Genomic DNA, 72,089 nt, shown 5'->3' with positions numbered 1-72,089 from the left:
ATCCTCAAGACAAGCCTCACCCTCTGAAAATAATTTTAAACACAGGAAGAAAATATCAAGAACTCTTCTGAAAATCACCAGAAATTCTAAACAGCTCAGAAAAATCTCATATTTTGTGAGCTGTTAGATTTCTTTGCAAAGAACAATATGCAAAAAGAATCAATTCATTTGGACTTATGGTTGAAAAGTTATGGCTGTTTGAAGCTCTCTGGAATTGAATTAAGTTTGAATTAAATTATCAGACTAGGGGGGTGACGTCGAAGGCGTAAAGCCTCAGGGCGCCACCACTCGTAGCGTTTGGCACGCGTATAGAGTGGCTGACTGGCGGGCCCCGCTAGTCAGGTGAGAAGGAGGGAAGAAGGAAACAGAGGGGGTCGCAGCTCCGCCGGAGCTCTCGCCGGCGACGAGGACTCCTTAACGAAAACGAGACGGAGGGATGGATAGAGGGGACAGTGGCGCACCTGCCCGTACCCGTAGCGTGGCTAGGGGTGGTCGGACAGCGTCGGAATCAACCTCGCCAGCGGAGGCAGAACGTGGTGGTCACCGGAGATGAAGAAGAAGGCGAGCATACGTAACTCCAGGGGCTCCGGGTGGACGAGATGGCTTCAACGGAGAGAGGCGGAGACCCTGGAAGTGTTGCCCTGGCTTGGGATGGGCCGGAGCTCCCGCGACGACCAGAGGGGATCGCCAGCGAGCTCGAGCTCGAGGACGGCGGCCCACGGCCTGCCCGGCCGGGCTACGGCTTCCTACTCTCTTGTGGGTTGTGTGGGAGTGGTGGATGGTGCTCGAGGTGGCTGGGGGTGGCTCCATTTATAGGCGAGCGGAGTGGGGGGCTCGGGATCCACCGGTGAGCACCTGTCCACGGCGCCCGGCGACGAGCGGCGTCAGTGAGAGGGGGAGAAAGCGACGCAGCTCACGCGGGAACTATGGGCGAGCGGGGACGAGCACATGAGCGAGGGGAAGGCGACGAGCATAGTGCGCACCGCACTGTTGGGTTGGCCGGACCGCGCCCGTGCGCACTGCGGCGAGCTTCGGCATCGGTGAGCGCCAGGGAGGAGTTAAGGGTGTTGAGATGAAGATGGTGGCGAAGTTTGGCGCGCTACGGCAGGCGGGGGAAGCGAGCACACGCGAACAGAGTGTTCGGCGGCACTCAGAGCGCGTCGACACGCATGCCAGCACCCCTGGACGAACGCGGTCACTGCATGGACTATGACATCAGGCCGAGCTAAGCCTAAACTTCATGTCTGGCGTGTTGTTCATGGTAGATTGAGAGGTTACCATGCTTTGGTTTGGATCCAGGTGCAATAGAGAAGTTTTTACATGCCAGGTAAGTTTCTGGTCAGTAACTTTGAGAGGTTACTGAGGTCAAATGGCTGGGAGTAGGAGGCTCTGCGTTGGATGTTAGCCATGAGTTACTAAGGTGAAGATGCACAAGAAAAACCAGGCAGAATGGAGCAAGTAAAATGGTAGTTGCTGTCGAAACCACCATTTCTGTCCAGAACAGAAAATATTTTCTGTAGAAAAAATATTCCAAAAAGTGATGAAATATTTTTAATCAGGAAGGTGCTCTAGGGTTCAAAGAATATTTGTGAATTATATCAGATTTTTCTAAGCTGTAAAAATTAGGGTTGCTTTGGAGCATAGTGTTCTAGCTAGGGTTTTTAAGAGAGAAATGAATATTTTTCATTTAAGAAAAATATTTCAAAGATCATTTTGGGGTGGATCAGAAGGGGAATGATGATAAGGGAGGGAAATGAAGCACTTGGGTGAAAGCCAAGGGTACCCAAGTGTTTAAGTCCATATGAAAAGATTCAAAAACTCCAAGTTTCAAATTGAACCCAAAAGAAAATCAAGCAAATGAGAGAGGGCAAAAACCAGGCTGTCACAAGAACATTGGAGACCGAAAGGTCGAACGTGAATCATATAGTAGATATGATCAACATAGAGATGTTCACCATTGATGACTACTCCATGTCACGTGATGATCGGGCATGGTTTAGTTGATTTGGATCACGTAATCATTTAGATGACTCAAGGGATGTCTATCTAAGTGGAAGTTCTTAAGTAATATGGTTAATTGAACTTAATTTATCATGAACCTAGTCCTGATTGTTTTTGCATATCTATGTTGTAGATCAATGGCCCGTGCTACCATTCCCTTGAATTTTAATGGGTTCCTAGAGAAAGCTAAGTTGAAAAAGATGATGGTAGCAACTACACGGACTGGGTACGTAACTTGAGGATTATCCTCATTGCTGCACATAAGAATTATGTCCTTGATGCACTGCTTGGTGAAAGACCTGCTGCAAGAGTAGACGCTAACATTATGAACGTCTAGCAAGCTCGATCTGATGACTACTCGATAGTTCAGTGTGCCATGCTTTACGGCTTAGAAACGGGACTTCAAAGACGTTTTGAACGTCATGGACCAAATGAGATGTTCCAGGAATTAAAGTTAATATTTCAAGTAAATGCCCGAGTTGAGAGATATGAAGTCTCCAACAAGTTCTATAGCTGCATGATGGAGGAGAACAGTTCTGTCAGTGAACACATACTCAAAATGTCTGGGTATCATAATCACTTGACTCAGCTGGGAGTTAATCTTTGGGATGATAGTGTTTTGACAGAGTTCTTCAATCACAAACACCAAGCTACAAAGGCTTCATGATGAACTAGAATATGCAAGGGATGGATAAGACAATTCCCTAGCTCTTCGCTATGCTCAAAGCTGCGGAGTTAGAAATCGAGAAGGAGCATCAAGTGTTGATGGTTAACAAGACCACTAGTTTCCAGAAAAAGGGCAAGGGAAAGAAGGGGAACTTCAAGAAGAATGGCAAGCAAGTTGCCACTCCCGGGAAGAAGCCCAAGTCTAGACCCAAGCCTGAAACTAAGTGCTTCTACTGCAAAGGGACTGATCACTGGAAGAAGAACTGCCCCAAGTATTTGGCGGATAAGAAGGATGGCAAAGTGAACAAAGGTATATTTGATATACATGTTATTGATGTGTACCTTACTAATGCTCGTAGTAGCACCTGGGTATTTGAAACTAGTTCGGTTGCTCGTATTTGTAACTCGAAACAGGGGCTACGGATTAAATGAAGATTAACTAAGGACGAGGTGACGATGCACGTCGGGAATGGTTCCAAGGTCGATGTGATCGCCGTCGGCACGCTACCTCTACATCTACCTTCGGGATTAGTTTTAGACCTGAATAATTGTTAGTTGGTGCCAGCTTTGAGCATGAACATTATATCGGGATCTTGTTTGATGTGAGACGGTTATTGATTTAAATTGTAGAATAATGGTTGTTCTAATTATATGAGTAATATCTTTTATGGTCATGCACCCTTGAAGAGTGGTCTATTTTTTTTTGAATCTCGATCGTGGTGATACACATATTCATAATATTGATGCCAAAAGATGCATTGATAATGATAGTGCAACATATTTGTGGCACTGCCATTTAGGTCATATTGGTGTAAAGCGCATGAAGAAACTCCATGCGGATGGACTTTTGGAATCACTTGATTATGAATCATTTGATGCTTGCGAACCATGCCTCATGGGCAAGATGAGTAAAACTCCATTCTTTGAAACAATGGAGCGAGCCACTGACTTATTGGAAATAGTACATACCGATGTATGCGGTCCGATGAGTGTTGAGGCTCGCGACAGGTATCGTTATTTTTTGACCTTCACGGATGATTTGAGCAGATATGGGTATATCTACTTGATGAAACACAAGTCTGAAACATTTGAAAAGTTCAAAGAATTTCAGAGTGAAGTGGAGAATGATCGTAAGAAGAAAATAAAGTTTCTACGATCTGATCATGGAGGCGAATATTTGAGTTACGTGTTTGGCCTTCATTTAAAACAATGTGGAATAGTTTCACAACTCACGCCACCTGGAACACCACAGCGTAATGGTGTGCGTCGTAACCATACTTTGTTAGATATGGTGCGATCTATGATCTCTCTTACCGATTTACGACTATCATTTTTGGGGTTATGCATTAGAGAAAGTTGCATTCATTTTAAAAAGGGCACCATCTAAATCCGGTGAGACAACACTGTATGAACTGTGGTTTGGCAAGAAACCTAAGCTGTCGTTTCTTAAAGTTTGGGGTTGCGATGCTTATGTGAAAAACCTTCAGCCTGATAAGCTCGAACCCAAATCGGAGAAGTGCATCTTCATAGGATACCCAAAAGAAACTGTTGGGTACACCTTCTATCATAGATCCGAAGGCAAGATGTTTGTTGCTAAGAATGGATCCTTTCTAGAGAAGGAGTTTCTCTCGAAAGAAGTGAGTGGGAGGAAAGTAGAACTTGATGAGGTAATTGTACCTTCTCTCGAATTGGAAAGTAGCTCATCAGAGAAAACCGTTCTAGTGATGCCGAGACCAACTAGAGAGGAAGCTAATGATAATGATCATGAAACTTCAGATCAAGTTACTACCGAACCTCGTAGGTCAACCAGAGCACGTTCCGCACCAGAGTGGTACGGTAATCCTGTTCTGGAAGTCATGTTACTAGACCATGACGAACCTATGAATTATGAAGAAGCGATGATGAGCCCAGATTCCGATAAATGGCTTGAGGCCATGAAATCTGAGATAGGATCCATGTATGAGAACAAAGTGTGGACTTTGGTTGACTTGCCCGATGATCAGCGAGCCATGGAGAATAAATGGATCTTCAAGAAGAAGTCTAACGCTGATGGAAATGTTACTGTCTACGAAGCTCGACTTGTCGCGGAAGGTTTTTGACAAGTTCAAGGAGTTGACTGCAATGAGACATTCTCACCCGTAGCGATGCTTAAGTCTGTCCGAATTGTGTTAGCAATTGCCGCATTTTATGATTATGAAATATCGCAAATGGACGTCAAAACTGCATTCCTTAATGGATTTCTTAAAGAAGAGTTGTATATGATGCAACCAGAAGGTTTTGTTGATCCTAAAGGTGTTAACAAAGTGTGCAAGCTCCAGCGATCCATCTATGGACTGGTGCAAACACCTCGGAGTTGGAATATACGCTTTGATGAGGTGATCAAAGCATATATTCACAAGAAAGTGAGTGGGCGCTCTATAGCATTTCTAATATTATATGTGGATGACATATTGTTGATTGGAAGTGATATATAATTTCTAGATATCATAAAAGCATACTTGAATACAAGTTTTTCAAAGACCTCGGTGAAGTTGCTAATATATTGGGCATCAAGATCTATAGAGATATATCAAGACGCTTAATTGGACTTTCACAAAGCACATAACTTGATAAAGTTTTGAAGAAGTTCAAAATGGATCAGTCAAAGAAAGGGTTCTTGCCTATGTTACAAAGTGTGAAGTTAAGTCAGACTCAATGCCCGACCAACCACTGCCGAAGATAGAGAGAAAATGGAAGTCATTCCCTATGCTTCAGCCATAGGTTCTATCATGTATGCTATGCTGTGTACTAGACCTGATGTGTGCCTTGCTATAAGTTTAGCAAGGAGGTACCAAAGTAATCCAAGAGTGGATCACTGGACAGTGGTCAAGAACATCCTGAAGTACATGAAAAGGACTAAGGATATGTTTCTCGTTTATGGAGGTGACAAAGAACTCGTCGTAAATGGTTACGTCGATGCTAGTTTTGACACTGATCCGGATGACTCTAAGTCACAAACCGGATACGTATTTATATTGAATGGTGGAGCTGTCAGTTGGTGTAGTTCCAAGCAGAGCATCATGGCGGGATCTACGTGTGAAGCGGAGTACATAGCTGCTTCAGAAGCAGCGAATGAAGGAGTTTGGATGAAGGAGTTCATATCCGATCTAGGTGTAATACCTAGTGCATCGGGTCCAAGGAAAATCTTTTGTGACAATACTAGAGCAATTGCCTTGGCAAAGGAATCGAGATTTCACAAAAGAACCAAACACATCAACAGACGCTTCAACTCCATCCGTGATCAAGTCAAGGAGGGAGACATAGAAATTTGCAAAATACATAAATATCTGAATGTGGCAGACCCGTTGACTAAGCCTCTTCCACAAGCATAACATGATCAGCACCAAGACTCCATCAGTGTTAGAATCGTTACAATGGAATCTAGATTATTAACTATAGTGCAAGTGGGAGACTAAAGGAAATATGCCTTAGAGGCAATAATAAAGTTGTTATTTCATATTTCCTTATATCATGGTAAATGTTTATTATTCATGCTAGAATTGTATTAACCGGAAACTTGATACATGTGTGGATTCATAGACAAAACACCGTGTCCCTAGTAAGCCTCTACTAGACTAGCTCGTTAATCAAATATTATTAACTTTCCTAACCATAGACATGTGTTGTCATTTGACGAACGGGATCACATCATTAGGAGAAAGATGTGATGGACAAGACCCATCTGTTAGCTTAGCATATTGATCGTTAAGTTTTATTGCTATTGCTTTCTTCATGTCATATACATATTCGTTTGACTATGAGATTATGCAACTCCCGGACACTAGAGGAATACCTTGTGTGCTATCAAACGTCACAACGTAACTGGGTGATTATAAATATGCTCTACAGGTATCTCCAAAGGTGTTTGTTGGGTTGGCATAAATCAAGATTAGGATTTGTCACTCTGAGTATCTGAGAGGTATCTCTGGGCCCTCTCGGTAATGCACATCATAATAAGCCTTGCAAGCAATATGACTAATGAGTTAGTTGCGGGATGATGTATTACGGAACGAGTAAAGAGACTTGCCGGTAACGAGATTGAACTAGGTATGAAGATACCGACCATCGAATCTCGGGCAAGTAACTTATCGATGACAAAGGGAATAACGTATGTTATCATTATGGTACAACCGATAAAGATCTCCAAATAATATGTGGGAACCAATATGAGCATCCAGGTTCCGCTATTGGTTATTGACCGGAGAGGTGTCTCGGTCATGTCTACATAGTTCTCGAACCCGTAGGGTCCGCATGCTTAACGTTTGATGACGATTTTGTATTATATGAGTTATGTGATTTGGTGACGGAATGTTGGTCGGAGTCCTCGATGAGATCACGAAAATGACGAGGAGTCTCGAAATGGTTGAGAGGTAAACATTGATATATATAGGACGATGGTATTCGGACACCGGTAGTGTTCCGGGGGTACCGGGTACATATCGGGTCACCGGAAAGGGGTTCCGGGCACCCCCGGCAAAGACATGGGCCTAATGGGCCAAGAGGGGAAACGTAGCAGCCAACATGGGCTGCTGCGCCCCCCAAATAGGCTAAACCTGGAGGGGAAGGTGTCGACGTTCTAGGAATGGGGGTACCCAGAATTGCCTGCCTGCGGCCCACGGCGTGGCTCCATCGACGGCCTGGTACGGCCCACCTCCAACGTCAACAACACAAGACCCTCGCAAGGAGCCAAGCCTCGCGAGGTGGATCACGCGAAGGCCTCCAGGAGGAGCGGTCACCTAGGTTGGCTCCTGAGGAGCGGAGATTCCTATGCAAGCCCCCACCTCGTGAGGTTCGGATGACGCAAGCCATGACGACCATGGCCAGGCGGGCGTCAGCGGGCGCAACACAGCAGGTTTCCTCTTTGGTGCTAAAGAGGCAAGCGCAGGTGCGGAGTCCCGAGGAATCATCCAAAGGTTTTCATTTCCATGCAAGAAGACCAAGACCGCCAGGACGACAAGACAGAGGTCATCGCCGAGACCACCACGGCGTCATGAGTAGAGACTTTGCAGGCAAAGACCACCTTTCGTCAGGATAAGATGTACTAGTTGTATCCCTTCGAATTTGGCCGTTGTGGGATCCCTTCTGCCTTTATTTTGGGGGAAGAGGACCAATGCCACTGTCGGATCACAGGTTCCAGCAAAACCCTCGAGGTTCGAACACTGGGGTATGCGCGAAGGTTTCTTCCCTATCGATCCACGCCCTAACTCGCTAAGATCTCGCGGATGAACCCCACAAACTCGCAACACAAAGGCACAAGATTTATACTAGTTCGGGCCACCGTTGTAGTGTAATACCCTACTCCAGTGTGGTGGTGGTGGATTGCCTCTTGGGCTGATGATAAACAGTACAAGGGGAAGAACAACTTCCTGAGGTTGAGGTGTTCTTGTGCTTGGCCAACTTGTGTGGGTGAGATGCCTCTGAATGAGTTCTCCCTCTTTCGGCTCCCCCGCCTACTATGGTGTCTAGTTCACTTATATAGGCCCTAGTCCTCTCCCCAAATATTGAGCGGGAAGGGAGCAAACAACGGCCAATTTGAAAGGGGACATCTAGTATAGCTTATCCTGACAAAAGTAGTCTTCGCCTGCAAAAGGCTCTGGTGGTGACGCCGTCTTGGGCTCCATGGTGAGCTCCATCTTGCCGTCCTACTGGTCTTAGTCTCATTGCACCGATATGGAACCTTTCCTTGATGCCTCGGTACTCCGTGCATGCACTTGCCCCCTTGGCACCAAAGAGGAAGCAAGGACACTGCGCGCGCTGGCGCCCGCCTGGTCTCGATCGTCATGGCTCACGTCATGAGGACCTCGTGAGGTTTGCCTTGCCTTGATCTCTCCGCCCCTCGTGAGTCTGCCTGGCGAGGCCACTCCTGAGGAGGTCTTGCGTCGTCTGCCTCGTGAGGCTTGGCCCCTCGCGAGGGTCTTGAATACCTCGTCGATGAAGATGGGACGTACAAACCTGCTAGCTCAGCCACGCCGTGGGCCGCAGGCAGGCAAGTCTGGGGACCCCCGTTCCCAGAATGTTGACAGTAGCCCCCGGGCCCAAGGCGCGCTCAGGCTTGGCTTTGAGGTGAAGCCAAAGGTCAAGCACGGAGTTCCGCAAGCCCCAAAAGCCTGCGGCCTCGGTTGACGCGTGGCGGTTGATTGGACGTGGGTGTCTCTGCTTCCTCACGCTGCCTTGGAATCCGCCTGGCTGTGCGCCCCCCGCAACCTACACAGTTATTCTCCCATCGCCCATGCCTTGCTTCCCCAGTCCCTCTGCTTCCTCGAGACTCTGCTCCTCCTCTCCAATCTGACCTGCACTCCGCCTCCTTCATTGCCATGGCGCCGAAACAAGTAGACAAGGGGAAGAAGCCTCTGTCTTCGCCAAGTGCGCCTCCAGCCGCCGAGCCTGCAGTCGGCCGATCCTTGGTGCTCAACAATGAGGCCATGGACAAGGTGCGTCCCATGCTCGCCACCAGTTTCAACGAGTGGGGGAAGAGGGTGGCTTGGCCTGCGTCTCGCGCTCGCATTGCTCGGGCGGCCACCGAGGTCCCAATCTTCATCGATGCCCTTTGGGCAGGCCTGATTCCCCCTTTCTCCGCCTTCTTCAACGCGGTGCTTGAACATTACCAGATCCATATGCTGCATCTCGACCCCCAATCCATGACTCTCCTTGTTGTCTTCGCCTTCGTGTGTGAAGCCATGGTGGGCATCGCTCCTTATGTGGCCCTTCTCCGCCATTTCTTCTCATTGCATCTGACTGATCCCCGGCGAAGCTCAGGGTGCGTGAGCTTCCAGGCCGTGGCCACGACGGCGGGCACGGGGATCGACTTCGAGCTTCCTCCCTCCACGAGCGAGTTTTGGACATGGTGGGTATTTGTGGACGCCGGTGTGCTCAGCCTCTGCTCCAGGCCCCGTCAGCGCCTACCGTTTCCCACTCCGGCTGGGGCCACAAGAGGCTCGCGAGCCCCCGTGTTGTCCCCGTCAGGCTCAGGCTAAGGGGGCTGAAGGACCGCGGCGTGACCGCGCCGATGGTGGTGAAGGAGTTCATCAAGCGTCGGGTGGATCCGCTTCAGCGCCATTCTCACCCGATGTGGACCTTTCTTAGCAGCCAGGACCATATGAGGTTTCAGGAGTCTGGGCTCCCCCTTGGGAAGTAGCAAACGGTGCTTGATGTCCTGACAGGTGTCCCTTCGCCGGACGACTTGCCTGGGAAGAACTGTCTACTGTACCGCTGCAAGAACAAGGCTGAATTTGCAGGGAGCATGCCTCCCTTTGACGAGTGGGGGCTGCGTCCGGACGGCCTGGTGGGGTCCCGCAAGAACCCTGCCTGCGTGGTTCCCCTCTTTGTCGCCGACACCGAGCTCATCCCGAATGTGGGTGCAGGGGGACGAGCACCGTCAGAGGCTGGCGGCACGAGTGCTGATGTGCGGACGCCTCCTGGGGCGTCGTCCTCAGGATCCCATGTTCTGGGACGTCGGTCGCTGAGACGATGCAGCATGCGGCTCCCGAAGCTAAAACTCCGGAGGCCTCAGGAAGTCGCGGTGACACGGCGCCCGACTTTTCTCCGTAGCCAGGCACCCCTGAAGTTGTTCTCTCGAGCACTCCTCCGGCTACACCTGGTATTGGCCGCCACGTTCAGCGCTTCAGTCGGCTTTGTGTGGACTTCGAGGAGCTCCGCAAGAGGAAAGGATCTCCGAGCGGCATCGGTATATTCAGGCTGTTGAAGCGACGAAAGTACATCGTCGTCAATGAGTAAGTACCGCACCTCGTGATTTCTTGATTGCTGCTTTCCTCCCTGACGCTGGCTCTTCAGGACCCCGTCTGTCGGGGTCGTTGAGTCCCCCGAGAAGCAACCCCCGCCTTCTTCGGCACCCCCGTCAGCCTTGAGCATCCCGAGCCGGCATGCCGCGCCCAGAGCCGAGCCGGTCGAGGGGGTGCGCTCGCCTTCATGGCGCTTTGAATCTGTGGCTCCGTCGACCTTCCTCTATGGCCTGGCTTGGAGCTTGGCGGGCGTTCCCCGGACTCCTCCTCTGGTCATGGAAAACAGCTGGTTGGCTTCGGTCTTCAACTCCTCCTCAAGCAGCGGGCCCCGACTGGTCGGGGCCCCTCGTGAGGTCGGGCTGGCACCTGGAGCAGCAGCAACCCCTAGCCCCCTGCTGAGAGGGGGTGCGCCGCTTCACGTCCTGCCTGCAGCCATCGTGGCGGAGGACGAGGTGGGCCGTGCGTTGGAGTTCGAGCGCATGGGGAGCGTCATTCGTCATGAGCTCTTCCAGGAGGCGATGGGCGCGACGAGCCGACTTGGTGAAGAACTTGCGGGTGTCGACTCGCGCCTTGAAGCTGAGGGTCTTCGGCTGGTGGAGGAACGGCGTAAGCTGAGGGTGGCCATCAACCTTGGCCGCTACCAGCATGATCTTGATAATGCGAAGGCCGAGGCATCCCTCAAGGTTTCCTGTGAGGCTTGCTCCCGAGCCTTGGAGGAGGCTCGTGAGGCTGACCACCGTCGCGAGGCTGCGGAGAAGCACGCGTGGGAGCTCCACGCCTGGAGTGCGTCCCTCGAGCGGCAAGTGGAGGCGCGCAAAGCCGCCCTTGCGTCGCTGAGGGGGACGCCTGCCAGGGAAGACGAGGTCTGGAAGCGCGAGGAGGCATTAGCTCTGGAGGCCGTGGAGCATAGCCTCGAGCTTGAGCAACTGGAGACAAGGGAGAGTCAAGTTGCCCAAGCGGAAGATGTCGTTGGGGCTCGCGAGGCCAACGTCCAGGAGGAAGTCGACCACTGGGTGGCCGAGGTTCACGCGGATCTTGAAGGTTGGCACGACCTGAAGCTGAAGCTTGCGGGAACTGAGGCAGCGGGCAGGACCGCCGCTCTTAGGCCCAGGTTAGATGAGGCAGAGAGGCATGAGGAGGCCACGGCTGTCGCCCTGGTCACGGCGCAGGCGGACTTGGCCTCCGCCCGCGCTGAGCCGCTTTCTCTTCGGAAATGGGTTGATAACGCCGAGGCCGTCGCGCAGCAAAACAGGGAGGAAGTGCTTCAACTGCGGACGTTGGAGCACGAGCATGCCCCCATGATTCAGGACCTCCGGAACAGGGCTAATACCGCCCTGGGCTACATCTGTGATGAGAATGCACCGCACCCCCACTCGAATGACTACGCCAGTCACCCGAACTTCATCACCAACGTGGTGACGTGCCTGGAAGCCCGGTCTGATAGGGCTCTCCAGCTTGTGGAAGAGAGAAGTCGGGGCCTGGTCGGGCGCGCGTTCTCCCGTGTCTTCGGCCTTCTTCGGAACTCCTTCCCTAACTTCGACTTCGACGCCGCCATTGCCCCTGTACTGCAGGCCATTCGCCGTGACCTGGTGCGGTGGGTGGAGGACAACGTGGACGCGCTGGTCAGGGCCTTCACTTCCGAAGACGAAGCGGTGTTAGTCGCGGCAGACGAAGATGACGTGGTCAACGACGGCGACGGAGGCGTCGCCGAAGGTGGTGACGATGCCGGCGAAGACGGCGATGACGCGAGTGACGCGTCCGAAGGCGATGCGGCGAGTGACATATCCGGCTGGTCTCATGTTCCCCTGCTGTTTTATCTTGTGTGCAAAAACTTGGGCGTGGCCCTTAAAGATTGTGAGAGCATTTTGAGAGGGGGAGCCCCTCATGTAAACAAATCACAATTTTACTCTGTTGTGCCAAGCCGAGTGTGCGCCTTCATGGATCCGTGAGCCTGGGGGCAAGTTTTGCGGCTGCGGCTTACTTTGGCTAGGGCGGGCCCCGAATCGAATTGCAAGATTGAGAGTTACCGCGGAGCTCCCGAAAGGCGTGCAGATCCGCCCAAGCAGGCCTCGCGAGGATCTAGCACCAACCAGCCCGTTCGGTGCGTGTGCCATGCCTAGACCCGCTCGCGAGGGGCCTGCGAGGGGGAGACAATGAGCAAGAGCTTCAGAACAAGGCGAAAACCGGATGGCAAGAAATCGCTTGAACGAGAAAAGGCACCCCCCGCGCGCATCGATGAAAACTCAACTTCAACTTAAATCCAAATCCAGAAGGCAAGGTTACAGAAAAGAGATTCAAAGCGAATGGCCGCGTCCAACACCTAGCCTAGTCTTCTTGTCTTCAAGTCTTCTCACCAGCGCGGAGCTAAGTGTAGCCACTAGGCGTCGGAGGGAGCCCCCGAGGCCCGAGGGCGGCTCTCCGGAGACTCCGGGGCGTGTACAACCCCACTCATTATTACGTGAGAGCGTCACGGGTGGCGATCTTCATAGGCACTGGACCTTCTTCACATGTACCGGCCTTGCTTCATATCGCCAGGAGAGGGCCCCGCCTTGCGCCGCCCTTGACCACCTTTGAGCCGACCGACAACCAGGACGAGACAAAGGGGGGAAAGGGGACGCCAGCGGCGCCCTCGGCGACCACGGGTCCTCTGCCGAGGGTAGGCTTTTCAGCACCTCCCCAGCAGAGGGCCTACCTCCGGGAGGGGGGGACCTTGCTCCGTGCTACGCGGCGAGGGATCTGGCTTTCAACTTCTATCCTGCTGCCCCCAGCGTGATCCTCCTAGCGGGAGGGAGGTCGCCGAGCTAGGGCCGCCAGGCGCTGTGGTGACCTGATTCTCCTGCGACCCATGGTTAGCGTAAGCTTGCTCCTGAGGGATTAGTGGTACCCTGTATCTGTTGTCGATGGCGCGGTTGGCGGGGCTCTCCGGCAGCTCCTGGAAGGCTTCAGCTCCTAATGCCTCCTCCTCCCAACCTGGCCCGAGAAACGAGTCAGGGTCGTCCTCCGGCCTATACCCGTGGTCCATCATGCGGGGCACATAGGCTTCCGGGGCTGTCACCCCAACCACCTCGCCGTAGTGCCCCGCACTCCATGTCGCCCAGCCCAGGGCGGCGTCCTGAGGATGATAGCGTGACACCTCGCTGGGGCCATGGGGGGCAACGCTTGTGCCCATGCACATCGGGGGCGGTGTGGGGGCAATGGGGCCCCCGGCACCGCCGGCCGACCTGGTGTCGAAGAAGCCCCCAGGCGCACCCGAGGTTGCGTGATTGCGGCGAGGCCTGTCGTGAGGTCCAGTAGCGGCCTGGGAAGGGAGAAGATAGCAGAAAGGCGGCGCTCCTGATGCCGCCGCATCCAGCAGCTCAGCGACACGTTCCAGCAGTGCGTTGCGGCCGCTCTGCATCAGCCGACACCACAGCAACTCCCACACCACCATGAGCGCGGCCCGCATGTTCACTTGCTCCCGCCGGGTGTGTGGCGCCGTTGCTGCGGCATGGCTAGCGGCCCTTGAAGTGGCTCGTGCTTGTCATGGAGTGAGGGTGGATGACGCCTGGCCACGCAGCCCATGCCCCGCAGCGTTAGGCGGTGCTTATGGCGCCTGGAGCGCAGGGTTGAGGTCTTCATGGACAGGTGGCACCGTCCGGGCTGGCCAGGCTGCCCAACGGTCGATTGGTGAGGAAGAGGCTCCGGCTCCCCCCCCCCTACCTGGCGCGCCAAATGTCAGATCAGGGGTCTGGCAAAACCCTCGCGGTTCAAAGACTGGGGTGGGTGCGAAGGTTTTCTCCCTATCGATCCACGCCCTAGCTCGCTAAGATCTCGCGGATGAACTCCACGAACTCGCAACACAAAGACAAAAGATTTATACTGGTTTGGGCCACCGTTGTGGTTTAATACCCTACTCCAGTGTGGTGGTGGTGGATTGCCTCTTGGCTGATGATGAACAGTACAAGGGGAAGAACAGCCTCCTGAGGTTGAGGTGTTCTTGTGCTTGGCCAACTTGTGTGGGTGAGATGCCTCTGAATGAGTTCTCCCTCTTTCGTCTCCCCCCGCCTACTGTGGTGGCTAGTTCTACTTATATAGGCCCTGGTCCTTTCCCCAAATATTGAGCGGGAAGGGAGCCAACAACGGCCAATTTGAAAGGGGACACCTAGTACAGCTTATCCTGACAAAAGTAGTCTTCGTCTGCAAAAGGCTCTAGTGGTGACGCCGTATTGGGCTCCATGGTGACCTCCGTCTTGCCATCCTGCTACTCGTTGCACCGATATGGAAACCTTTCCTTGATGCCTCGGTACTCCGCACCTGCGCTTGCCCCCTTGGCACCAGCAAGGACACTGCGCACACTGGCGCCTGCCTGGTCTCGATGTCATGGCTCACGTCACGAGGACCGCGCGAGGTTTGCCTTGCCTTGATCTCTCCGCCCCTCGTGAGCCTGCCTGGCGAGGCCGCTCCTGAGGAGGTCTTGTGTCGTCCACCTCGTGAGGCTTGGCCCCTCGCGAGGGTCTTGAATACCTCATCTAGCCACCACCGTGGGCTGCAGGCAGGCAAGTCTGGGGACCCCCGTTCCCATAATGCAGACAACCACTACAAATATAGCCTAGCCACCACCTTAGGCGGGGACAGATTATTCAGTCCATCCTCGCCCTCGCCAGCTCACACAAGCACAAGAACACACCTCCTGAGGTTGTTCCTCCTCTATACTAGTTCATCCTTAGCCCACCTCGAGGCTAATCCACCACAAAGTAGGAGTAGGGTTTTACACCGCAAGGTGGCCCGAACTTGGGTAAATTGCCTTGTTCCATTTCCTTCCAGTTCATCAAGCTAGGCCGTGAGATCGACGGGTAGGCAGACTGGGGAGGTTGAGTTATTCGCACAACCCTAGAATTAGAATCTATCTTGGGTTTGTGGAGCCCTGAATCCGACATTTGGCGCGGTAGGTAGGGGTGCGTCGGAGGCTCTCTTCCTCCAGTTGATTCGTCACCATTGTGTTGTCCCCATGGCTGATGCTCGTCAAGTTCGTGCCGAGCGCCGGGCCGCCCTCACCGCCCGCATTGCCCAGACAGCGCCTGCAGGAGATGGCGCTCCCCGCTGCTCCCTAACACAATCGGTCCCACCGAGTTGACATGTCGGTCCCACCAAAAAGCATAAACGTTCACATTTTGAACGAAATCGGTCTGACCGAGTTTCACTATTTGGTCCCACCGAGTTTGGTAAATTGTGTGTAACAGTTATATTTTGTGTGGAGGCTATATATACCCCTCCACCCATCCTCCATTCGTGGACAGAGCCATCATAATGTGCCTACACTTCCAGCATTCATTTTCTGAGAGAGAACCACCTACTCATGTGTTGAGACCAAGATATTCCAATCCAACGACAAGAATCTTGATCTCTAGCCTTCTCCAAGTTGCTTTCAACTCAAATCATCTTTCCACCATATCCAAATCTATGAGAGAGAGTTGAGTGTTGGGGAGACTATCATTTGAAGCACAAGAGCAAGGAGTTCATCATCAACACACCATCTATTACCTTTTGGAGGGTGGTGTCTCCTAGATTGGTTAGGTGTCACTTGGGAGCCTCCGTCAAGATTGTGGAGTTGAACCAAGGAGTTTGTAAGGGCAATGAGATCACCTACTTCGTGAAGATCTACCCAAGTGAAGCAAGTCCTTAGTGGGCGATGGCCATGGTGGGATAGACAAGGTTGCTTCTTCGTGGACCCTTCGTGAGTGGAGCCCTCCGTGGACTCGCGCAACCGTTACCCTTCGTGGGTTGAAGTCTTCATCAATGTGGATGTATGATAGCACCACCTATCGGAACCATGCCAAAAATCTCCGTGTCTACATTGCGTTTGCTCCCTCTAGACTCCTCCCCTTTACCTTCATATGCAATGATTTACATACCGCTGCTATACTCTTAGAATTGCATGTGTAGGTTGATTGCTTGACTTGTGATAAGTTGCTAAAATCTGCCAAGACTTAAAATTGGGAAAAGGCTAGACTTTTATTTGGTCAAGTAGTCTAATCACCCCCCCTCTATACATACTTTCAATTCTACAACTGGTACTAGAGCTTTGATCTCCATTTGCCTTGATTTCCATAGCTCTGGTGATCATAGCCTTGGTTTCACAACATAGGAGAGTATGGCGTCTAGCGAGGGAAATTACCACCGTAGAGGTCCTTACTTTGATGGTACTAATTTTGCTAGTTGGAAGCATAAGATGAAAATGCATATTCTTGGACATAACCCCGCCATTTGGGCAATTGTGTGTATTGGCTTGCAAGGTGTATTCTTCGATGGGAGAGAACGAAATCGTGAAGCTACCGAAGAAGAATTGAAGAAGCTGTAATACAATGCTCAAGCTTGCGATATCCTCTTCAATGTATTGTGCCCCGAAGAATTCAACAAAATCAGCCATCTTGAGAATGCAAAGGAAACTTGGGATACTTTGATTGATATGCATCAAGGTACTGACTCCATCAAGGAATCCAAATTTGATGTGCTTCAAAGTCAGCTTGACAAGTTCAAAATGAAGGATGGTGAAGGTGTCGCTGAAATGTACTATAGGGTTGCTCTCATCACAAATGAGATTGCTGGCTTAGGAAGTGAAGAGATGACCGACATATTCATCATCAAGAAGATCCTAAGAGCCTTGGATGGAAAATATGATACTATGTGCACATTGATCCAAATGATGCCCAATTACAAAGATCTCAAGCCAACCGAAGTCACTGGAAGAATTGTTGCTCATGAGATGTCACTCAAGGATAAAGAAGAGATTTACAACAAGTCAAGTGGTTCTTACAAAGCCTCATGTGATGCTCCTACATCATCAAGTGAGAAACAAGCTTTCAATGAGGAATTGAGCCTAATGGTGAAGAACTTCAACAAGATCTACAAGAGTAGAAGCAAGGAAAGAAGTTCCAAGTCAAGGTCCTACAATGACAAAAGATCTTCTAGTCATGAGCGTAATTGCTACAATTGTGGAAGACCCGGACACTACTCCAATGAGTGGACGGCTCCCTACAAAAGAAGAGAGGACTCACCTAAAAGGAGAAGTAGAAGAGAAGAATCACCTCCAAGAGAGAGGAGTAGAGATGATCATTATGAACAAATAACCTCTCGCAGAAGCAAGGATTTAGAGAGGAAAGACAAGTCATCAAGGAGCTACATAAAATGAAGACATCAAGCTCATGTTGGTGAATGGGTATCCGACTCCGACTCCGACCACCACGCCGAGAGAAGTTATCACTCCGACTCCGAATATACTCAAGATGAAGGTGTTGTCGGTCTAGCCCTTGTGTCAACCAACTCCTATGACATATTTGACTCACCAAATGAAGTAATTGGAAGATCCTTCATGGCTAAAGGCCCAAAGGTATCACATCCCGAGTATGTTGATTTCAATAGTGATTAAGATGATTTGCTAGGTGATGATGATTTACTTGTTGACAACTCTAGTGATGAAAACTATGATGAACTTGCTATTAATGATGCTAATCAAGATAAAATGAACGACGATGATAAGAAGGAAATTGAGCATCTAACTAAAGAACTAAACACTCTTAAGGTAGCTCATGAAACTACCTTAGAACATCATCGAGAGCATTTAAAGACTCATGAGAAGCTACGCTTTGAAAACCTCAACCTAGAGCAAGAGCATGGGCTCTTAAAAGCAATCTATGATGATCTTCACAAGAAAATTTCTTCTTACATTTCCATGCGCTTACTCTTGTCTACTTACATGCCACATGTAAAATCTAGCAACAAGGGTAAGAAAGATTTCTTCTTCTAGTAGTAACAATAATCATGCCAAATCCAATATTGTTGCTTCTAGTAGTTCTCTTGATTCCACTAATGATTCTCTTAGCCAAGTTACACTTGAGCAAGAAAATATCTTATTGAAGGGAATTATAGAGAAAGGTGTTTACAAGAGCCTTGCCGGAAGTAAGCAATTTGAGGAAATTGTAAGAAAGCAAGGAAGGCACCAGAAGAATCAAGGAGTTGGTTTTGAACGAAAGTTCAATGCCAATGGAGTTGAGTGGGAAGAATATCAATACCCAAAGACGAAGTTTGTCCCTCAATAAGATAAGTATGATCCTACTTCCTTAAAAGGAACACAAGGTCAAGATGATCTTCCACCACAAGACCACAAGCAAAAAGGCAAGGACATGCTTCAAGAGGAGATTGATGCATTTGAAGAAGCTCCCAAGGACTTGGTCAAGTGGGTTCCCAAGAGTACATCAAGTTTAACTTCATCAAGTATGACTACAACTCCAAGGATCCCCATCAAGATGATGTGGATCCCCAAAAAGAAGAACTAGAGAGTTCTTGAGGGTGACTCCGCCAACATACTTCGCTCATATCATTTTGGCGAGAACAAGTGCAACAACTTCCGCACCTTACACTAGTTCAAGGAGTCACAAACCCTCTTGTTGGTAAGACAAGGGACAAGGTAACCTCATGCTTTCGTGGACATCATCTTGTGTGTACTTCACTCTATGTCTATGGATATCCTTGGTTGTTCCTTGTGGGACTAACCCATGTAGGTATTGAAAGTGCAACTCACTCCAATGGATTTCTCCAAATGATCTACATCAACATTGACCATCCACATCTTCAACATCTACATGAAGTCATCATAGACAAAACCCAAGGTTATTTCATCCCTCTTAGGGGGGATATCACATCCAGGGGAAGCTTTACTCTAAGAATTGAGCTAAAAGCAACTCTAATGGTGTGAACACAACAATGCTTTATGTAAAAGTGGTAACCCCACTTGTGCTTAAACGATGAGTATGACCTATGATCAAATGTTCTCATTTGACTCCTCAATCAATATAATCATATATAGATGACCTACTCATCGCCAATCGCTTGATAGATGCTAGAGTGTTTGTGCATGCTTGCCACATGTTTTATTTTCCATCTTATTGTGTGAGCATGTTGGTTGCATAATTTTCTCCATTCAAGGACATCCATTTGTTGTTTAGATTATTTTGTTTTTTTGCCAAATGGATGGACAAGAATGCCTAAGAACTTCCTCTAGCTATCTATGCTTTTCTTGTCTCAAACTCTATTCATGCTACATCACAAAGTTTGATCAAGTCAGATTCGAACCCTTTGGGTGAGGAGCACTTGGAGTCACCGATTCTTCATAGACTTAAACTTCCAAAACCTCTTTGTGTATTTCGGTCTGATCGATTCACCCCTTTCGGTCAAACCGAGTTCATTGAGTTGATCTAGGTTTCAATCTCAGTGCAACCAATTAGAACCGTTCGATCACATCTAGTTGCAGTAGCCGCTTGCGATTCTGCATCTCGGTGCCACTGAGTTGTTCCACTCGGCCACACCGTCAGGGTCAGGATATATATACCCATGGGTCAAATTTTGGAAATTCCTCGGAAACCTTTTCGCTCGCATGTGTCCTGCTCTGCTGACTCGGGTCTCCGGATCATCTCCTCATCGCCAGCGACCTCCCGCCGCTGGTCTCCGCCGCCGTCAACGGGAATCTTCACCGTCGTTGCCGCCGTAGTGAGCTCATCGCCAAGTTAGGGTATGAGTTTGATCCTTTGTGCAATCTTTACCTCTGATTCTTAGCACAAAGTCAATGCCATGATTCTTACCAAGTTTGAGATTGTCCTATCCAGGAATAATTCCCTTTAGATTAGTTTTGATTCGAAAATTTAGGGTTAGGGTTCCGCCGAACTCATCTCGGATCGACCAAGTTGTAGAAATCGGTCTCACCGGTTTGGCTTAGGCCATTTGTCGTGGTTTTGTCATGGCAGATGTCCTCGTGAAAGGACTTCGTCGTGGAGCCATCGCTACGGGTTAGCTTAAAGGGGTTAAACCGGACAAGGGACACGAAGGTTTTTATACTAGTTCGGCCCCTTCGATGAAGGTAAAAGCCTACGTCTAGTTGTGTTGGTATTGCTGGGATTTCGATGACCAGGGAGCGAATCTTCTTGCCTGGCTCTCGAGTTGTTGTGTATTGTCCCTAAACCGCTGCTGGGTCGTCCCTTTATATACATAGGTTGACACCCGCCAGTTTACAGAGTCCCGAGGCTGGATCATAAACGTGTCCGGCTCGGTCTCTATCCTTCGTATCTTGCAATGCAAGTTACGTAATAAGGTCGGTCTACATCTACAGGCCTTAACTCGCCTTTGGGCCTTGGGACTTCGTAAAGCGCCATCATTCCTACGTCTTCATGGGCTTCTAATCTTCATAAAGTTAATCCGGCTACTCCTGGCCGGTTTACGTCCAGTAGTAATATCCCCCACATTAGGCCCCAGATTGGTTTGAACTTGTTCATGTCAATCTTCAACACTTAGAAAAATTTCTCCTTTGCATCTTCACCTTGATCTTGTAAACCGTCGTTACGTCATACTATAGAATCATGATAAACCGCCATGACATCACTTTGTTACTTAAAAATGATATATCTCACCTTCAGTTAATGAGCCTCCAACAATCAATGCAACCGCTCCTGTTAGGTATCCAATATTCCGGCTCCTCGATTCTCGTGCCTGTCACCTCCCCCCTTTACCTTATAAATAGGGCCAAGGGTCATTTCCTTTTTTTCCCCTCCGTCTCTTCGCTTCTTATTCCTCCTCGCGACACCCCTGCACCCGAGCGTCGCCACCATCACCGAGCTCCGCCTCTGCATCTCCTTCGGCCGCTGCATCGACCTGATCGCACCAGAGAGTCGTGGCATATCTCCGCTGCTTCAACGGCCGCTGTAAGTCTTCCCCTTTCCTCCTCTGTAGATCGATCTAGGGTTTCAATGTTCAACAAAGTTCATCGAAACTCCGGCTGTTCTTCCCTATTCCTCCTCAGTCCATAGATGAAAGACTTTAAGCTTGATGTATTCTGTGTGGTAGTTATATCATTCCTTGTCTTTGCTATCAAAACAAACCCTAATGCACATAAAAACCGATCTGGACGTTTTTTTTTGACCTGGAAGACTGCAGAGCTTACACCCCACAGCATTTTATTGAAAGAAGATAGAGAACAAGTACAAAGTTCCTCAAGAGGAGGAACAAAGAGGAAGAAAAGGCTATACTAGAAAGGCTATATAAAACTAAGAAAATAAAGGAAAAAACACTACAAAGTAAAGCTAGGAGAGAAAGAAGGTACAAAAAAAGATGCCCCTCAAGGAGGCAGGAAATCAATCCATTTGAGCAGAGCCTCCTTGTATCTGGTCTTGATCCGGTGTGAAAGAAGAGTAATATCATGAATAAACCCATTTCTCCACTGCCTAAAAGTTGGGTTGACATGCCTAAAAGCCCTGTCATTCCTAACTTTCCAAATATTCCACCATGCAAGAAATACCACCTCTGAGAAAAAAAGGCTTATTAAACTCCTTTCTTGCATGTAAGGCAATTTGCACCATATCATTGCTATCCAACCACGAAACTTGCAGGTAGCTCCAGATTCTCATACTGAAGTTACATTGGAAGAACAGATGGTTCCTATCCTCAATTACTCCAGTCGGGCATAGGACACAACTAGGGCCATCATCAATTCTCCAATGGCGTGTTGGATCATATCCTTGGTGTTAACTCTATCCATAATGACCAACCAGGCAAACATTTTAATTGTCATGGTACAACAACTTTTCCAAACCCAGCTAAGAATAGGATTGGCAATAACAGGCTGATGGACAAAGTCATAGTACTTTTTTGCCGAGTATTCCGCCTTCTTCCCGTGCCTCCAAGCCCAGATATCATTACAACCATTGTCCAAGGAAGTCACAGATAACAAGCTTGATAGCTGATTAAACTCCCTAAAAGCCAGTTCAGACAATGGTAAAGAAAACATTTGCTGCAAATTTCCTGCCTGTACCACTTCCATGACAGAAAGGTTCTTCTGCAGGCAAAAAGAGAAATGCCTTGGAAACCTTTCTTGTAGAGGAGTGCAATACTGATCAATCTCCCAATGATCAGACCAAAATAGAACAGAATCCCCCTTGCCAACAATGACAGAAGTAACAGCCCGATACTTGTCAATTAATTTACAAATGTCCCTCCACCAGAATGAGCCACACAGAATAGTGTCATGAGGAATTCTCTGAAAGTAATATGAGTCCCACACCAAACGAACCCATTGAACATATGCTTTGTTATAGAATTTATTGAGGTACTTAAGGAGCAGTGCATCATTCTGTAGTCCCAAATTTAGAATTCCAAGCTCCCCTTTCATCTTAGGCCTGCAGACAAGGGGCCAAGCAGCCAAAGAGTGTCCCTTCTCCTGACCATATTTCCTCCAGAGGCACTGTCTTTGAATCCTTTCTAACTGCTTTAGAATGCCCTGTGGTAGAGATAGACTGCAAAGGAAGAAAATAGGCAATGAAGATATCACTGAATTTACCAGCTGCAACCTACTGCCTTGTGGTAGAAACCAGGAACTAGCAGTTAACCTTCTTTCCATGCAGTCCACCAAAGGTAGAAAATCAACAATTTTGGGTCGAGTGGTTCCAACAGGGAGTCCCAAATAAGTGAAGGGCATAGAACCAAGTTGGCAACCAAACTGAGCAGCAAGTGCAGAGGCAACAGAGGCTTCCACATCGATTGGGTACATTGAGGACTTATGGAAGTTGATTTGCAGTCTAGTTGCCAAGGAAAAGGAGTTGAGCACTGACTTGAGGACCTCCAACTGAGCTGAGTCAGCATTCACAAACAACAAGGTATCATCTGCATACTGTACAACTGGATAATCAGGATCATGTGTTGGCAATGGCAAGGTAAGTAGGCCCCTACATAGAAGATCATTTATCATGGTTTGCAGAAGATCAGCAACAATCACAAAAAGCAAAGGAGAAATAGGATCTCCTTGCTTTACACCACATTTGCACTTGAAATGATTTCCAGGAACACCATTTAATAGGATACAGGAGGTTGCAGAAGATAATAGCTGCTGAACCCATTTAATCCATTTGCTATCAAAACCTTTTGCTACAAGGATTTTTAAAATTGCCTCATGCTGGATAGAGTCAAAAGCTTTTTCAAAGTCAAGCTTGAGCAATATGATTGGCTTCTTGGAATGGTTGCATTGATGAATATACTCAAAAGTCCAAGCAATACAATCCTGAATTGTTCTTGATTTAATGAAGCCATACTGATTCTTATGAACACAGTTGGTGATTTCATCCTGAAACCTGTTAGCTGCCAGTTTAGTCAGAAACTTCAGTCCCACACTTGTCAAAGAGATTGGCCTAAAATCTCCAACACCCTCAGGTGTCTGCTTTTTTGGGATTAAAGTAATGAAAGCTTCACTCAGGTTTTCCAAAAGAGTAGTTCTTGCATGAAACTCATTTACCAACCGAATAAAATCACTGGAAATGATTGACCAACATCTCTTCATGAAAAGACCATTAAAACCATCTGGCCCTGGTGCCTTATCAATGGGCATTTGTTTTATGACCTTTTCAATCTCTTGCAGCTGAAAAGGTTTTGTGAGCACCTCAAGACCTTGCACTTTTGGGATTAATGAGAGTATTTAATTACCCAAAAAAATTGTCTTAACAGTTCCCATTCCGCCCTTGAAAGCAACGAAAAATTCCTTAGCTATTTCCACATGATTTGAAGAAATTGTTCCATCAGACAGTTGTAGACTAGCAATAGAATTCTTCCTATACCTCTCTGTTGCCATGGCCTGGAAGAATTTTGAATTTTCCTCCCCCACCTTGATATATCTGATAGTACACCTTTTCTTCCAGTATAAAAACTGCAAATGTAAAAGGTGTTCATGATGCATCTTACATATCTTCCTGAAGTTGTGTTCAGGTATGGATAGGGGCCTCCAATCCTCCAAATCATCCAGCCACAGAATTACCCAATTGCACTTTTCAATCAAAGATTTGATGTGTGAGAGTCCCTTCTGCCATTTCTTGAGTGCAAACCTCAAGGATTTCAATTTGTCCATAATAAGTGCAGTTATATGAGTCTTATGTGAAGGTTTGTTCCAAACCTCCCTCACACAGTCCATGAACCCTGGCTGATGCACCCAATAGTTTTCAAACCTAAAGATATGTGCTTTAGGAATGGTGGTGCAGATAGAAATTACACAAGGAACATGATCAGATGCAGTTCTAGCAAGAGGTAAAACTTGTGTCAGGGGATATTGAGTTATCCAACTTGCAGAAGTAAAAAACCAGTCCAATTGCTCAAGAAGTGGAACATCCTGCATGTTTTACCAGGTAAACCTTCTACCTTTTAAAGGAAGTTCCAGCAGACCTAAATGGCCAATTATCTCATTAAATATAAAAATATCATTAACATCCCCTCCCGGAAGATTACGACTGTCCATGGACCTGATAAATTAAAATCTCCCAATAACAGCCATTTTTGTTCAGGTTCCACCTGAAGGTTATACAACCAATTAACAAACTCAGCCCTCAATACATGCTGACAAGGCCCATAAACATTCACTAAAAACTATTGGTCGTTATTATGCACCAAGGTGAAAACTGATGACAATTGCAAAAGGCTTTACTTCAATTAAGGCACCCTTAAAAACGTCTGAACGCCACACTGTCAGAATACCACCCGAGGCTCCTCTCGAGGGTGATTCAATGAACTGATCAAAACCCATAGGACAAATGCTCTTAATTAATGAACAAGGACAATCTGACAACTTAGTTTCTTGCAAACAAGCAACCGCACACTGGCTTTCAGAAATTTTCTCCCTAACAGAGCGCTGCTGTGTTTCAGAATTTAGACCATGAACATTCCAACAAAGCACCTTCCAATTACGCATAGATCTTTGATTCATGAGATAACCAAAAGCGAAGTATCAACAACTGCATGACATACAATGCCATACACCCAACGCCATAACAAACAAAATGCATCCAGTTCTGACCGCACAACATAAAGTTTAGAACGACATAAATGACAGCGAATTTAACAGGCTCGCTACACCTAGCTAAAGTTTTAAACAGCGATATTTAAACACCACTGGAGGAGGAGTCGTCCTTGGGATTAGCCATAAGCTTCTCCTTGGATAGCAGGTTGGGGTTGATCTCCAGCTCCGCTCCAATTGCTTGTAGCACGTTGACAGGCGTGGGTGGAGGAGCATCTTCAGACTTGCCATCATCAGCAGCGTCGTGAGGGGTGGGCTGGGCCTCCACTTGTATGGGCTTGGACCGCGGACGCCTTTTGGTGGGCTGGAGGGAAAGCTTCTCAAAACACATAGGTTTGAACCCATCCAGTTTTGTCGCGCTTCTCGTACATCTCTGTATAGAAGTATCCACTAAAGGAGCCACATTCTTCCTTCTTCTTGTCTGCTTCTTGTCCTTGGCCTGCGCAGAAGAAAAAACCACAGAAGAAGAGGAGTTCTCCTCCAGGATGCCAGACACAACATCTTCATGGTGCATCTCTCCAGTCCCATCAAAATCAGACACTGCATTATCATTAGCACTGAGAACCTCGTCAGAAGAACTTCCAAAAAGAGCTCTGGCAACTGGTCGTTTAGCCACAATAGGGTTCCTTAGAGCAAGGCTACTGGGCAAGCTTGGCACCAAAGAAGACATCATCTGCGAATCATCAAAGGCAATGGTCCATGTGCGCTTGGAGTATGTCCCTGTCCCAAGTAGCTTGAAGAAGATAGGTCTAGGCACCTCCTTGACAGCAAATTCAGGTAACAGATTTTCAAAAGATCTCTTCCAGATCATCTCTGGAGGAAGAGGTGGCTCAAGCACAATCCTTGCCATGCCAATGAATATTTGATGTTGCTGAACGATAGGAGGTTGATAATGAACAATTGCCAAAGGATTTTCCTCAACAGCCTGCTGCACATTGTCCTGTAACTGCTGAGCCGGCTGCAATTGATTTTGCTCCTCAAAATGAATCTCCGCATGTTGTTCCACAGACCCAAAGCCCTCCGGCTGATCAATGACAATAGAAACCTGATCCTTCTCAGGCACAATAGATTGTGGTGGCTGCTGATGCTCATCCTCATTATCCCCCAGTTTGCATTTCCCCATCCCACATCATCTATGTTATTTTCCTGAGGCAATGGAGGTGCTAGAGGCGCATCGTTCCACCCCAGCATCGGATATGGCGGAAGAACAAACATCAAATTATCTTGTAGAAGATTTCCAGGCAAAGGGTGTGGATTTCCATCCAGCGGCATCGGATCTTCATCGTTTGGCATCTGGTCAGCAAAGTTAGCGCCCAGCACATAGCAAGCAACAGTCCAGGAGACATGAGCTCCTCCCCATTCTGCATAATCTCCAAAGACCACATCACGTGGCACCAATGGCGTGTCAGGGAAACTTGCCTCCACAAGAGTCCGAACCAAATATGGATCCTCACTATCCCACGAATGAAATTTCCCAATGGTGCCCACCGCCTGTGATATGAACTTCGTATTGCGGTAATCAAGAGGAATACCAATGAACATGAGCCAACCCTTGCGAAACCCATGATTCCCCTTAAAATTCTCACTCTCATCATGTTTCAAAAATCTAACGAAATGATCATTACCCAGAGGAAATGGGGCATGCTGAATCAATGTATATCTGACAGATGGATCCCTGACTTGGAATAACCCTACCCCATGAAACCAAGGCTGAGCGGAGAGAACCATAGTACCTCTTTTCTGAAGAAACTGAACAATCTCATCCCTGACCGGCCCAAGCGGACCCTCTGGAGCAGGCATGACCTCGGCGACCATGTAATCCTCATGGTGGCGAGGAGGACGAGTCACATGCATGATGAAGGTGCGAGGAAGCCGCCTTTCTCCACCATCGATGATGTGGTGGCCTGCCAGAACGAAACGCTGTGGATCAGGCTCATAGTTCGCCATAGTCGGCCGCTTCTGGGAGGGGATGGGGTTTTCTTTGGGAAGAGGAGGGGGGATTGGTGCAATGAGGGCGGCGATGATGGGACTGGGCAAGCTATCCCAATAACTGCGGCACCATTCCCCTGACCGGCAGCGTTTTCCGATATATTCATGCTTTGTTGCAGAGAAATTGGTCGCCAAGCCAATCCATTGGTGCGCGCGAAATCATTACAATCCCTGCTAAAGTGACCCGTGCATGAGCAAGCCGAGCAGACCGCTCGCATTCCACAAGAGGCTGCTAGGTGGCCCCTGCGATTACAGAGGGTACAAGTTAAAACTCGGTCCACCATGTCATTAACCATGGCATCAAACTGTTGTGCTGCTTCTTGCGTGGTGGGTATTTCCTGTATAGGGGTTGGTGGGCTTGGGCCAGTAGATGTTTCCAACATCTCAGAAATTGGGGTATTCTACGACGAGGCAGGCCCGTTAACCAAAGAACCAGAGATTGGCCCAACAGATAAATCTGGAGACACTAGGCCAGAACGGTGTGCGTCCGAAGGGGGTGGGCTAGATCCCAATATACCATTTTGAACTGGAGAAATTCCCGCTTCCGCAAATTGTGCAGAAAGATTACCAGAAACCACGGGCCGCGGATCCACAGTTATCAGATCAAGTGTGGACGACGTGGTCGACCGGTGCAACTCCGGCAACGGTTGAATAGTACCAAACACGATAGGCGGCCGAGCCACCGTCCAATGCAAGTCAAGGGGGGGGGGGCGCTTGTCTAATAGCAACACGCTCATGAGCAGATAGATTATAACCACCATCCATAATAGTATCAATGCAATTTTGAGAAGCAGGATATCTATAACCTTTGCAGGCAGTATACTTTTCAAACGTGGCAAAAGACAATTTCTTGCGAAGAGTGGTAGCTGACTTAAGAGAAGATCTAACTGGAGGCTTATGCATGGCCAAAAGACCCAAAGAAGATCTACGTTTAGTAGGACTAATCAAAATCCACTCAGCATCACATTCCTTACGCCAGATCTTAAGTTCCCGAACCCAATTAGGTCCTCCATTGCCCCAAAGATTGAAATAACATTTGAACAGATCGCAAGCAAAAGAACGCAGATCCACAATAATAAAACCAACTTGCTTGCATGAGACTTGGAAAGAGAAAACCTTGTCTTTGACGTGAAGAACCCGTAGATCAATAGCCGATCCACCAATTGCAGCCTCCAAAGCTGCCGCCACAGACTCCTCCGACAATCGGAACGCGTGACGGCTAAAGGACACAATTAATGTGAAAGCCCTCCTTCATCCCATTGGATGGATCGTTTGACCAGTGGATCTGAAAACCTCATCATAAAAAGCCATACCCTTGGATAAATCCAAGCCAAGGGTAGATCCACCGGACGGACCCATAGGAGATGGGTATTGCCTTGATCCAGAAGAGACGCCGGAGAGGATGATCGGAAGGGATCCACAGATTAGTGGAGGATGATGGAGATCGCCGGAGGTGAGGTCAGAGCCGTGGTGGGTGGTGGGAGCGCCATCAAAGGCATTCTATTTTATGCCGCATTGTGATCTGGACCTTTTTGCGAATCACTTCGGGACCAACCTTTTTAGGTCTGAATCTTTTTGCTTTGCTGACCTGTGGTAGATCCAAAACGCGAATGTGATCTTTGCGAAATCTGTTTTTCCTCACTTAGCCATTTTTAGATCTGTACCTTCTATATAACATGGACGGTTTACCCTTGTATAGAGTAATCTATTATATACCATTAGTCCCCTTGTAAACCAGCAATCCCTTTATCTCCGTTGTCATACTCCGGTTTAATAGTATGTGTATACCTCTGTTTCTGCTTATCGCTTTGTCATTCATGATTGTATCAGCCTCCGATTTTACCAATTTCACATACTTGGATTCCTTTATCCTGTTGTACCTTATGCATCACTATAAATGAATTGTAAACCATCATTTCCTTCCAGCTTTTTCACTTGCGATGGCCAAGCAGTTTTATTCCTGTAACTGGGCTCCCTCCCGGGTTACCGAGGAGCAACTGAATGAAATGGTCAAGATCGGAACCTTACCAAAGAAGAATGAGATCCGGTGGCGAGTTCCTGGACCGGAAAATCCTCCCACCCCTAAGCAGGGTGAGGTAGTGGTGTTTGTTGATCACATGGGCCGTGGTTTCAAACCGCATGGATCAAAGTTTTTCCGGGATGTACTTGCCAGCTTTCAACCCCACCCTCAAGATATTGGACCCAACTCGGTATCCAATATATGCAACTTTCAAGTTTTCTGTGAAGTGTACGTACAAGAAGAGCCAACTGTTGAGCTGTTCCGGGACTTCTTTCTTCTGAACCGGTGCACTGAATTTGTAGACGGACCCAATACTGAACTTGGTGGCATCTCCATTCAGAAAAGAAAAGAGGTTGAATTTCCTCACAGCAAGCTGCATAGTCACCCCAAAGAGTGGAATCAAACTTGGTTCTACTGTAAAGACACCTCCCCTGAAGATGAGAATCCTCTGCCAGGTTACCGTGCCCACCGGTTTGCCAATACTCATCCACTTCCACAATGTCTAAGTGCCCAGGAACGGGCCCCGTATGCACCTCAACTCGCCAAGCTGAGAGCCTTCTTGGCCAACGGTTTAACAGGTGTAGACTTTGTCCGTTGCTGGATACCCTGGAGTATCTTGCCGCTCAGTCGCCGCTCCCGCTTAATGTGTGAGTACACTTGGGAAGCAGAAGACTCCCAACATCATATCAATATTCAACTAACAGATGAAGAAGTCACTGAGGCTGTCAAGAAGATATTGAACGAATCGGAAGCTGTCTATCGCCAAACCGGTTTAGAACCTTTTTACACACAAAACAAACTGTCTGCTGTAAGTATTGTTCTTCCGCTTTACACCTGATATCTTTATACTTTCCAATCTTTGAATACTCTTCTGCTTGTTTTTAAACAGGGTGATGATCCGTTCTGGAAGAAGAAACCTCAAGAGAAAGCGACAAAACCTTCCCTCCCTAAAACCAAAGCCTTCAAGAAGACCACAAAGCGGAAGGCACCTGAACGCATCAGTATGGAACTGGATGACGATCCGGATGAACCGGAAGTTGAGGTAGAACTTGATTCACTTGGTTCACTTTTCATGCATCTCATTGACAATGATACTTATCAGGAGGACGTTGAAGGCAGCCAAGCCGACGATGCAGAGGTAATTATCCTTTCGTCCGGTTCAGACTCCCTGCCAACACAAAAAATCCGTCAAGCGGTCCGGAAAGTAAGCTTTTCTTATCCTCTTGCTCACTTGGATCCAACATTTATTTTGAAGAAGCAGTAGCATGAGGCTCGCCGCACAACCCGTCACAGCGGCCAAAAGGTCACTTCAACCGGTTTACCAGAGACCCCGGTTCGAAAGCGCCGATCTGAGGTCTCACCCACTTCTGACACTTCTTATCCCAAGGCAGGCTATTTCCGACAACCTCTTAATCCGTCCGATTCGAATTATCAGGTGACACCTCCCTCCTCTCCTGGCGAGTCAACAGCAACACAACTCCCTCCTCTCAAAACCGTAGCTGGGTAAGTACTTCACCCTTTCTTTTGATGTTTCATACTTTATATGTTGTGCTAACCTTTGCATCTTGTTTTATTTAGAGCCAAAGCTAGACCCAGCAAAAAGGCTCGGGTGAATAATCCGCCCGAAGACCAGGTGGTTACTGAATTGGAGCAGACTGCTGAATAGGAGGGTCCAAATCCTGAAGCTACCTTTGATGAACCACCCCCTCAAGATCACAATACTGATGAACAAGCAGAAGTTGATGTTGCTGTGCCTGATGATGAACCGGCAAATCCAATCCGGACTGGTAACAGATCTTCTAGTCTGGTGAGAGCTACTGACACTCCATCAACCCCAGAAAAGGCTGCTGGAGACAAAGAAGGCGAGGTTATCATTACTGGTATTGGTCACACCTCTCCTAGCCATCCTATAATCTTGGCCAAACAGAGTGCCAAGGAAGAGTGTGCTGCCATGGAAGAAGGCAAATGGTGCACCGACTTGTCCAGCTACGCCCATCTCAGTGCTCAAGAACTCCACTCTGGTTTTCTAAACCGTCTGCACTCAAACCGTGATTATGAAGCCGGTTTGGTGAACCTGATGAAGGAACGCTATGAGGTATTTTCATCACTTTCCCTTTCTTAAATCCAAAGTACAAGTATCAACCCAAGTAGCCCCCAAGGGCCAGTTTATGATGGCAATCATAAACCGGGACTTTATAATACTTTGACTCTTGCAAATCTGTCCTCCATATACTAACTGATCTTTTGAAGTAAACCAGACATGATTATTGTATTCCTGTAGTTTTCACCCGTGTAGTCCCCAAGGGCCGGTTTATCTTTCCAAGGTGAACCGGGTCTTTAATCCATGCATCCATTTGAACAGATGTACATTAGCCCCCAAGTATCAAGGATAATGCTTGCATTGTACTTGAGACTTGCAAATAAAATTTTGATGATAAAACAAATAGGCATTAGCCCCCAAGTACAAAGTGCATAACTTGTTATACGCTTGGTACTTCAAAATAGACATATCTCATTGCTGATATATCTTGCCTTTTGTGATGCCCCGAGACCGATGCGTCAGGTGTCTTCCAGTTATTCGCTGACGTTGCCATGTCATTTGCTTGCATGTTGCATTTCATCATGTCACCTCTTGCATTGCATCATGTCTTCATGCCATCATATCATTAATCTTATAACTTTATAAATAAATCGTATGGATCTTCGATCCATTTAAATTGAGGGAACTCACATGGTGGTTTCTCTTTAAAACTTATCCTCCCGATATTAGGGAGCTATAATAAATATTCCATTCTTATGGAATAAACCAAAACACACTTGCATCTTTCTCTTGCCATCGATCCCTTATCCAAGTGCATCACCCCATCACTAGTTTCTTTCTTTCAATTCTCACCCATTTATTGCAAGTGGCATTCTCCTCTTTCATAAAATGTTCAACTTTTCCCTATAAATACTAGACCATGCCAAGACCACCTCCTCCATTTTTTCAGGTCTTTTGGAAGTGTTTTGGTTGGGCTAAGGATTTATTCGAGTTTGAGTTATTTTCAAACTTGCATAAAATTGCAGCCTCTAAAAATTGCCAAGGCATTTTATTCAAATACTAGTTAAATCCAGGATCCCAGTGACATTTTTTATATCTTTCATTTTATTGCCAAGCCCCAGATTCTTTTCTCTTTGATCCTATCATTTTTTTTTTAAAAAACGTAAGAGAGAGAGAGCCTAGCTAGGCGTCTGGCCACCTGGGCCTCCCAACCATCCTCGCGGCCCATCCTTCCTATCCCTAGGCCCATCTCCTGCAGCCCACCTACTCTAACCCTAGGCGCATCCGAACTCTCTCCCTCGCAGACCGATCCCCATCCCCATCTGCTCGAACCCCCTCTCGATCTCCCTCTAGCGCCCCTCAGCCTCCCTCCTCCTTCGATCCAGGGAACCAGGCCGGTGCCTCGTCGGCCTCCTCGCTGCCATCGCGCCCCTTTCCATCAGCAGCTGCGCCCTCGTCCCGTCCCCCGCATCTGCCGACCTCCGCGCCCAGCAGGAAGTCTGCCGCGAGCTTGCCGCCGTGCTGCTTCGTCGTCCATGGCCACCGCCTCCTTGCCATGGCCTCCTGCCACAGAGCAGCCGCTGCCCGCGTCCACCTCCTCGCCCATGCCGCCCCGTCGCTCTCCCTTCACGTGAGCCGCCTCCAAGCCGCCGTCCTCCATGGCCACAGCCGGCCGAGCTCGAAGCTCCCTCCACGGCACCTCGTCGCCGGGCGCTGACCCCTTCTCTTCCTCCAGCTCCATCCGGCAAGGGCCTCACGCCCGCTGCCTCTCTTGTCGCGACCAAGACCACTTCCTCACGCCCCTGATCGCCTCGCCATGACCATCTCCTCCCTGACACCCTGGCTGCTGCTACAAGACCACCACGGCGCCATCATGGAGCCCTAGGGCCGAAGATGACCACGGCCGTGCATCTCTCCTTGTACCACTTTGGAGATCGAGACCATAAAAATCAAGACTGCCCCGGACCATGTTGTCTCGTCGGATCATCAAAAACCCCAGTTGTTGCCAAGTACCTTGACGCCCGATGCCTGGAACGACTACCGTCGCCAAAGACTCATGAACCAATAACTTCAAGTTCAACTATTGTCACAAGAACGAGACCGGCGGGTCCGAGGACCCCAAGTAGAACGACAACCCCGAAGGGATTCGAGTTCGTCAAGTTGACCTTCGGAACTGAGACCCTGGATTAGACAAGTTCCTCAAGGTGACCGCGAACATCTACGAGACATGCACGACTTCGAACCGTCTACCACGTCGAACATGTACGGCTACACGACGAACCGCCAAGACCCTGAACGACTACCGCCAAGAAAGTCTGTGAGTACAACTACTTTCATAACGCGTCATGTATGACTACCGTCGCTTGGGTTTGATAAGACTCTGAGTACCACTATGTTTGCCATGTACAACCACACCACGTCCGGACCAACAAGTGCCTTGAGAACGTATGTACCTCTTCCGTCGCCGAGGACTGAAAGTACCACTACGTCCCATCGAACCCGAACCGTCTCGTTTGCACGCTTCGAAGGTATAACCCCGAGACGACGTCCGTGAACGAATGCTTGCGATGTTTGAGATGCTCGTGTTTGCACCGTGTCCAAATTGTCACTCGTTTCCTTGTCGCCAACTCGTGGGACACCCGGAATCCGGGATCACCCCACCATCTCTAGCATATTTCGAACATCCGCACCCTTACTTCCTTTGCACCGGTATCTCCGTGAGCTACCGGAACCGATATGGTGTCGTGGCATCATTTTCGGATTCGTCGCCGTGGCACCCTTTCTTTCCACCATAGTGACAAATGCTTCATAATGCTCTTATCAACTTTTAATACAAAATGCATAACCTTGCACATGTCATCCGCATCATGATAACAACAATTAAAATGTTTAAAATTGTTGTTTGCTTTAAATTGCTAAATGCATATGGGGATTTATCGGAATTGTTGTTTGTTCTGGCCTCATTTAAACTTTTTAGATAGAGGTTTTACTTTTGCTTGTTCTCTTGCCATGTTTAACAACGTTTAATATTGTTGGGTATCTAAACGGGAGAGAACTAAATAATTGATTTGGTGTTCCGTCAATATGCAACTCGTTGCATATTGAGCTCCACTTAACTTGTAGAGTTGTTTATGCACTTTTTCATGGCATGCATATTTAAACCGGACATGCATTATACTTCGTTGTGCATCATGCCATGTTTATGTGGTGGTTGTTTACTATATCGTTTGCTTCTTTCCGGTGTTGCTTCTTCGGTTTAGTTCCGATAATGTCGCGTTTGTGAGGATTCCTTCAACTACGTCCGTTTTTCTTCTTCATGGACTCGTTCTTCTTCCTTGCGGGATCTCAGGCAAGATGACCATACCCTCGAAATCATTTCTATCTTTGCTTGCTAGTTGCTCGCTCTTTTGCTATGCCGCGATACCTACCACTTGCTATATCATGCCTCTCATATTGCCATGTCAAGCCTCTAACCCACCTTGTCCTAGCAAACCGTTGTTTGGCTATGTTACCGCTTTGCTCAGCCCCTCTTATAGCGTTGCCAGTTGCAGGTGAAGATGAAGTTTGTTCCATGTTGGAACATGGATTTGTTGGGATATCACAATATCTCTTATTTTAATTAATGCATCTATATACTTGGTAAAGGGTGGAAGGCTCGGCCTTATTACTGGTGTTTTATTCCACTCTTGCAGCCCTAGTTTCCGTCATACTGGTGTTATGTTTCTGGATTTTGCGTTCCTTACGCTGTTGAGTTATAATGGGAACCCCTTGACAGTTCGCCTTGAATAAAACTCCTCCAGCAAGGCCCAACCTTGGTTTTACCATTTGCCACCTAAGCCTTTTTCCCTTGGGTTCTGCAGACTCAAGGGTCATCTTTATTTTAACCCCCTGGACCAGTGCTCCTCTGAGTGTTGGTCCAAAACAGAGCCACTTGCAGCGCCACCTCGGGGAAACTTGAGGGTTGGTTTTAGTTGTACGTAGTGTTCATCCGGTGTGCCCTGAGAACGAGATATGTGCAACTGTTATCGGGATTTGTCGACACATCGGGCGGCTTTGCTGGTCTTGTTTTACCATTGTCGAAATGTCTTGTAACCGGGATTCCGAGTCTGATCAGGTCTTCCTGGGAGAAGGAATATCCTTCGTTGATCGTGAGAGCTTGTGATGGGCTAAGTTGGGACACCCCTGCAGGGTTTTAAACTTTCGAAAGCCATGCCCGCGGTTATGGGCAGATGGGATTTGTTAATATCCGGTTGTAGAAAACCTGACACTAAACTTAATTAATATGAATCAACCGCGTGTGTAGCCGTGATGGTCTCTTTCCGGCGGAGTCCGGGAAGTGAACACGGTCTTGTGTTATGCTTGAACGTAAGTAGCTTTCAAGATCACTTCTTGATCACTTCTAGTTCACGACCATGCTTTGCTTCTCTTCTCGCTCTCATTTGCGTAAGTGAGCCACCATATATGCTAGTGCTTGCTGCAGCTCCACCTAACTACCCCTTTCCTACCCATAAGCTTAAATAGTCTTGATCTCGCGGGTGTGAGATTGCTGAGTCCCCGTGACTCACAGATTACTTCCAAAACCAGTTGAGGTGTCATTGATACTAGTGCAGATGGCGCAGCTGAGCTCAAGTGGGAGCTCGATGAAGATCGTGTTCGTTGTGTTGTTTTGTTTCCTTTCGATCAGTAGAGGAGCCCAGTCGGGGCGATCATGGATCTAGCATTTGGGGTGGTCTTTCTTTATTTGGTTCCGTAGGCGGACCTTGATTGTATTCTGGATGATGTAATGATATATTTATGTATTGTGCGAAGTGGCGATTGTAAGCCAACTCTTTATCCCTTTCTTATTCAGTACATGGGATGTGTAAAGATTACCCCTCTTGCGACATGCCTACTATCCGGTTATGCCTCTAAGTCGTGCTCCGACACGTGGGAGATATAGCCGTATCGTGGGTGTTACGAGTTGGTAATCAGAGCCTTCCCTGACTTAGGAGCCCCCTGCTTGATCGAATCGCTGACATTGTTGAGTCTAGAAAAATGTTTTGAGTCTTATAGGATTATATATATCGGAGAGTAGGATTCTTTTTACTCCTCAGTCCCTTCGTCGCTCTGGTGAGGCCTCCTGACGAAGAGATTTGACTCTTCTCTCCTCAAATTTCACTAAAAAATTTAGGATCACGCGGGAATCTTGGAATCATTTCGATGGTTTTGTGACGAGAACATTGTTCTTTATGCCTCCTGACATATAGGGGTTGTGGCAGTGTCCCGGGGAGTTGAGCTCTGAGGTGTTGTCGTCACAATTTTATTGTTGCAGTTCTGGAATACCTGAGTTCGCCGACATCGAAAATCTCTTTTATGCAGTTGTTGGTGAGATAACCTTGACGCCACCCAGTACTGGGGCGGGAGTTCAGGAGTATTGCCATAACTCGTATAAAGGATGCTTTTCGAAGGTTGAGGTAAATGATTTCCGAAGGTTTCTTGGTTATGTGTTGAAGGATGGATACAACTGGATGTAGGAATTGTTAGTTTGGGTGAGATATTATGCTTCCCCTGTATCCCCAACACCTAATTGCATAACCAAAAAGTTTCGGGAGTTTATAAGTGGGAATTCAAGTATATCCTAGAATATCTCTCCAACACACACATGATACGGTTGGGATTTATCATATGTTTGTTTCTGGCTTATTCTGCAAGCTAATCCTTTGTTTTGTTTTGAATTGTGGTATTCGAGTTGCTTCAATGTCAAGTGTTGATTCCATACCTTTCCTAAGCGGTGTTCTCATACTCCTATGTGAATACCAATCCTTCATGACAATCAAGATTGTCATGTCAATCCTTTTTCAACTGGCGTGTTTCTCTTCAAGTGGATCCGATCATTTTCAACATCCACAAGATCCAATCTCAGTTTTCTCAACGGTGTTCGTTTCATCCATCCCAAGTTGTCTTTGTTTTCCCACCCTCCCACCCTTTTTCTTCGAGGACTAAGATTTCTTAATCAAGTATCCATCTTATTGACGTGAAGTCTCTTCATTCTTTTCCGTCAATGTTCTTATCCAGTGATTCTCAGGAAGATACTAACGGAGCTTCAAGTTGATCATTATTCGTTCTCTTTCTTCTCCGGTGGATTCAACTCAAGCTTTGTCGATCATATCTTTTCCTCGTTTCAAATGTTTTTTTCTCATGCCGATGCACCTCTTAATCATCCACTTCCCTCTATTCAATTGTTCCGAAGTGCTGAAGATATCTCACAAGATTTGTGTCTCCATTATCAATCCGTTCAAGATATCTCGAGGTTGTTATCTCATTCAAGCCATTTAATTCAATCGGTGCAATCTCTCTTTCGAGCAATCATTTCAATGGTGTTTCTTTTGAGTGGGCCCTAACCCACAGGTCTTTTCCCAGGATCTTACTCACTGTTCTAATTTTCCCGGAGCTATTCTAAAATTCATTTGAAAGTTTGACATAAGAATGAATTGTCATCAGTCAAATATCTTTCTCCAAGATCTTTCAAATTCTTTTCATCTTTGGCTCAACCTCCTCGCTTTTGATTCAACCGGAGTGTCTAAACAATTCTTGATGGTGTTTCCGTCGTCATCCTCGGATTTTAAAAACCGAGGAAGTGTTTCTCTTCAATCATATCTGTTCTCGTGAAGACTCATGGTTCTAGCTTGTGGCCACCCTCTCATAATTATTTTCGATTGTGAGAATTCTTTTCACCCTTCCGGAGCAAATCAGGAGCCTTTTCAGTTTGATTCTCCGAAGGCCATCATTTCGGGATTATTCATTCCAGCTTTCAGCTATTGTTCTCTAAATCTTACCGGTGCTTTATTTAAGTATTCTCTAATCAACTCGTGATCTCTGCATTCTCTTGTATCAAATCCCCTCAAGTATATTCATTCGTTCTCCAATTCTTCCCGGTGTTTCTTTATCTTTTCTTCGTTCATTTTTTTCAATTCTTACGGTGGTTCGTTCAAGAGTTCTCTTCCTTGGTTATCATATCATTCATTCATTCTTTCCAATCCTATCGGTGGTTCGTAGAAGACCTTCCTAAGTTTGCGCTATATCTCTCTTAATCCTTTCTACGAGAATAAGTAGTATGCCAAATCCGTGGCTCGTCATCAATTTAATTGGTGAAGGATAAGCATAATGCAATTCTTATTCTTGTTTTCTTCCAAGTGTTAAATCCCTTCTTCCGGAGTTTTCATCACGATGCGTAAATTCTCGGTTCAAGTGCTTCATACTTTCCTGGAGTTCCAAGATCTCTCAACTATATCATCACGAAGCTTCATCTAATCTTTGCAAGGCTTCAATCTTGTTTGCTTCAAACCTTCAATTCTTTAATGTTATCTTTTCCTATCCGGAGTTCTTCATGGAGGCTCTACATGGTGGTTCGTCAAGGATTCCTTTCATTCTTCAATTGTCCTCAAGATTTCTCTCGAAGTGAAGATCCGCCAAGATATACTCTTAAATAAACATGGTGCTCAACACATGTCTTGTTTTGAGGAGTTCAAGCATTCTTCATCTTGCATTCCGAAGTGCAATTTGTTCTCCCTTATCTTTTGAGGTGGTAATATATCATTCTTCATTCACTAGAATGAGGTATGTAAACCCATCATTTTTCTTCCATGGAGTTACCATTGGGAATGTTGCTCCTTGTGGTGTTTACCTATGATCCAAGTTTTCTTATCACCTTGGTGGAAGAAGCTTCCTATTGTTTTCTAGCTATCAATCCAATCTATTGTTTCCGTTAGTGGCAAAATTTCACCTCATAGTTTTGAGAGGTGCTCCTTTAGCCCACTACAACCTTGTTCTTTTCATTGTTGGTGTTCCAACAACTCCGTTCGACCGTTCTCGTAAAGATGCTTTTCAAGCTCATTTGAGGTAGAATATGTTGTTTTCTCCTCCGTTCATTCCATTTCATTCTCTCATTTCTTCCGGAGGCTTTATGATGTTGCTCTTTTCAATCATCATCTCGAATGGTGAGGATCGTGTTCTTTTCGTGCCTATCCATTCAACCGGAGTATCGTGTTCTTCATTCAAGTTCTCTTATCTTATCAAGTTTTTCCTCCATTCCCAACCGGAGTGTTGTCGTAATTTATTTTTATCGTTCCTTGTACATCTCGTTTCTACCGGAGTGCTTGCATGTATGTCTTGTCCATTGCAACCCTTCTCTTATGGCTGTCAACCTACAAGGCTCTAGTAATGTTCCATGTTCCTCTTTTCTAACGGAGTGTTTTCAACTTTGTTCATCTTCATTGTATCCTTTCTTTCAATTTGTTCAACCTATCAAGGTTCTTTGTTTTCTTTCAATTGTCAAAGAAGCAACTTAGTTTTACCTCTTCTCTTCCTCTTCCGTTTTCCCTCCGGTGCCATCCTAGATCTCGGGACGAGATCCTCTCATAGTGGTGGAGTGTTGTGACGCCCCGAGACCGTTGCGCCAGGTGTCTTCGAGTTATTCGCTGACGTTGCCATGTCATTTGCTTGCGTGTTGCATTTCATCATGTCACCTCTTGCATCGCATCATGTCTTCATGCCATCATATCATTAATCTTATAACTTTATAAATAAACCATATGGATCTTTGATCCATTTAAATTGAGGGAACTCACATGGTGGTTTCTCTTTAAAACTTATCCTCCCGATATTAGGGAGCTATAATAAATATTCCATTCTTATGGAATCAACCAAAACACACTTGCATCTTTCTCTTGCCACCAATCCCTTATCCAAGTGCATCACCCCATCACAAGTTTCTTTCTTTCAATTCTCACCCATTTATTGCAAGTGGCATTCTCCTCTTTCATAAAATGTTCAACTTTTCCTTATAAATACTAGACCATGCCAAGACCACCTCCTCCATTTTTTCAGGTCTTTTGGAAGTGTTTTGGTTGGGCTAAGGATTTATTCGAGTTTGAGTTATTTTAAAACTTGCATAAAATTGCAGCCTCTAAAAATTGCCAAGGCATTTTATTCAAATACTAGTTAAATCAAGGATCCCAGGGACATTTTTTATATCTTTCATTTTACTTCCAAGCCCCGGATTCTTTTCTCTTTGATCCTGTCAGTTTAAAAAACTAAGACAAAGAGAGAGAGCCCAGCCAGGCCTCGGGCCACCTGGGCCTCCCAACCATCCTCGCGGCCCATCCTTCCTATCCCTGGGCCCATCTCCCACAGCCCACCTGCTCTAACCCTAGGCGCATCCAAACTCTCTCCCTCGCAGCCCGATCCCCATCCCCAGCTGCTCGAACCCCCTCTCGATCTCCCTCCAGCGCCCCTCAGCCTCCCTCCTCCTTCGATCCAGGGAACCAGGCCGGAGCCCCGTCGGCCTCCTCGCCGCTGTCGCGCCCTCGTCCAGTCCCCCGCATTTGCCATCCTCCGCGCCCAGCAGGAAGTCTGTCGCGAGCTTGCTGCCATGCAGCTTCGCCGTCCATGGCCACCGCCAGCTCGCCATGGCCTCCTGCCATGGAGCAGCCGCTGCTGGCATCCACCTCTTCGCCCATGCCGCCCCGTCGCTCTCCCTTCACACGAGCCGCCTCCGCATCGTGCCCTCAAGTGCCCCGCCTCCGCGCCGCCATCCTCCATGGCCGCAGCCGGCCGAGCTCGAAGCTCCCGCCATGGCACCTCGTCGCCAGGTGTTGAACCCTTCTTTTGCTCCAGCTCCGCCCGGCAAGGGCCTCGCGCCCGCTGCCTCTCTTGTCGTGACCAGGACCACTTCCTCACGCCCCTGATCACCTCACCACGACCATCTCCTCCCTGACGCCCTGGTTGCTTCTACAAGACCACCATGGCGCCATCATGGAGCCCTAGGGCCGAAGATGATCACGACCATGCATCTCTCCTTGTGACACTTTGGAGATCGAGACCATCAAGATCAAGACTGCCCCGGACCATGTCGTCTTGCCGGATCGTCAAAATCCCCGGTTGTTGCCAAGTACCTCGACGCCCGATGCCTGGAATGACTACCGTCGCCGAAGACCCATGAACCAATAACTTCAAGTTCAACTATTGTCGCAAGAACCGAGACCGGCGGGTCCGAAGACCCCAAGTACCACAACAACCCCGAAGGGATTCGAGTTCGTCAAGTTCACCATCGAAACGTGCACCACTACCGACGACTGAGACCCTGGATTCGACAAGTCCCTCACGGTGACCCGGAACATCTACGGGACATGCACGACTTTGAACCGTGTACCACGTCGAACATGTACGGCTACACGACGAACCGCCAAGACCCTGAACGACTACTAGGGCCGAAGTCCGCGAGTACAACTACTTCCACAATGCGATGTGTAAAACTACCGTCGCTTGGGTTTGACAAGACTCCGAGTACCACTACGTTTGCCATGTACAACCACACCAAGTCCGGACCAACAAGTGCCTTGAGAACGTCTGTACCTCTTCCGTCGCCGAGGACCGAAAGTACCACTACGTCCCATCGAACCCGAACCGTCTCGTTTGCACGCTTCGAAGGTATAACCCCGAGACGACGTCCGTGAACGAATGCTTGTGATGTTTGAGATGCTCGTGTTTGCACCATGTCCAAATTGTCACTCGTTTCCTTGTCGCCAACTCGTGGGACACCCGGAATCCGGGATCACCCCACCATCTCTAGCATGTTCCAAACATCCGCACCCTTGCTTCCTTTGCACCGGTATCTTTGTGAGCTACCGGAACCGATATGGTGCCGTGGCATCATTTTCGGATTCGTCGCCGTGGCACCCTTTCTTTCCACCACGGTGACAAATGCTTCATATGCTCTTATCAACTTTTAATAAAAATTGCATAAACTTGCACATGTCATCCGCATCATGATAATAACAATTAAAATGTTTAAAAGTGTTGTTTGCTTTAAATTGCTAAATGCATATGGGGATTTACTGGAATTGTTGTTTGTTCTGGCCTCATTTAAACTTGTTTAGACAGAGGTTTTACTTTTGCTTCTTCTCTTGCCATGTTTAACAACATTTAATATTGTTGGGTATCTAAACGGGAGAGAACTAAATAATTGATGTGGTGTTCCGTCAATATGCAACTCGTTGCATATTGAGCTCCACTTAACTTGTAGAGTTGTTTGTGCACTTTGTCATGCCATGCATATTTAAACCGGACATGCATCATACTTGGTTGTGCATCATGCCATGTGTATGTGGTGGTTGTTTACTATGTTGTTTGCTTCTTTCCGGTGTTGCTTCTTCAGGTTAGTTCCGATAACGTCGCATTTGTGAGGATTCCTTCGACTACGTCCGTTTGTCTTCTTCATGGACTCGTTCTTCTTCCTTGCGGGATCTCAGGCAAGACGACCATACCCTCGAAATCACTTCTATCTTTGCTTGCTAGTTGCTCGCTCTTTTGCTATGCCGCCATACCTACCACTTGCTATATCATGCCTCTCACATTGCCATGTCAAGCCTCTAACCCACCTTGTCCTAGCAAACCGTTGTTTGGCTATGTTACCGCTTTGCTTAGCCCCTCTTATAGCGTTGCTAGTTGTAGGTGAAGATGAAGTTTGTTCCATGTTGGAACATGGATTTGTTGGGATATCACAATATCTCTTATTTTAATTAATGCATCTATATACTTGGTAAAGGGTGGACGGCTCGTCCATATGCCTAGTGTTTTGTTCCACTCTTGCCGCCCTAGTTTCTGTCATACCGGTGTTATGTTCCTTGATTTTGCGTTCCTTACGCGGTTGGGTTATAATGGGAACCCCTTGACAGTTCGCCTTGAATAAAACTCCTCCAGCAAGGCCCAACCTTGGTTTTACCATTTGCCACCTAAGCCTTTTTCCCTTGGGTTCTGCAGACTCAAGGGTCATCTTTATTTTAACCCCCTCGGGCGAGTGCTCCTCTGAGTGTTGGTCCAAACAGAGCCACTTGCAGCGCCACCTCGGGGAAACTTGAGGTTTGGTTTTAGTTGTATGTAGTGTTCATCCGGTGTGCCTTGAGAACGAGATATGTGCAGCTCCTATCGGGATTTGTCGGCACATCAGGTGACTTTGCTGGTCTTGTTTTACCATTGTCGAAATGTCTTGTAACCGGGATTCCGAGTCTGATCGGGTCTTCCTGGGAGAAGGAATATCCTTCATTGACCGTGAGAGCTTGTGATGTGCTAAGTTGGGACACCCATGCAGGGTTTTGAACTTTCGAAAGCCGTGCCCGCGGTTATGGGCAGATGGGATTTGTTAATATCCGATTGTAGAAAACCTGACACTAAACTAAATTAAGATGAATCAACCGCGTGTTTAGCCGTGATGGTCTCTTTCCGGCGGAGTCCGGGAAGTGAACACGGTCTTGTGTTATGCTTGAACGTAAGTAGCTTTCAGGATCACTTCTTGATCACTTCTAGTTCACGACCGTGCTTTGATTCTCTTCTCGCTCTCATTTGCGTAAGTTACCACCATATATGCTAGTGCTTGCTGCAGCTCCACCTAACTACCCCTTTCCTACCCATAAGCTTAAATAGTCTTGATCTCGCGGGTGTGAGATTGCTGAGTCCCCGTGACTCACAGATTACTTCCAAAACCAGTTGCAGGTGTCGTTGATACCAGTGCAGACGCAACTGAGCTCAAGTGGGAGCTCGATGAAGATCGTGTTCGTTGTGTTGTTTCGTTTCCTTTCGATCAGTAGAGGAGCCCAGTCGGGGCGATCATGGATCTAGCATTTGGGGTGGTCTTTCTTTATTTGGTTTGGTAGGCGGACCTTGATTGTATTCTAGATGATGTAATGATATATTTATGTATTGTGCGAAGTGGCGATTGTAAGCCATCTCTTTATCCCTTTCTTATTCAGTACATGGGACGTGTAAAGATTACCCCTCTTGCGACATGCCTACTATCCGGCTATGCCTCTAAGTCGTGCTCCGACACGTGGGAGATATAGCCGCATCGTGGGTGTTACACCTTTGCAGGCCGAGCTGAGTAAAAGGGATGCTCAAACTGCTGACCTTCAGGAGAACGTCAAATCTTAGCAAGCAGAAGCTTCCAGGGCCAAGGAAGAGTTGACAAATGCCTTAGCAGCCATGGAAAGGCTGAAAGAGACCTTTAACAAAGAGAGTGCAAACTGGAAAACAAAAAAGGCTGGTTTAACAAAGAAGGTCGAGGACGCAGAGGCAGCCCTGAAGCCGGTTGTTGAAGAGTTGACCGGCTTAAAGCGGCAGATTAATGCCATGACTTCTGCTGTGTTTGGTAAGTACTCTCTCATGAAGTTTTTGTAATTCGTAATGTCTTATGAATGACTTTTTTACTAATGTTTAACCATGACAGGGACCTGCATTACTCATCTGGGCTCCGACATGCGGATGAAGCTTAAAGCGGCCTACACTTTGATCGAACAGCTATTTTCTGGATCCCAGCGAGCCATTTGCACTGTAGCTTATAACAAGGCCCCGCCATCGCTAATAAAAGAATCTATCGAAAAGCTGGCCATGCTGCCTGCCCGGATCGATGAACTGAAGAGATCAGCCGCAAGGTCAGGTGCACTGACCACGCTAATCCGGGCCAAGGCGTGGATTCTGGATCTTGAACCGGCAGATATCATCAAAGGCTATCCTGGTGTGAAAGAAGACGGTTCAGACTTCAATAATGACGATGTTCGAAGGCTGACAAAGGAGATGCGGCCTATAGCAAGCAAACTGGCGGAGGATACAGATTTGTCACATTTTCAGCTGGTTTACGACGTTGGAGGGAAAAGACAGCCCGCACTGATTCATAATGTACAGGAGCTTGTTCCGCCAATCCGTAAGCATATTTACGCTCCATATATTGACCCTTCCAACCTTATTCATGAAGAAGCCATTTTTCAAGCCTTAACTAGAATCGACTGGTCAACGACTGATTTCCAGCGACTGGGGAGGGATGAAGAGAATACGCCCACTCAAGATGACCCTCAATCGTCAAGCCGTCCAGATGAGGAATCCTAAACCGGTGGCCGGTTTACTAGTTGCAGTATTCCACTCTTGAAAACAATTATTCAATTTGGGCTGTTTAAAGCGCCTTGTAATAGGATAGCGTGAACACCTTTATCTGTCATGCCATCGAGCATGTTTGTTTTGCTTGTTACTTAAAACTTGCCATGCCTTTGGGAGTTATGATATGCATAGTCCATTATGGCTTTTGTTCCTGCATATAAAAACTTGAAAATGTCCTAGTGGTTTACCACTGGACGGGTCATAATGCCCAAAATATATACATAACTTGGATGGATAACCAAGATTGTAATAACCAGATATAAAATAGATGATACCTGTGACATACCTCGTTGGCTGACCAACTATTTGTATAATAAGGGTGAAAAACACCAATCTGGAGTGTTGATGACTCCTTGCCCTCTTGCCGGTTCATATAAAACCATACCGGGCTATAATAGCCACTGATTTGTTCGTATAATGCTGGTGACATCTAGTCAAAACCAGACCGGAGCAACATACTGCCGGGTTAGAACTGATCATGTACTGACAACTGAGCGTTGAAAGCCACGCCGGGTTGTAATAAACACCGGTTTATTAGAAAATATTCATAAATCCCTTATCAAAAGATTCTAAAATAGCAAAGACAACAGAAATATGCAAGGGATTTCATGGGCTGCCAGGTCCTAAATCGAGGCTTTTCATGGGATGCCAGGCCGCTGAGTTAAACCATTTTGCAAATCCTTTTAAGATGGACCTCAATCTTTAACCAATCACCGTTTTAACTTTGACAAGTTCAGGGTCTATGATTGACTTGTCAAACGTTCGATGGGTCATACCAGGTTTACCTGGGTGGAGTGGCTTACTTAAAGAGGCAGCATAACCCGGGGTTTTAGGTGAATACACCTGGCTTCCAAGCTTGGCTTGATAGCCTACTACAAGGGTGCAAGCTCGTTCTTCTTTGAGAAGCAAGGATCCCCCAAGTAATATTTGAGCAATGCTCAGTGGTGACCTATGTTTGAGTTGTGCTTTATGCAACAGACTCTCTTTTGTTCCACATAATTTCCTTTGGATTTTAAGCCTATCAAAAAGATGTAGCTATGGTGTAAATACAACCCAGCCCCCTAGTGATTTCCCTTTTTGGTTTTAAACCGATCAAGAGGTGTAGCTATGGTTCGGATACGACCAAGCCCCCTAGTGATTTCCTTCATATCTGTGTGGCTTAATAGGCCAGGTTAATAGAACTCCGCTTTGTAAGTAGAAGCCCCCATGGAACCACACATGATGTAAAAAGAACAGAGACCCCGATTTAACTGAGGCTCCGATTTATTATATAATATATACATTGTCATAAATATGTCCATAGGAAGAGCCTGTGGCTCAAGTATAGTAAGGCCGAAGAAGAGCTATATTCCACGGCCGCTGGGTCTCTTCCTCCGATTTGTGTGAGTCTTTGTGCTCTCGAACATCGATAAGGTAGTATGACCCGTTGTGTAGGTTTTTACTGACCACAAAAGGTCCTTCCCAAGGTGGGGATAGCTTGTGCATATCAGTTTGATCCTGGATGAGCCAGAGCACCAGATCGCCTTCTTGAAAGGTTCTGGTCTTAACCCGGTGGCTTTGATAACGTCGGAGATCTTGTTGATAAGTCGCCAAACGTGCTGCTGCTAAATCACGCTCTTCATCTAATAGGTCCAGTGAGTCCTGACGTGCTTTCTCATTCTCCGTTTCAACGTAAGCCGCCACCCGGGGCGAGTCATGACGGATGTCACTGGGAAGAACCGCCTCTGCTCCATAAACCATGAAGAAAGGTGTGTAACCCGTCGATCTGTTTGGTGTGGTGTTGATACTCCATAACACAGAAGGTAACTCCTCCACCCAACAACCCGGCGTCCGCTTTAAAGGAACCATAAGCCGGGGTTTGATACCTCTCAAAATTTCTTGATTTGCCCTCTCTGCTTGACCATTAGACTGGGGGTGAGCCACTGATGCTACATCAAGCCGGATGTGCTCACGTTGACAAAATTCCTCCATATCTCCTTTGGATAGATTAGTACCATTATCAGTTATAATGCTATGTGGAAAACCAAACCGGAATATCACTTTTTAATGAATTGAACCGCTGTGGCTGCATCACACTTACTGACTGGCTCTGCCTCTACCCACTTGGTAAACTTGTCAACTGCCACTAACATGTGGGTCTTTTTGTCCTTGAATCTCTTAAAGGGTCCAACCATATCGAGCCCCCAAGTTGCAAATGGCCAAGTAATTGGAATCATTCTCAACTCCTGAGCCGGAACATGAGCGCGGTGTGCAAATTTCTGACAACCGTCACACCTTTTGACTAGATCCTCAGCATCAGCATGAGCCGTCAACCAATAAAAGTCGTGACGAAAAGCCTTAGCCACCAAGGATTTTGAACCGGCATGGTGACCACAATCTCCTTCGTGGATTTCTCGCAAAATCTCACAACCCTCTTGAGGAGACACACAACGCTGAATTGCTCCTGTGACGCTGTAATGATGTAACTCCCCATTGATAATGGTCATTGACCTGGATCGCCGGATTATCTGCCGGGCCAAGGTTTCATCCTCCGGTAACTCGCCCCGGTTCATGTAAGCCAAGTACGGGACTATCCAATCCGGTATAACATGCAAAGCTGCCACCAACTAGGCCTCCGAGTCAGGAATAGCCAACTCCTCCTCTGTGGGTATCTTGACCAACAGATTATGCAGTACATCGAGGAAGATATTAGGTGGCACCGGTTTACGCTGAGAGCCTAGACGACTTAAAGCGTCCACCGCTTCATTCTTTCGCCGGTCTATATGGTCAACTTGATAGCCCTTGAAATGACCAGCCACTATGTCCACCTCTCGTCGATATGCAGCCATGAGTGGGTCCTTAGAATCCAAAGTGCCAGATACCTGTTGAGCCACCAGGTCCGAGTCACCGAAGCACTTAACCCGGCTTAAGTTCATCTCCTTAGCCATCCAAAGACCATGTAGTAAGGCCTCATACTCAGCTGCATTATTAGTGCAAGGGAACATTAAGCGAAGAACATAACAAAACTTGTCACCTTGTGGGGAAGTTAATATGACTCCAGCCCCCGAGCCTTCCAATTGCCTAGACTCATCAAAGTGAATAGTCCAATACATATTGTCGGGCCTTTCCTCTGGTGCCTACAACTCGGTCCAATCATTGATGAAGTCCACGAGTGCTTGAGATTTGATTGCTGTGCGAGGTGTATATTTGAGTCTGTGAGGTCCAAGCTCAATAGTCCACTTAGCAATCCGGCTAGTTACTTCTCTATTTTGAATGATATCTCCTAGAGGGGCTGGACTGACCACTGTGATGGGATGACCCTGAAAATAATGCTTGACCTTCCGGCTTGCCATAAACACCCCATACACTAGCTTCTGCCAATGCGGATACCACTGCTTTGATTCGATAAGCACCTCACTGATATAATAAACCGGCCGTTGAACCGGATACTCCTTTCCAGCCTCCTTGCGCTCCACAACAATAGCCACACTAATAGCCCGGGCATTAGTAGCCACATACAGCAGTAAAGGCTCTTTATCGACCGGAGCCGCAAGAACAGGCGGTCCAGTTAACTGCCTCTTCAAATCCTCAAACGCTTTATCGGCCGCATCGCTCCAGACAAAGTCATCCGTTTTCTATAGCATCTGATATAAAGGGATAGCCTTCTCCCCTAGACGACTGATAAATCGGCTCAAAGCTACAATCCGTCCCGCCAGATGCTGAACGTCATTAATACATGCCGGTTTAGCCAGAGTGGTGATAGCTGTTATTTTCTCCGGATTAGCCTCAATGCCCTTGTTACACACCAGAAAACCCAAAAGCTTGCCTGCCGGAACACCAAAGACACATTTGTCCGGATTAAGCATCATCTTATAAACTCGGAGGTTGTCAAAGGTTTCTCTCAAGTCATCTATCAATGTTTCCTCCTTCATGGACTTTATCACAATATCATCCACATATGCATGAACATTGCGCCCAGTCTGCTTATGAAGACAATTCTGAACATAGCGCTGATAAGTCGCCTGGGCACTCTTGAGCCCAAAGGGCATGGAGACATAGCAGAAGGCTCCAAAGGGAGTTATAAAAGCTGTCTTCTCATGGTCCTTAACTGCCATTTTGATCTGATGATAACCAGAGTAAGCATCCAAAAAACACAAACGGTCACAACCCGCCGTAGCGTCAATAATCTGATCAATGCGAGGGAGGGCAAAGGGATCTGGTGGGCAAGCCTTGTTCGAATCTGTGTAGTCCACACACATACGCCAAGTGCCATTTTTCTTAAGGACCAGCACCAGATTAGCCAGCCACTCTGGGTGAAAGACCTCCACGATAAACCCTGCGGCCAACAGCCGAGCTACCTCCTCACCAATAGCCTCACGCCTCTCTTCGTTAAAGCGGCGGAGAAACTGCCTGACCGGTTTAAACTTAGGATCTATATTAAGTGTGTGCTCAGCGAGTTCCCTCGGTACACCTGGCATGTCAGAAGGCTTCCATGCAAAGATGTCCCGGTTCTCATGGATGAACTCGATGAGCGCGCTTTCCTATTTGGGATCCAGGTTAGCGCTGATGCTGAACTGCTTGGATGAATTGCCAGGAACAAAATCAACCATCTTAGTGTCTGTAGCCGATTTAAACTTCAACGCCGGATCATGCTCTGTAGTTGGTTTTTTCAAAGAAGTCATGTCGGCCGGATCAACTTTGTCCTTATAAAACTTCAGCTCCTCTATGGCACAAACCGACTCAGCATAAGCCGCATCACCCTCTTCACATTCCAAAGCAATCTTTCTGCTCCCATGTACTGTGATGGTCCCTTTATGACCCGGCATCTTAAGCTGTAGATAAACATAACACGGCCTTGCCATGAACTTGGCATAAGCCGGTCGTCCAAAAAGGGCGTGATACAGACTCTTGATTTTCACCACCTCAAAAGTCAACGTTTCTGACCTTGAGTCATGATCATCTCCAAAAGCCACCTCTAGGGCTATCTTGCCCACTGGATATGCAGACTTACCAGGCACCACACCATGGAAAACGGTGTTCGACGGTTTAAGATTCTTATCTGTCGATCCCATACGGAGGAAGGCATCATAGTAAAGGATGTTGATACTACTTCCACCATCCATAAGCACCTTGGTGAACTTATACCCCCCAACTTGAGATGCCACCACTAAGGCCAGATGGCCTGGATTATCAACCCGGGGTGGGTGATCCTATCGACTCCATAAAATTGGTTGCTCAGACCAGCACAAATACTGAGGCACTGCCGGTTCAACAGAGTTCACGGCCCTCTTGTGAAGTTTCTGATCACACTTGCACAAGCTAGTGGTGAAGACATGATACTGCCCACTATTCAACTACTTTAGATTGCTCTGATAACCTGATTGCTGCTGCTGATTCCCCTGATGGTTATAACCTCCCTGATTGCCCTGGTTCCCCTGATTACCATGTCCGGTTTGATTGCCTTGAAATCCTGAACCGGAGCTGCTGCCTCCATAACCCGGCCCATGAAAACCACCTCCTAAACCGCCGGGCGGGCCATTGTCGTATTAAAACATATTGGAGTTCTTGAACTCTCGCAATCATTCCAAAGATGTGAAGCTGGCCTCTCCTTCGATCCATGCTTTGGACAAGGTTGATTTAACAGGCGCTCTAGATTGGGGCCTGACCCTCCGCCCCTCTGGGGCTGTTTGCCCTTACGACGTTGATCGTTATCCTGAGCATTGGTGTTAGCCACAAAGTCCAAACTAGTGTCTGCTTTGCGCTTACCATTGTTCCCATGACCTGCCGGGTTATGCTGCTGTCCCTTGGTATTGTCGTTCTTCTTCCCTTTCCCCGGTTTGTCCTCCTCTGAGTCAGGGTCTTTGGTACTATTTGAATCGGCATATTTAACCAAAGCGGCCATAAGCGTTGACATGTCATTGCAGTGACGTTTGAGCCTTCCTAACTTCAGTTTTAACAGTAGAAACCGGCAATTGCCCTCCAACGTCAAAACCGCTGTATCCGCGTTGATGCAATCCGATGAATGCAAAATAGCTGAGACCCACTTCACCCAATGGGTTGTAGACTCCCCATCCTCTTGAACACAAGCGGCCAGGTCCACAATCGACATAGGCTGCTTACAAGTATCTTTAAAATTCTGGATAAACCGGTGTTTTAACTCGGCCCATGACCCGACAGAGTTAGCTGGTAAGCTCTTTAACCAAGTACGAGCTGTCAATTCCAACATCATGGTGAAGTATTTAGCACACACCGCTTCATCCAAATCCAGCATCTCCATTGCCATCTCATAACTCTCAACCCATGACTGTGGTTGCAAATCGGCGGTGTAATTGGGCACCTTACGAGGGCCTTTAAAATCCTTGGGCAGTCATACATTATGCAACGCGGGGGTAAGACATGGCACACCTAAAGAGCTGAAGACGACGCCCGGCTCCACTGAAGCGGTAGGACAAATCGGAGTAGGTTGACGAGCTGCGTGCTGAGCTGCTAACTCTGCTTCTCACGTGCACGACCATGATCCACCACATCCTGCACATTAGCACCACCACCTGCCGGGTTATGCCCTCGCGGCGAGTTACGGTGACGTGCGCTGCTTGACACGGCCGGCTCATCCTCAACATGCCTGCTGTAGCTCCGACTCGGGCGGGGGTGGAATGAATCCTCTCGCGACTATGCGAATAGGCCTACTGCTAGTTTAAAGCTGTTTGAAGGAGCTCTCTGGCCCGTCGTGTCTCAATCGCCACTGGTGACTCGCCATCCATTTGGGAGGGCTGCCAATCGTGAAGTAGCGTCCATAATGTTATCCAACGGGTTGGAGTAATGCCCTGGAGGCGTTGGAACGTACTATGGAACAATGTTGTTCTGACGAGGGGGGTTCATCGTGCGCGGCTGAACCGGCGCTCCTGTTCCCGGTGCCTCAGTCCGGTTTCCCATGGCTAGTTACTGATTCCTGCTCCTGGCGTGTTGAAGAGATTTCTTGGCTCATAACCCTATGGGAGGTGCGACCGGTATCTCCTCCTCATAACATCATCTGAGGCACTTTGATCCAGCCTAAGCCGGTAGGCCTTAGCTTCCAACTCGGCCCGTTCTGTAGCCATCCTGGCGTTCTCTGCTGCTAGGTCCGCTTTAGCCTGAGTTATCTGATCCTTGACCTTCGCAATATCCACATTGTGCTGATCCCGGGTTGCTGCATCCACCTCTGCCACCATCAATGTTGCCAAAGCGTCAAACAAATCGGACAAAACCTGAGCCGGAGGAGGCGCAGAGCCCCCTGCTCCCACTGGTGTTGCTATTGCTGAACCGGAGAGCATTGCCGTGGCGGTAGAAGAGTGCTGTGCTGGTTGTGTACTAGCCATGAAGACTGCGACCCGTCCTGGCAGATCGAGGGGGTCCGGAATACTATTGCCCTTGGAACCTCCACTAATCCGGCCGTCCTGCAGCTGATACAGCGACTCGGTCTCTCCGGTTGAAGACTCGTCATCCGAACAGACAACAGTTTCTCCATCAGATGCCGTTCCATCCTCATATTCCGCTCCATGTATGGCACCTACGAAAACATGCCTTGCTACGGGCTGAACCTGGGCAGGGCTTGCACGCTGAGCCGTCTCGGTGATGTCGGTGCAGGTGTCCGGCTCAGGGCCCAGTTCGCCGATCTTGCCGATGAAGACGTGAATCCTACCAAAGGGGACCCGTACCCGTATTCAATTGAACTGGCCTCCGAACCCCATCCTGCGTCGTCCATGTAGAGCTTGCCGTGACGACTCTTCGTCATCCGGCCCACAACGTATCCCTTGAGTCCTTCGAAGCTGCCCTTCAAGAACTCGAAACCATCATGCGATAGCCCCACGGTAGGCGCCAACTGTTGTGGTTTTGTCACGGCAGATGTCCTCGTGAAAGGACTTAGTCGTGGAACCATCGCTATAGGTTATCTTAAATGGGTTAAACTGGACAAGGGACACAAGGGTTTTTATACTAGTTCGGCCCCTTTGATGAAGGTAAAAGCCTACGTCTAGTTGTGTTGGTATTGCTGGGATTTCGATGACCAGGGAGCGAATCTGCTTGCCTGGCTCTTGAGTTGTTGTGTATTGTCCCTAAACCACTGCCGGGTCGTCCCTTTATATACATAGGTTAACGCCCCCCGGTTTACAGAGTCTCGAGGCCGGATCATAAACGTGTCTGGCTCGGTCTCTATCCTTCCTATCTTATAATGCAAGTTACATAATAAGGTCGGTCTACATCTACAGGCCTTAACTCGCCTTTGGGCCTTGGGCCTTCGTGAAGCGCCATCATTCTTACGTCCTCCTGGGCTTCTAATCTTCATAAAGTTAATCCGGCTACTCCTGGTCGGTTTACGTCCAGTAGAAATATCCCCCACACCATTGCACTTATAACTTTCGGACTGACCAAAACTTGCAAATCGTGTGACCGAGTTCAACTGTCAGTGAAACCCTAGCAATCTTAGACTCACCAAACTGTGTCTAGGTCTGACCGATGTCACTAGTTCAGACTCCAATATTGCTTCAGTGGCACCGAGTTTAACAAATCGGTAGCTCCGAAATGTTTTCTGTGTAAAACTAAAACTAAGTTTTTGACTCAATTATTTTGCAAAATCTCCACACTTTGTGATGCTCATCCACTCTACCTCATCTACATCTATTCACAGGGCCGGCTTTCAGTTTGCAGTGTCAGAAATGTCTGATCAAAGTGACAACCAAAACAAGTCTGAGGAACAAGTTAAGATGAGTGAGGGCACTAGTCCCTCTGACAGCTATGATGTAACGCCCCGAGACCGATGTGCCAGGTGTCCTCCAGTTATTCGCTGTTGTGACCTTGTCATTTTCTTGCGTGTTGCATCTTATCATGTCATCTTGTGCATTGCATCATCATGTTTACAAAACCTGCATCCGTCCGGGTTCTCCGAGTTCTCTCCGTTGTCCGTTCTGAGCCCAACCACACTTGCACGCGCCCGTGGCATGTCCGAAATATTATTTTTATAAGTGGCCGAAAAATGTTCTCGGAATGGGATGAAAGTTGACGTGCGGTGTTGTTTTATTGTCAGTAGACCGCCTGTCAAGTTTCATCGCATTCGGAGTCCGTTTAATGTCCCAACGTTAAACTATAGCGGCATTATAGCCGGGCACACGTCGGACGTTTTCGGTCTTCGAAAACTGTTGCCGGGCTTTCCCTCTCTTTCCTCTCTAGTTCGTCTGCACAGTCCGCTATCACCGCCAGGCCCCGAAACCCCTCCTTGCACGGTGCATCGACCCCCTCACGTGCGCGTCCGAAAGTTGCCCCTCACGTGCGCGTCCGAAAGTTGCCCCTAACCCGACCCGGACTGTCGCCACCGTTGTGTCCGGATCATCCCCGAACATCTACAAAACGTCTCCGTTTTCTTAATTGGGCTCCCTAGCCTATTTAACCTGACCGTCCGATTTTAATCGGAGGGACGAGATAGCCCCTAATCTAACCCACTCACTATATAAACTAGACCAACCCTAGATCCTAGGCAGTTTGTCCCTTCCATCAAATCCTAGCCGCCGCCACCCCAGTCTCTTCTCTGTTTTCGTGCCCGACCAACCATCGCGGCTCATTCCCACAACCGCCTCTTTCCAGCTTCAGCGCCTCGTCCCCGAGATCTCGGATGCCGCCGTTCCCGTCCATCACAGGCGACTGAAACCAGCAGGCCCCAGCGCTGTAGCACCTGATCCTCTTGGCCTCCACCCGCAGTCGACGACACCCCCCCCCCCCGTAACCCCGCGCCTCGTCCCGATTCAGGAGGAGAGGAGCTCCTCCCGAAGCCTTTTCCTCGCCATCGCCGTTCGGCGCCGTCGGTGAGCCGTCCGCCAGGAACTGCCTCGCGCCCTCGTCTCTCTCTGTCTCCTTCTCCTCCCTCTCTCAATTTTTCTTTTCTCTCTCATGTATCTCTCTCTCTCTCTCCCTGTACTGCAGCAGCAGGAGATTCCGCCGCCGTCTTGCGTCAGATCCGGCCCAGGACCGCCGGATCCCGCCGCCTCCGCCATGGATCCCCCATCCCAGACCTCCTGCCGCTCGCCGGAGTCCTCAGCGCCGCCGCTACCCTTCTTCCTGTCGAAAAGAGGAGGACGAAGCCTCTGCCTCAAGTCGTTCCATACGACCGTGTTGACTCCCTCCGTTTTGACCGAGCTGGCCCACAGTTTCTTTTCCAGCAAGGCCAGTTGACCGCGTCGCTGCCTCCAGATCCAAGCCCAGTTACGCGCCCCAGCAGGCCTCCCATCTCCATAGTTCCGGGCCGAGGCCCAATGTGAGGAACTTCCCCAGCCCAGCTCGGTTCCGTTTCAGCCCATGTTTATTTTTTCCCTCTCTGCGTATTTAGTTATTATTCCTGAGACTGCAGATTTGTAGAAAAGTCCCTAGACTTCATGCATTTAATAACTTCACAACCGTGCATCGGATTAAAACAAACTTAATATGAAACTTGCTTAGTTTTTCATCTAGTTTAATAATATGCCACTTTCATCCATGTTTAAAATGTTTAAAATGATGTTTGTTTAAATTTGCTCCTATGTCATGCTAAAATGATTTATTTCATAACTAATTAACCATAGCTCCAAATTTAATAATCTTTATATGTAAATGGGGTAGAAAAAAGCCTACTTTAACATGGTGACCTTGCTTTGCATGTTTAATAACTCTAAAATTATGTTGAGGGCAGAACAGTACCAAACCTAAAATATGCACATGAGGAGTTTCCGGACTTGTTGTTTTGTTGTTCCGGCCTCATTTAAACTTGCCTAGATTAGATAGTTTTATTATGCTTCACCCTCTTGCCATGCTAACAACATTTAATCTTGTTGGGTACATAAACGAGAGAGAACTAAATAATTGATGTGGTGTTCCGTCAATATGCAACTCGTTGCATATTGAGGTCCACTTAATTTGTAGGGTTGTTTGTGCACTTTGCCATGCCATGCATATTTAAACCGGACATGCATCATACTTGGTTGTGCATCATACCATGTTCATGTGTTGGTTGTTTACTATGTTGTGTGCTTCTTTCCGGTGTTGCTTCTTCGGGTTGGTTCCGGTAACGTCGCGTGTGTGAGGACCCGTTCGTCCACGTCCGTTTGTCTTCTTCATGGACTCGTTCTTCTTCCTTGCGGGATTTCAGGCAAGATGACCATACCCTCGAAATCACTTCTATCTTTGCTTGTTTAGTTGCCTGCTCTTTTGCTATGCCTATGCCGCGACACCTACCACTTGCTTATCATGCCTCCTATATTGTTGAGCCAAGCCCCTAACCCACCTTGTCCTAGCAAACCGTTGTTTGGCTATGTTACCGCTTTGCTCAGCCTCTCTTATAGTGTTGTTAGTTGCAGGTGAAGATTGAAGTTTGTTCCTTGTTGGAACATGGAGATGTTGTTCCTTGTTGGAACATGTTTACTTGTTGGGATATCACAATATATCTTATTTAATTAATGCATCTATATAATAGGTAAAGGGTGGAAGGCTCGGCCTTATGCCTGGTGTTTTGTTCCACTCTTGCCGCCCTAGTTTCCGTCATATCGGTGTTATGTTCCCGGATTTTGCGTTCCTTACACGGTTGGGTAATAATGGGAACCCCTTGACAGTTCGCCTTAAATAAAACTCCTCCAGCAATGCCCAACCTTGGTTTTACCATTTGCACTAACAACCTACCCCCTTCCCTTGGGTTCTGCAGACTCAAGGGTCATCTTTATTCTAACCCCCCCGGGCCAGTGCTCCTCTGAGTGTTGGTCCGACCGAGCAGACTGCGGGGCCACCTCGGGGAAACTTGAGGTTTGGTTTTACTCGTTGGATGTCTCATCTGAGTGCGCCCTGAGAACGAGATATGTGCAGCTCCTATTGGGATTTGTCGGCACATGCGGGTGGTGTTGCTGGATTTGTTTTAACCTGTCGAAATGTCTTGAATAACCGGGATACCGAGTCTGATCGGAATGTCTCGGGAGGAGGTCTATTCCTTCGTTGACCGTGAGAGCTTTTCATGGGCTAAGTTGGGACACCCCTGCAGGGATTTGAACTTCCGAAAGTCATGCCCACGGTTATGGGCAGATGGGAATTTGTTAATGTCCGGTTGTAGAAAACCTGAAGTTGACCTTAATTAAAATGCATCAACCGCATGTGTAACCGTGATGGTCTCTTTCCGGCGGAGTCCGGGAAGTGAACACGGTGTTGGAGTTATGTTTGACGTAGGTTGTTCTAGGATCACTTCTTGATCATAGTTGTTCGACCATGCTTTTGCATTCTCTTCTCGCTCTCTTTTGCGAATAAGTTAGCCACCATGTATGCTAGTCACTTGCTGCAGCTCCACCTCATCCTTGTACCTTACCCATAAGCTTAAATAGTCTTGATCGCGAGGGTGATTGCTGAGTCCCCGTGGCTCACAGATACTTCCAAAACCAGTTTGCAGGTGCCGATGTTACCGAGCAGGTGACGCAACCGAGCTCAAGGAGGAGCTCGATGAAGATCTTGTCCTTTATGTTGTTCCGTTTCAGTTGATTAGTAGTGGAGCCCAGTCGGGACGATCGGGGATCTGTGTAGCATTTGGGGTAGTCTTTTTTTATTTTGGTTCTGTAGTTAGACCTTGATTGTATTTGGATGATGTAATGCTTTATTCATGAACTGTGTGAAGTGGTGATTGTAAGCCAGCTATGTATTCTTTTCCCTTATGTATTACATGGGTTGTGTGAAGATTACCTCACTTGAGTCATTGCTTTCAATGCGGTTATGCCTCTAAGTCGTGCTTCGATACGTGGGAGATATAGCTGCATCAAGGGCGTTACAAGTTGGTAATCAGAGCCTTCCCCGACCTTAGGAACCCCCATTGCTTGATCGTTTTTTGCAGCCGTTGCTGAGTCTAGAAAAAATGTTTTGAGTCATTTAGGAATTATATATCAGAGAGTTTAGGAATTCTTTTTTACTTCCCAGTCTCCTCATCGCTCTGGTAAGGCATCCTGACGTAGAGTTTTGACTCTTCTCTTCTCAAATTTCACTAATTTTTTTAGGATCAAGCGGGTATCTTGGAATCGTTCCGATGGTTTTGTGACGAGAACATTGTTCTTGGTGCCTCCTGTCATTTAGGGGTTGTGGCAATGTCCCGGGGAGTTGAGCTCCGAGGTGTTGTCGTCACAATTTTATCGTTGCAGTTCTGGAATACCTGAGTTTAGTTCGCCGACATTGAAAATCTCTTTTATGCAGTTGTTGGTGAGATAACCTCGACGCCACCCAGTACTGGGGCGGGAGTTCGGGAGTATTGCCATAACTCATATAACAGATACTTTTCGAAGGTTGAGGTAGACGATTTTCGAAGGTTTCTTGGTTATGTGTTGAAGGATGGATACAGCTGGATGTAGGATTTGCTAGTTTTGGGTGAGATATTATGCTTCCCCTGTATCCCCAACACCTGATTGCATAACCGGAAAGGTTCGGGAGTTTCATAGGTGGGAATTCAAGTAGCTCGTAGGATATCTTTCCGACAGACGTATGATATGAAATTGGGGTTCGACGTCTAGTGGTCCGCCTATTCACGGTCGGTTTTACAGTGGTCTCGTTGTGTCTTAAAGAGTCCTTGGCTACGCCGACTCGGGGACGCTTCGTATGTCATGTGCACTGCCTTGTACATGATGGTGCTGTACGATCGAGCCCGTGTAGGCCCCACCACGAAAACTTCGGACGAAATCTCTATCATATGTTTGTTCCGGCTTATTCTGCAAGCCAATCTTTGTTTTGTTTTGAGTTGTGGTATTCGAGTTGCTTCGAAGTCAAATGTTGATTCCATACCTTTTCCTAAGCGGTGTTCTCATACCCCGATGTGAACACTAATCCTTCTCGATCATCGAGTGTGTCATGTCAATCCTTTTCAACCGGCTTGTTTTTTCTTCAAGTGGTTCCGATCATTTCAACATCAGCAAGATCAATTATCACTTCTTCTCAACGGTGTTTGTTTCATTCGTCTCCAAGTTGCCTTTGTTTTTCCCGCCCACCCACCCTTTTTCCTCAAGGACTCGTATTTCTTAATCAAGCATACTTTTATTCTTATGAAGTCTCTTCATTCTTTTCTTTGAATGTTCTACCCGGTGGTTCACATGAAGATGCTCTTCTAGTTCGTCATTCCTCACTCATTTTTCTTCTCCGGTGGATTCAAGTCAAGCTTTGTTGATCATATCCTTTTTCTTCGTTTCAAATACCTTCTCATACCGGTGCACCTCATAATAATTCACTTCTTGCTATTAAATTGTTCCGGAGTGTTCAAGATATCTCGAAGACTCGTGTTTCCACTCTGCTTTCGTTCAAGCTCTTTTGAGATTGGTTTCTCATTCTAGCCATTTAATTCAACCGGTGCAATCTCTCTTTTGAGCAATCATTTCTATGGTGTTTCTTTTGAGTGGGCCCTAACCCATAGGTCTTTTCCCAGGATCTTACCTGACTCTTCTTATTTTCCCGGAGCTGTCCTCAAATTTCTTTTCGAAGTTTGACGTAAGAATGATTTTTCTTCAGTCAGATGTGTTTCTCCAAGATCTTTCAAATTATTTTCATAGTTGGCTCAACCTCTTAGCTTTCGATTCTTCCGGAGTGTTTAAATAATTCATGGTGGTGTTTCTCGTCGTCATTCTCGGATTTTGAAGACTGAAGAAGAGTTTTTCCTTCATATCTTATCTATTCTCTCAAAGATTCATGGTTCTAGAGTGATGCCATCCTCTCATAATTGTTTTGATCGTGAGAATTCTTTTCACCCATCCGGAGCAATTCAAGATTATGTTCAGTTTGATCATCCAGAGCCCATCACCTCAGGAGTACTCATTCTCAACTTTCAACTCTCATTCTCCAAATCATACCGGTGCTTAAATCAAGGATTCTCTAATCAGCTCGTAATCTCGTCGTTCTCATGGATCTAAATTCTCTCAAACATCTTCGTGTATTTGCTAATCCTTCCCGGTGTTCTTCATGTTTTATTCATTCTTTTTCAATTCTACCGGTGGTTCGTTGAAGACCTTCCCAAGTTTGCCCTATATCTCTCATCAATCCTTTCCAACCGGAATAAGTAATATGCCAAATCCGTTGGTTGTCATCAATGTAATTGGTGAAGGATGAGCATAATGTAATTCTTATTCTTGTTTCATCGAGTAAATTCAATTCTTTATTCCGAAGGTTCATCAAATTCTCGGTTTCATTTGTTTCATCTTTTCTTTTCCCGAAGTTTCAAGATCTCTCATTTATCTCGTCGCAAAGCTCCATTTAATCATTTCAAGGGTTCACCATGTGTTTTCAACTTCTCTTTCCTTTCGTTTGATCATTCTTTTATTACCGGAGTTCTTCATGGAGGTTCTACATGATGGTTCATCAAGGATTTAGTCCCTTCTCGAAGTGCTCATCAAGATTCTTTTCAGAGGAACTCAAGTATTCTTTATCTTGCATTTTAAAGTGCAATTCTTTCAACCGTATCATTCGAGGTGGTATTATGTCATTCTTGATAATTTGAGTTCATGTCTCATGATTCACATGTTGTTAAGAATGAGGTATTTTAAATCCATCAATCTTGTCATTGGAATTATCTTGGGCTATATTTCACCTAAAACCGTCCCTAAGGATTGTTGCTATTTATGGTGCTCATATAAGACCCAAGTTCTTCTTTCATCCTTCCGGTGAAATAAGCTTTCTCGTCTCCTTGTTCATACCAATCCAATTCTTTTTCCCGTGAGTGGCAGGTTGTCACCTCATAATTTGAGATGTATTCCATAAGACCATATCAATCTTATTCTTTTCATTGTTGATTTCCCAACAACTCCGTTCAATCCTTCTTTATATGGATGCTCTCCCAATTTCATTTCAGGCAGAACTTGTTGTCTTCTTCTCTGTTCTTTTGTTTTCCATTCTTATATTTCTTCCGGAGGCATTGTGATGATGTTCTCTTCACTCATCATCTCGTATTGTGAAGTTCATGTTCTTTCTTTTGCTTATCCATCCAATCAGAGTGTTGTGTTTTCATTCGAGCTCTCTCATCTTATCAAATCTTGACTCCCTTATCAACCGAAGTGCTGTCTGAGATCTTTCTTACCCATTGTGCCATTCTTTCAATAGTTCCGGAGACAATGTGTCGTTGATCTCATCAAGTATGTTCTCATCTGGCCAAGTTCTTATTCAATTCCTTTTCTTTTCAATCGGAGTGCTGCCCGAAGTTGTTCTCCCTTCTCCCTCTTTTAAAATGGAGTATTTTCAACTTTGTCATCTCCGTTGTATTCTTTTCTCGAAATGGCTTAACATTTTCAAGGTTCTTTGGTTTCACTCATTGGTCAAAGAAGCAACTTAGTTTTACCTCTTCTCCTTCTCTTCCGTTGTCCTCCCGGTGCCATTCTAGATCTCGAGACGAGATCCTTTCGTAGTGGTGGAGTGTTGTAATGCCCCGAGACCGATGTGCCAGGTGTCCTCCAGTTATTCGCTGTTGTGACCTTGTCATTTACTTGCATGTTGCATCTTATCATGTCATCTTGGGCATTGCATCATCATGTTTTCAAAACCTGCATCCGTCCGGGTTCTCCGAGTTCTCTTTGTTGTCCGTTCTGAGCCCAACCACACTTGCACGCGCCCGTGGCATGTCTGAAATATTATTTTTATAAGTGACCGGAAAATGTTCTCGGAATGGGATGAAAGTTGATGTGCGGTGTTGTTTTATTGTCAGTAGACCGCCTGTCAAGTTTCATCGCATTCGGAGTCCGTTTAACGTCCCAACGTTAAACTATAGCGGCATTATAGCCGGGCACACGTCGGACGTTTTCGGTCTTCGAAAACTGTTGCCGGGCTTTCCCTCTCTTTCCTCTCTAGTCCGTCTGCACAGTCCGCTATCACTGCCAGGCACCGAAACCCCTCCTTGCACGGTGCATCGACCCCCTCACGTGCGCGTCCGAAAGTTGCCCCTAACCCGACCCGGACTGTCGCCACCGTTGTGTCCGGATCATCCCCGAACATCTACAAAACGTCTCCGTTTTCTTAATTGGGCTCCCTAGCCTATTTAACCTGACCGTCCGATTTTAATCGGAGGGACGAGATAGCCCCTAATCTAACCCACTCACTATATAAACTAGACCAACCCTAGATCCTAGGCAGTTTGTCCCTTCCATCAAATCCTAGCCGCCGCCACCCCAGTCTCTTCTCTGTTTTCGTGCCCGACCAACCATCGCGGCTCGTTCCCACAACCGCCTCTTTCCAGCTTCAGCGCCTCATCCCCAAGATCTCGGACGCCGCCGTTCCCGTCCATCACAGGCGACTGAAACCAGCAGGCCCCAGCGCTGTAGCACCTGATCCTCTTGGCCTCCACCCGCAGTCGACGACACCCCCCCCCGTAACCCCGCGCCTCGTCCCGATTCAGGAGGAGAGGAGCTCCTCCCGAAGCCTTTTCCTCGCCATCGCCGTTCGGCGCCGTCGGTGAGCCGTCCGCCAGGAACTGCCTCGCGCCCTCGTCTCTCTCTGTCTCCTTCTCCTCCCTCTCTCAATTTTTCTTTTCTCTCTCATGTATCTCTCTCTCTCCCTGTACTTCAGCAGCAGGAGATTTCGCCGCCGTCTCGCGTCAGATCCGGCCCAGGACTGCCGGATCCCGCCGCCTCCGCCATGGATCCCCCATCCCAGACCTCCTGCCGCTCGCCGGAGTCCTCAGCACCGCCGCTGCCCTTCTTCCTGTCGAAAAGAGGAGGATAAAGCCTCTGCCTCAAGTCGTTCCATGCGACCGTGTTGACTCCCTCCGTTTTGACTGAGCCGGCCCACAGTTTCTTTTCCAGCAAGGCCGGTTGACCGCGTCGCTGCCTCCAGATCCAGGCCCAGTTACGCGCCCCAGCAGGCCTCCCCTCTCCACAGTTCCGGGCCGAGGCCCAATGTGAGGAACTTCCCCAGCCCAGCTCGGTTCCGTTTCAGCCCATGTTTATTTTTTCCCTCTCTGCGAATTTAGTTATTTTTCCTGAGACTGCAGATTTGTAGAAAAGTCCCTAGACTTCATGCATTTAATAACTTCACAACCGTGCATCGGATTAAAACAAACTTAATATGAAACTTGCTTAGTTTTTCATCTAGTTTAATAATATGCCACTTTCATCCATGTTTAAAATGTTTAAAATGATGTTTTTTTAAATTTGCTCCTATGTCATGCTAAAATGATTTATTTCATAGCTAATTAACCATAGCTCCAAATTTAATAATATTTATACGTAAATGGGGTAGAAAAAAGCCTAGTTTAACATGGTGACCTTGCTTTGCATGTTTAATAACTCTAAAATTATGTTGAGGGCAGAACAGTACCAAACCTAAAATATGCACATGAGGAGTTTCCGGACTTGTTGTTTTGTTGTTCCGGCCTCATTTAAACTTGCCTAGATTAGATAGTTTTATTATGCTTCACCCTCTTGCCATGCTAACAACATTTAATCTTGTTGGGTACATAAACGAGAGAGAACTAAATAATTGATGTGGTGTTCAGTCAATATGCAACTCGTTGCATATTGAGGTCCACTTAATTTGTAGGGTTGTTTGTGCACTTTGCCATGCCATGCATATTTAAACCGGACATGCATCATACTTGTTTGTGCATCATACCATGTTCATGTGTTGGTTGTTTACTATGTTGTGTGCTTCTTTCCGGTGTTGCTTCTTTGGGTTGGTTCCGGTAACGTCGCTTGTGTGAGGACCCGTTCGTCCACGTCCGTTTGTCTTATTCATGGACTCGTTCTTCTTCCTTGCGGGATTTCAGGCAAGATGACCATACCCTCGAAATCACTTCTATCTTTGCTTGCTTAGTTGCCCGCTCTTTTGCTATGCCTATGCCGCGATACCTACCACTTGTTTATCATGCCTCCTATATTGTTGAGCCAAGCCCCTAACCCACCTTGTCCTAGCAAACCGTTGTTTGGCTATGTTACCGCTTTGCTTAGCCCCTCTTATAGCGTTGTTAGTTGCAGGTGAAGATTGAAGTTTGTTCCTTGTTGGAACATGGAGATGTTGTTCCTTGTTGGAACATGTTTACTTGTTGGGATATCACAATATATCTTATTTAATTAATGCATCTATATACTTGGTAAAGGGTGGAAGGCTCGGCCTTATGCCTGGTGTTTTGTTCCACTCTTGCCGCCCTAGTTTCCGTCATATCGATGTTATGTTCCCGGATTTTGCGTTCCTTACGCGGTTGGGTAATAATGGGAACCCCTTGACAGTTCGCCTTAAATAAAACTCCTCCAGCAATGCCCAATCTTGGTTTTACCATTTGCACTAACAACCTACCACCTTCCCTTGGGTTCTGTAGACTCAAGGGTCATCTTTATTCTAACCACCCCGGGCCAGTGCTCCTCTGAGTGTTGGTCCGACCGAGCAGACTGCGGGGCCACCTCGGGGCAACTTGAGGTTTGGTTTTACTCGTAGGATGTCTCATCTGAGTGTGCCCTGAGAACGAGATATGTGCAGCTCCTATCGGGATTTGTCGGCACATTCGGGCGGTGTTGCTGGATTTGTTTTAACCTGTCGAAATGTCTTGAAGAACCGGGATACCGAGTCTGATCGGAATGTCTTGGGAGGAGGTCTATTCCTTCGTTGACCGTGAGAGCTTGTCATGGGCTAAGTTGGGACACCCCTGCAGGGATTTGAACTTTTGAAAGCCGTGCCCGCGGTTATGGGCAGATGGGAATTTGTTAATGTCCGGTTGTAGAAAACCTGAAGTTGACCTTAATTAAAATGCATCAACCGTGTGTGTAACCGTGATGGTCTCTTTCCGGCGGAGTCTGGGAAGTGAACACGGTGTTGGAGTTATGTTTGACGTAGGTTGTTCTAGGATCACTTCTTGATCATAGTTGTTCGACCGTGCTTTTGCCTTCTCTTCTCGCTCTCTTTTGCGAATAAGTTAGCCACCATATATGCCAGTCGCTTGCTGCAGCTCCACCTCATCCTTGTACCTTACCCATAAGCTTAAATAGTCTTGATCACGAGGGTGCGAGATTGCTGAGTCCCCGTGGCTCATAGATACTTCCAAAACCAGTTTGCAGGTGCCGATGTTACCGAGCAGGTGACGCAACCGAGCTCAAGGAGGAGCTCGATGAAGATCTTGTCCTTTATGTTGTTCCGTTTCAGTTGATCAGTAGTGGAGCCCAGTCGGGACGATCGGGGATCTGTGTAGCATTTGGGGTAGTCTTCTTTTATTTTGGTTCCGTAGTCGGACCTTGATTGTATTTGGATGATGTAATGCTTTATTCATGTATTATGTGAAGTGGCGATTGTAAGCCAGCTATGTATTCTTTTCCCTTATGTATTACATGGGTTGTGTGAAGATTACCTCACTTGAGTCATTGCTTTCAATGCGGTTATGCCTCTAAGTCGTGCTTCGATACGTGGGAGATATAGCCGCATCGAGGGCGTTACATATGATGAGGGTAGTATAAGCACCCCAAGCAACTTTCCCAGGCAGCTACAAGGACAAGGAGAAAGAGAAACTTAGACTCTGAGGATGAAGACTATGTTGCTGCCGAGGAGGAGGTCAGCTCCAAGACGAAGTGGTTAAGAAGGAATTTGGCACAGCTGCTTCAACAAAGCCTGGTGTGAACAAGAAGGCTCCTGCCAAGAGAGTGACCATGTCAAAGGCCAGAGCCTCAACTCTTGAAGCCTCCAAATCAACTGAAGAAGAGGTTGCTGGTGAAGGCAAGAAGAGGAAGGAAAGGGACAAGAAAACTATGGAAAGAGTTATTGGAAAGCCCTCAATGATGATTCAATCTGATGAGGAAGAAGAGGAAGAAGAGGATGGTGCACCAGCATCAAAGACTCAGAAGCTGATGGGGGATGCCATCAAGTCTGGGGCTGCTCCTTCAAAGCCCAAGACTAACCCCAAAGCTACTTCTCTAGCCACCAAGTCTACACCAAAGAGGAGCACTAGAAATATACCAGCTGCTGAAAAGAACAAGGTCACAGTGCCTGAAATAGAAGAAGATGAAGCCCAAGTGCTCAGAAAGTTGAAGCCCAAGATCCCTAATTATGATGACAATCACCCAGTGGCTGAAAACATGAAGGAGAGAAAGGATGCAGGTCTCAGATTGTGGAGAAAATCAGACCCTTATGCTATGAGGAGAGGGACTGTTGTTGACTATAGATTTCACACCAAGGAACAGCAGACTTATATGAGACAGACCTTCTGGATAAGAAGCCAATAGTGTGTGACATGACTTGGGTTGATTGGAAGTACATTGACAATAATGAAGACCACTTCCCTGGAGTGCACGGAAGTTTCAGACTCAATGGAGTAGACATCTTTTTGGGTTAGAAATTGACCAAGTGGAATGATGAGCTCATTATGCAGTTCTATTCAACAGCACACTTCTACCCTGATGGAAGAATTGTATGGATGACTGTAGGAACAAGATATCAGTCTACTGATCCTGAGTTGGCCAAGCTGATCAATGCCCCTGAAGAGCATGAGGATGACATTGATGTCTATGCTAAACCTAGTGAGGGACACAACTCCATGGCCAACATGTACAAGGAAATACCTGACAAGGCCTTGGAGACACACAAGCTAGGCTCAGCATATTATCTATTGTCTGGACTGGCCAGCATGAACACCATTTTGAGGCAGACCTTGCTGCCCAAATCAGGAGATCACAAGATAATCAGAGGCCACTCCATCAATTTGCTTCAGATGTTTGATGTGCCCCAAAAATTTAAAGTGATGAGTTTGATTGTTGAAACCATCAAGAGAACTGCAACAGACCAAAAGAGATCATGTGGGTATGCTCCACACATATAGATGCTCATAAACTCCAAGATGGGCAAAGGCATATACTTGTTGGACAAAGAGCACCTTCCCTTGAGGCCTGATCATGAGGACAACACAGTTGTTATGGATGCTTCAGATCCTACATATGCAGATGCTCAAGAGAAGAGGGAGAAGGCAAAAGCAGAGAAGGCAGCCAAGATGCCAAGTGCTAAAGAGGCTTCACAAGTTTCTCTCAAGTCAAAACAAGATGAACTTGGATATATTATTCAAGCCACTTTGCGGATTGAGAAAGGATTGGCCACCCTGACTCAGAATCAAGAGAGTCTTGAAAGGATCATTGAAACAAAGTTTTATGATCTAGACTTGAAGGTCACAGAGATGCAAATAACTATTGAGCAGCTCCAGGATGTCAGCTGAATGGAGGAAAGGGAAAGCTACCAGTGAAGCTTTTCATAGAGTGCCTAGGGCACAGAGATCTATAGCAGTGCCAGTGACAAACACTAGAGCTACTACTTCAGCACCTGCAGCCACAACTTTAGTTGCCCCTCCAGTTGCAAATCCACCAGCTCCTACAACCTCAACATATGCAGTTGTCACAGGAGTCCTCTCCACGCCACCTCTCGAAGATCAAGCTTAGAGAGCCGCCTGGCACTATGCATTTTTTAGCTTTTTGGTAACTTTTTGCCAAAGGGGGATAGGCTTTGAGAGAGAGAGAGCTTTGCTTCTTTTTGCTATCTTGTTTGCTACTTATTTGTTTGCTTGCTTGGATGATACTTTATGTGTGTGTGAGATACTTGTATGGTCATGTGTTTGATCATATCATACGTTAATGCTTGTGCTTGGATGATGATATTATCTATCTCTCATGTATGATCATTCACATCTCGCCTTGGTGATGAGTGTTTTTATTATTCTATCATTTTGAGCGCTCCACCAAGATGCATGTGGCATGGAAGAGTAACCCATGATCCTAGTTGATTGTGCGTTTGCATTCAAAAGCAAATTTCAAATAATGCACAAATTTAGGGGGAGCTCTTGCTTATCACATACTTCTCAAACCGACGATATATTTCATTCTTATTATCCTTTGTCGAAGCTTTGATGTATATCATCAATTACCAAAAAGGGGGAGATTGAAAGTGCAACTAATCCGTGGGTGGTTTTGGTAATTCTTAACAACATATAGCTCATTGGACTAATATTCTTTCAAGATAATCATTTCATAAAGTTCAATGATTGGCATGGCATGGACTAGAGATGTGGACCCCTCAAAATGCTAAGGACACATATTAGCACAAGCTCAAGACTCTACATTTTCATTTTAGTGATCCAAGATCACATTGAGTCCATAGGAAAAGCCAATACTATTAAAAGGGGATGAGGTGTTTCTTCATGGCTTGCTTGCTCAAAATGCTTAGTGATATGCTCCAAAAGCCCTGAACCACTTTCTCATATCCTCATATGTCCCAAAACAAAAGTCAAACTCGGCCCCACCGATTTGATCTATCCCGCGCCACCAAGTTCATTTGACATAGCCATAACCAGAAACCCTAATCAGTTTGGTCTCACCGATAGGGATCTTGGTCTCACCAAGATGGGATTGCAAACTCTCTGTTTCCCTTCGTAACGTTTCGGTCTAACCGAGATGAGAGATCGGTCCCACCGAGTTCGCAATGCAAACTCTCTGTTTCCTTTTCGTAACGTTTCGGTCTCACCAAAATGAGCGATCGGTCCCACCGAGTTTGGATGACCAACTCTCTGTTTTCCTATTACAGAAATTGGTCTCACCGAGTTCATGTGATCGGTCTCACCGAGATTATGTTATGCCCTAACCCTAACACAATCAGTCCCACCGAGATGACATGTCGGTCCCACCGAAAAGCCTAACGTTCACATTTTGAACTAAATCGGTATGACAGAGTTTCACTATTTGGTCCCACTGAGTTTGGTAAATTGTGTGTAATGGTTAGATTTTGTATGGAGGCTATATATACCCCTCCACCTATCCTCCCTTCGTGGAGAGATCCATCAGAACGTGCCTACACTTCCAATATTCATTTTCTGAGAGAGAACCACCTACTCATGTGTTGAGACCCAGATATTCCAATCCAACCACAAGAATCTTGATCTCTAGCCTTCCCCAAGTTCCTTTCCACTCAAATCATATTTACACCATATCCAAATCTGTGAGAGATAGAGTGGAGTGTTGGGGAGACTATCATTTGAAGCACAAGAGCAAGGAGTTCATCATCAACACACCAAGTATTACCTTTTTGAGAGTGGTGTCTCCTAGATTGGTTAGGTGTTACTTGGGAGCCTCCGTTAAGATTGTGGAGTTGAACCAAGGAGTTTGTAAGGGAAAGGAGATCGCCTACTTCATGAAGATCTACCCAAGTGAGGCAAGTCCTTAGTGGGCGATGGCCATGGTGGGATAGACAAGGTTGCTTCTTCGTGGACCCTTCGTGGGTGGAGCCCTCCATGGACTCACACAGCCGTTACCCTTCGTGGGTTGAAGTCTCCATCAATGTGGATGTATGATAGCACCACCTATCGGAACCACGCCAAAAATCTCTGTATCTACATTGCGTTTCCCCCGTCTGAACTCCTCCCCTTTACCTTCATATGCAATGATTTACATACCGCTGCTAAACTCTTAGAATTGCATGTGTAGGTTGATTGCTTGACTTGTGATAAGTTGCTAAAATCTACCAAGACTTAAAATTGGGAAATGGCTATATTTTTATTTGGTCAAGTAGTCTAATCACCCCCCTCTAGACATACTTTCGATCCTACACCCACATCCCGCGGTTGCGCACATTTGTGTGGAATGCGGTAATCACAGCTGCCGAGTGTATCTTTGGGATGCTGTGGTGTACTTGAATGAACTTCTGCAAATACTTGCGCAAACTTTCCCCTTCTTTTTGTAGAAGATCTTGCAAATCACTAGGTTGCCTTGGTTCTTGATGGCCACCTATGAAGGCGCCAATGAACTCGTTGCACAAGTCTGCACAGGAGGAAATGGAATCCTCCGGCAAGTGCATCAGCCAAGACCTCACATTAGGCTTGAGAGCCAACGGGAAGTAATTGGCAAGCACTTTGTCATCCCTTCCCCGGGAAGCTTGAACGGCGATCATATAGATGGCCAAAAACTCCGTCGGGTTTAGTTTTCCATCATACTTCTCTGGCAGGTCAGGCTTGAAGGTGCGAGAATATGGCCAATGGACTTGCCGCAACTCGCGAGTGAAAGCAGGGTAATCTACCTCATAAGGTAAGTACCCACCAACATTGGGCGCGGGTTCATCAACATTGGGTCCATTACACCTATCAGACTGACGGTGTGCCTCACGATGTCTCTCAATGGTGACACGGGTGTCTTCCTTCCTCCCGTCCTTCAATACCCGACGTTGATCTTGCTGGAGTCGTGGAGCAGATGAGGCCATCGATGCCTCATCAGGATCATCGGCATCTTGGGTTTGTTGAGCTTGTCGTGGTTGCCCTTGGGTGGGCTGCCACGGAGGGGACTTCACCGTGGGCGTGGTCCTCTCAACTCGGCCACCAGTGAGGGCTGCCGGCGTCACCCGCGGGCGCCGCGAAGGCTCCACATGTGGTGACTTGTTGGCCTCAGCGAACCCAATGAGACTTTGGATGGTAGATCTCAATTCATCCATCTTGTTTATTACTGGTGGGAAGTTCAGCAACAACCGAGCCCTGGCCATCGCTTCCGCCACTGTCCCTGGCATGGCGTGGGAGGCAGAGCGCGATAACGCCCAACTTCTGTACGAGCCAGAAGGAGCACTGTTGTTCTCCTGCCTCCTTGGACCAATCACCAGGGCAGTCAATCACAGCTGAAGCTGTTCTTGAAGGCCATGTTCTTGATCAGTTGGGCCTTTCCCATGTGGATGCAGCCATTGTGGATCGACGGCACCGCTCGGGGTGTTCTCGCGCTTGCCCAGAATGGGACGAGGCGGGCGTCCTGTTGCCGCCCCTCTAGACGGTGCAACCAGTGAATCTTGGCTTGCATCGGAGTGGGCATCCACGCCATGTTGGCTGAGCTTGCCAGTGGGGTGAGGAGGAGGAAGCTAGGCGTCTCCATGACCCGCATCGATGGAAGCATGATCGTGAACAGGTTGAGGAGGTTGGGCCGCTCCTACGGCCCCGGCCCCCGCTCTAGTTGTAGTGAGAGTGATAGCGACACCGCCCGTGGTGCTTGCTCCGACCGCCGCAGCTGCCGTGTCTGCTGCACCTGCAGCTGTAGGTGACGAAGACTTTGAAGCAGAAGGATGTGTCACTGCATCGCTTCTCTTGTTGGGAGCCATGGACGATGTAGAAGATGACGAAGATCGACGCGCCGGTTGTTGCTTCAGGTTCGCACAAGTGACGCTCCCTACTTGGCACGCCAAAGATGTCGGCGTGGAAGCATGGTCACCTATGAGGCATGGGTGCCCCTTTTTGGTTTGGCAAAGGGACGGTCACATTTCACAAAGAGAAAAAACAACAGGGCAGCACGACGATGGACAACTGTCTTTTACCCAGGTCCGGGCCGCTATGTAGTGTAAAACCCTACTCATGCTGTGGTGGATTGATAGGAACACGAAGGCACGACGTGCTGTAGCCCGGGAAGGGTGCCTTGGGGGGAGCAACATGCATTGATTATCCACAAGTATAGGGGATCTATCGTAGTCCTTTCGATAAGTAAGAGTGTCGAAGCCAACAAGGAGCAGAAGGAAATGACAAACGGTTTTCATCAAGGTATTCTGTGCAAGCACTAGAATTATTGGTAACAGATAGTTTTGTGATAAGATTATTCATAACGGGTAATAAGTAACAAAAGTAACTAAGGTGCAGAAAGGTGGCCCAATCCTTTTTATAGCAAAGGACAAGCCTGGACGAACTCTTATATAAAGCAAAGTGCGCCCGAGGACACATGGGAATTACTGTCAAGCTAGTTTTCATCATGCTCATATGATTCACGTTCGTTACTTTGATAATTTGATATGTGGGTGGACCGGTGCTTGGGTGTTGCCCTTCCTTGGACAAGCCTCCCACTTATGATTAAC

General features: G+C 47.3%; 1 long non-coding RNA gene and 1 pseudogene across 1 annotated transcript; one reads left to right on the top strand and one right to left on the bottom strand.

Moving 5' to 3' along the window:
- Window positions 1–25,381: 25,381 nt before the first annotated feature.
- Window positions 25,382–26,589, bottom strand: LOC147990533 (uncharacterized; annotated as a pseudogene).
- A 28,214-nt stretch (window positions 26,590–54,803) lies between these two features.
- On the top strand, window positions 54,804–58,083 carry LOC147990532 (uncharacterized). Its single transcript, XR_015609186.1, has 3 exons — window positions 54,804–55,117; window positions 55,236–56,433; window positions 57,705–58,083. It is a non-coding gene; the product is annotated as an uncharacterized LOC147990532 (long non-coding RNA).
- Window positions 58,084–72,089: the final 14,006 nt, after the last annotated feature.

The sequence above is a fragment of the Triticum urartu genome, chromosome 1A, assembly GCF_056163025.1.
Source record: "Triticum urartu cultivar PI428250 chromosome 1A, HENAU_Tu73, whole genome shotgun sequence".
Lineage (NCBI taxonomy): Eukaryota > Viridiplantae > Streptophyta > Magnoliopsida > Poales > Poaceae > Triticum > Triticum urartu.
This window is presented reverse-complemented; position numbering and strand designations above follow the sequence as displayed.